At 39.7% G+C, this 59,972-nt stretch overlaps 1 protein-coding gene across 4 annotated transcripts; it reads right to left on the bottom strand.

Moving 5' to 3' along the window:
- Positions 1-5,963: 5,963 nt before the first annotated feature.
- Positions 5,964-55,405, bottom strand: SLC18A2 (solute carrier family 18 member A2). Of its 4 annotated transcripts, none has more exons than XM_083363390.1 (16): positions 55,256-55,405; positions 53,616-53,759; positions 46,328-46,682; positions 42,077-42,135; positions 40,791-40,874; positions 40,103-40,195; positions 37,836-37,925; positions 37,289-37,332; positions 37,150-37,210; positions 30,066-30,161; positions 17,210-17,288; positions 16,943-16,994; positions 15,301-15,364; positions 8,961-9,080; positions 7,616-7,749; positions 5,964-6,800 (listed from the first exon to the last, which is right to left on the bottom strand). In XM_083363390.1, the coding sequence occupies exons 2-16, from the start codon at positions 53,734-53,736 to the stop codon at positions 6,687-6,689; spliced, it is 1,566 nt and encodes a 521-aa protein (XP_083219516.1). In that variant the 5' UTR covers positions 53,737-53,759; positions 55,256-55,405; the 3' UTR covers positions 5,964-6,686. The 4 variants fall into 4 exon arrangements, with proteins under 4 accessions (XP_083219516.1, XP_083219515.1, XP_083219518.1 ...); XM_083363389.1 differs by lacking the exon at positions 55,256-55,405 and adding an exon at positions 55,088-55,157; XM_083363392.1 differs by lacking the exons at positions 8,961-9,080; positions 55,256-55,405 and adding an exon at positions 55,088-55,157.
- Positions 55,406-59,972: the final 4,567 nt, after the last annotated feature.

Here is a 59,972-nt window from a genome sequence, read left to right as displayed (position 1 = left end):
CTTAAATATAGTGCAATGTTGTAACCATTGCGTGAGAATGGTAGCAAAATAATAGTATGGTAGCATTAAGGAAATATATATATATAAAATATATATATTAAAATGTATTATGAAAAAAGACATCAGGAAAATCAATCTATTTTGAAAAATATGCAAGGAAAAACAATATCAGTAAGTAGATAAATATAAAAATCAATTTTAGTTTAGTTAGTTTAGTTTAGTTTTATTAAATTTTTATACCGCCCTTCTCCCTAGGGACTCAGGGCGGTGAACAGGGCAAATGATAAAAGTACAAAACTACAAAAGTTAAAATAGAATTAAATTAATGCCCAAGATAAAACAGTAAAATATACAAATATTTAAAAACCCAAATTAACTCCCCATCAGGCCAGGCCAGCTTGTTCAAACAGGTGTGTCTTTAACCCGCGCCGGAAGGAGCGGAGATCCGGTGCCATCCGGAGCTCCACCGGCAGTTGATTCCATAAGGCCGGGGCGCCCACAGAGAAGGCCCTCCCCCTGGGGGCCACCAGCCGGCATTCTCTGACTGGAGGCACCCTGAGGAGGCCCTCTCTGTGGGAACGCACAGGGCGGAAGGGGGTTGACGCCGGCAGCAGGTGGTCCCCGAGGTATTCCGGACCCATGCCATGTAGGGACTTAAAAACCATCACTAAGACCTTGAACCTCACCCGGAAGACAACTGGTAACCAATGTAGCTCGCGGAGTAAAGGTGTAACATGGGAGTACCGGGAAACTCCCAAGACAACTCTCGCGGCCGCATTCTGTACCAGTTGGAGCTTCCGAGTGGTCTTCAAGGGAAGCCCCATGTAGAGAGCATTACAGTAGTCAAGGCGAGAGGTCACGAGCGCATGAGTGACCGTACACAGGGCATCCCGGTCCAGATAGGGCCGCAACTGGCGCACCAGGCGAACCTGGGCGAAAGCCCCCCTAGTCACAGCTGCTACATGATCTTCCAAGGTAAGTCGTGAATCTAGGAGGACTCCCAAGTTGCGAGCCCTATCCACGGGGGGTAACAGCTCACCCCCCATAGAAAGAGATGGAGCAATTTGAATGTCCCGGGATGCCGGAATGTACAGCCACTCAGTCTTGTCCGGGTTGAGTTGAAGTCTGTTCCTCCCCATCCAGACCCGAACCGCCTCCAGGCAACGGGACATCACAGCGAGGGCATCACTGGGGTGGTTTGGGGTAGAAATAAAAAGTTGGGTATCATCAGCATATTGATGATACCCAACTCCAAAACCACGAATGATCTCACCCAGCGGTTTCATGTAGATGTTGAACAGGAGAGGCGAGAGAACCGACCCCTGAGGAACTCCACAAACGAGAGACCTAGGGGCCGATCTCTGCCCCCCTGCCAACACCGACTGCGAACGTCCCAGGAGATAGGAGGAGAACCACCGAAGAACTATGCCTCCCACTCCCAATCCCCTGAGACGCCGCAGCAGGATACCATGGTCGATGGTATCGAAAGCCGCTGAGAGGTCTAATAGGACTAGGACAGAGGAACATCCCCTATCCCGAGCCCTCCAGAGATCATTCACCAGAGCGACCAATGCCGTCTCCGTGCTGTACCCGGGCCTGAAACCCGATTGGTACGGGTCCAGATAATCCGCTTCATCCAGGACCAGAGGGAGCTGATGCGCCACCACACTCTCAACAACCTTCGCAAGAAAGCGAAGGTTGGAGACTGGACGAAAGTTGTTCAACACAGCTGGGTCCAAGGCAGGCTTCTTGAGGAGGGGTCTCACCACCGCCTCCTTCAAGACGGTGGGGAAATTACCCTCACTCAAAGAAGCAGATATCACCGCCTGGAACCAGCCTCGTGTCCTCTCCCTAGCTGCATAAACCAGCCAGGAAGGGCACGGGTCCAATAAACATGTGGTGGAGGAATTGGTAAATTCAGCACAATACATTTAGATATGCAAAGTAACTTTTTGAAATAATGTGCTGCATTGAAGCCAAATACAGATTAAGATAAATACTTTTCTCTGTAATAAAGGTACCACTAAAATAAATGTGGTACAATTATTTGATTTGATTTGATTCTTACAGCCAAGTGCCAAAAGTAAAATGGATTAGAATAAATTAATTGCAATAGCACCTCAACCTATTAGTTTATTATAGTAAGAGGAAGAAAACTGAATAATTCAAATTTGTCTCACAATGTTCTGATCCATAAATCTCCAGCACCACTTATTGTAAGAAGGGCAACCATGAGAGAATAACGATGTCTGAAACTCTTATTATTTCACAATGGTGTTTTGTTGTTTAAAGCTTCCTATCCATAATTTAGGTAGTCTGTTGAAGAGTTGTGGATACAGAGCATCTCTATCTGCCCAACATTTGAGTTTAGCGGAAGAATTCTGCAAGTGGGTGAGAGATTAGGGGAATCGTCAAGTGCCTCTCTTTCCATACATTTTTTTCCCTTGCCTATACATATATTTATACAGAGATACCTATTTAATTGTATCTAATATAAAAAAAATAATCCTTACCTGAGGGCAGCTGTTTACTCTTCAATTTATAGAACAATTTGAAAAGACTATGCACTCTAGTTCACAAGGGCCAATGGGATTTAAAGCATTTTCTCTGAAATTCAGCACAGTCATTTTGAGAACTGTCATAGCAGTGGGGAAAGGAGATGAAGACTTGGTGTCTTACCTTTCTGGACTAATTGGCACATTAACAGCAGTGAAATACTACATTGTTGCCTTTTATTTCTTTCACAAAATAACATTCCATTCTTATTTTCTGTATAACAGAACAATAACAATTCATCTAAAGCATTTCCAAAACTTGACCAAAATATATGTTTTATACATGGATATGACACACACACACGTTTTACAAAACTATAAAGTGTCTGTTTTAAATACAAACCATTTGCTGATACATTAGAAAAGGCACAGAGATCAAGTCTACAAACAGGGTGTTATGTATACAACACTACATAAATGTTTGATACTTACATGGTCTTACATTTCTTGGTTTTTTTATTTATTTTCACAACTAAGGCCATAATCCACAGGCTCATGTCAACACTGAGAGAACACTATTACAGGAGTCAATAGGTTGCAATATAGACAGACCATTATGTATTAAGAACCAGAATGTTACCTGCCTCCCATTTGTCAAACTAGTCAGTCCTGAAATCTCTAATCCTGCTTCGCATATTCTTCAAAAGCACAATATGTTGCAGACTCACTCAAGGAAAGGTGTTAATCCATTTCCATCTGCTGATGTCCAAAGGATAGTTACAAGCAAAGTCTGTGAATAGACTTGGTATTTCATTTTGTGCAGACACTTAAAAGTCTGACAACATTAAAAAGCAGTTGTGTCCTATAGTTTTGTAATTTGCAAAAACAAACTAAACTCTAGAAAAATAAAACTTTTAACATGAAGTGTCTGCCAGGTACTTTAGTACAAGTCTACTAGGGAATATACCTGCCTGTTCTTCCTTTTGAATAATCAGGTAGCATTTTTACAAAGCAGGTCTCGTGGGAGTTGAAGTGCTGATACTTTTGCTTCTAGTTTAAACAGGCACGTATTAGAATAGTTTTATCATGAAATACGCAGAGATTAACAATGAACCATGCAGATTCATCTTAATTTGAAAAACAGACTGATCTGCTATAGCCATTCCATTTTGATCTTTGGATATGAAGCAAGATTTGGGGTAAAATGCAACTCTAACATGGGGAAAACTGAATTAGTTATGAGTCTTGTTTCTTCATTAAATGGGAAAACATTAGCAGAAAAACTAAACACGTCACGAAGAGATAAAGGATGCCAAACTTTACAGAAATTGGTATAAAGATTTTGGTATGTGTTCCTTGAAAATTTAACTTATTTTAAAATGTCCCAGTACTTGATATTGTTTTGTGACATGTTCAAATTTGTAACATCAGTAGCTTCCTTGGAAAGAATAATCCAAATTGAATTTTGAATAGGTAGGGAATGTAAATCAAAGAGCTTCTTGTAAATAATTTTCTTTTTATGTGGAGAGGTTCATTGATTGAAAATTGGCTAGGTCAGGTACTTGACATGAAAATATAAACCATAAACCATGCAGCAGCCTAGGATAAAAGACTAAATAACAATGAGACACAGCTCATAGAGTATGTGATACAACTAAAGGTACTTCTTCAGTCTTCCGGAGGCTATAATTGTGCCCTGCGGTCCAGGATCATAGAAGCCATAGTTCATTTCATGTAAATGACAAAAAGGCCTCTTGCATCATTGTCTGCAGCATTTTGAAACTTCAGATAAAAGATCAAGGCTTGACTCTCCATCCCAGGGAAATACAAAATCTTTTCTGAATTATCATATTTCAGCTTGGGATCTGGGCTTGTCTCAACCTCGTACACACTATAGTTCAAATTTACAAAAGCAGGAATTACATAGCTTAACTTTTTCTTCCTGTACAATTTTGAATATGATGAATGGTCATCTGAAGCTATTGCAAAGCTATCTCAAGTTAAGATAATGCAGTAGACAATGTGTATATGATAAGACACATAATTTGAAAAAGTTAGATGAGATTAAAAAAACAATGTTCAGTGTAATGTAAATACCATGTTTCCCCAAAAATACGACCTAGCTATAAAATACAACCTAGCTTATTTTGGGGGGTTTGGGCTAATATAAGCCCTACTGCAAAAAGTAAGCTCTACTTAAGACCACATCCATTCTGTCCCATTGTAGGTTTTTTGGCAGGCCGGATTGCGTGCCTCCCTCCCGCCTTACCTGCTGCCGGTGCCACCACTGCGAGTTCAATTTTGTGGCTCAGCTAAACTGTTCAACTGCGGCGGGCTGCAGTTCCCATCAGGTTCAGGAAGCCTGGGCAATGGAAACCTTAGGCCAGGCTCCTCACAGCTGAAGCAATCCAGCTTGCCCAACGTCAGATTGGCCATTGCGGGAGGTGTGGCCCGTCCCTGTTTTCCAGCTCTGCCACACATGCTGGACGAGCCTCCCACAATGGCCAACCTGACCCTGGGCGAGCCGGATTGCTTACAGGGAGAGGCTGTGTGTTGCAGGAGGACGACTGCAAAGGGCGTGTGCAGATCCCTGCAGCTCCTGGAGGCTCTGAGCGCTGCTTTTCACACCGCTCGGTTTCCCACCCCACCCCTCCCAGCCTGATTGCCTTCCATCCTACCTGGCACTGCATTGGCAGCTAATGCTGCCCTCCTGAGAGATGGCATGGCGATTGGACGGCAGCCACGCTGCGAATGGGGACAGACCATCCCCACCAAAGTGCCACCAAAAACAGCAACGCAAATGTGTACAGACGTGGCACCAAAAACGGCATGAAAAGGGTGCACATGGATCCCTGCAGCTCCTGGAGGCTCCGAGCACAGCCCTAGGGCAGCCATGCTGGGTGGCGGTGGGAAAGGCACCGAGGTGGGGGCGGCCAGGACGACCAAAGTGGCAAGTGGAGTGCCAGAGGCTCAGGGAGGAAGGGTGGTGAAGTGGGACGGCGTCCTACAGTCAGCACCCATGCCAGCTGCCCCTTCCCCGTGGAGCTGGAGACCTTGCCACACCATTGCCCAGATGCCCTTGCTCCTCCCAGGAATTGCATTTCTTTCCTTACTTGACTTCCAGCCCCATTTAACCCATTTATCCTTCATGATCTGCCACTGCTGCGTGGAGGGAAACAAAAGTTTGTGGGGGGGGAAAAAAGGTCAGTCAATCAATTCCTGGGTGTGGCAAGCTCTCCAGTTCTACAGGGAACGGGCAGCTGGCATGGGTGCTGACAGCAGGACGCCCACCCACTTCACCACCCTTCCTCCCTGAGCTTCCGGCATTCCACGGCCACTTTGGTCGGTCTGGCCACTCCCACCTTGGCCTGCAGGGTCTGGCCTGGCACAAGAAGGGCGCAAGCCATGCCCGCCCACACCGGTACCATACCTGGTCTGCCACCATGCTGTCACCGCCACGTTGCTTCTCCACCGCATGCATAGGTCCCACCCCACCCCGGCCCACTTGCGGCCTACTGGTACCAGCAAAAAGTAAACCCTTCCCGAAAGTAAATCCTACTGCTTACTTCAGAACCCAAAAGTAAAGTAAGACTGGGTCTTACTTTTGGGGAAACATGGTACTAGCAAAGCAAAATTAAGATAACCCAATTAAATACTTTATATCGAACTTCTCTCTCCCAAATGCCACATACTGTAGTTTGCAATGAAATTGATTCTCTATTAGCTATATAAAGTTTCATTCACTCTACATCATTCTGTATTAGGTTAAGTGTAAGAACAGTTTGAAGTGAAGTTAATTTGAAAAGTGCAAAGTATTATATAAATATTTTTAAATAGACAATTTGCTAATTCATAATTGCTAGTTTCAGGCACTCATTGCTGCAATGAATTAAATGAAAATGTATAATATTAAGGGAAATGTTTGAACTAATACTGGATCTAGATGGAGATGTATACATTTACAAAATGCATAATGTTAAACACCAAGTTTTAACAACAGAATCTTCTAATATCTTTTTTTCATAAGGCAATGGGTAATCTTGATCAAGGGCAATAAATAACTATACCTTTGGTTTCATTTCGTTTTACAAGTTCACAATTAAAAGAGCAGTACAATTAAAACTTTCTGATGAGATGTTTCACAGGAAAAGTCTACTGGATTATTGAACTACCAATACCAGCTTTAAAATATTATTCATCACTCTCCAATTCTTCGTCATCATCACCACCTAATGGATGTGGCTGTATGCTGTTCTGGGTATACATTTTGGTTTTAAAATGACAATTCTGATCCATAAGTATTGCCTATAAAAGAACATAGCTATTATTATATTACTAAAGCATTGTATTGTTTTGTATAACAACAGAAGACTTCAAAATTAGGTATCCCTTAAGTATACAGCACGTAAGATTAATTTTCAAGTTGAATCTATTTGCCTGTTTTATACCAGCCTAACTATTGTTTAGCTTTAAATATAAAACACTTAAGGTAGCTGTCCTGTTCACTAAATATAATAATACAAAACAGATTAATCCAATGGTTTGTGAATACATCCAGACTATAGCTGGAACTAAAAGTATTTTTTAATTTATAATTTTTTAAAAAGGTATCTTACTTAAGATACTATTTCAGCTATCTGGACATGCTGTTATCTAAATATGAGTCCAAAGTATGGGGGTCTTAATCAACTATCAGGGATCAGCAATTGAAAATACAGAAGACAGCCATCTCTAGTATGGAATTATCCAGATAACTGGCAGAATAACATTCTTCAATTATTTCTTATTTATTACAGTTTTATCCTGCTTTCATTCAAATAATTCAAGGTGACAGATATACCTAACATTCCTTCCCTCTCCTATTTTCCCCACAACAACAACCCTATGAGGTGGATTGGGCTGAGAGTGAGTTGTCCAAAGTAATGCAACCAGCTTTCATGCCTAAGGCAGGACTAGAACTGGCAGTCTCCTAGTTAAAGATATATTTTAGAGAAAAGGAAACGATAGAACACCTTTGTTAATATATTTAAATGCAGCCATGATTATTTTGTTGCAGAAAAGGTAGACAAAATTGTTCTGTATTGAATCCAGAGAAGAACAAGAAACACCTCTGTGCTTACCATCTTTTCTTCCTTGGCAGGTGGACTGCGTAGAAATAAACACAGGGGAGCAAAGAGCATATCAATAATTCCTATAATTGTCATAAGCCATGGAAATCCAATTGACTTTGCAATAGCACCACCAACAGATGGACCTTTGGAAATAAAATACAAATATAAATACAAACACAAAGCTGAGCACTATCAAATAAGAAAAAATAAGACATGATCTAAAACATTGGGCCATGTCTAACCCTAAGTCAAAGATTAGACAAGTAGCCAATTCAAGCTGCCTGACTGGTCTCAATTAGCTCTTCCTACAAAAATGTTAAGGCAGTTACCAATGTTTCTATTTAATTGGTGTTATGTACAAACCTGGAGCAGCGTTCCGTGCGCCTTTGGCGTCTAGTCATGCCGGCCACATGACCACGGAGACGTCCTCGGACAAGCGCTGGCTCTTCGGCTTTGAAACGGAGATGAGCACCGGCCCCTAGAGTCGGAAACTACTAGCACGCATGTGCGGGGGAACCTTTACCTTTACCTTTACAAACCTGGATGACAGATTTCATCTATCATGCTGCAAACTGAAGTCAGGCTTGTTTGGGAATGCCAAGAGATCCCAGTTGGCATATAAAGATAAACAAGCCTTCCAGAGTTTAGCCACTCTGAACAGAAACAGGAAATGATTGACAATGCGCACCAACACATTTGCTCCTAAAGTGTATTGCTATGCAGAATATTGTGAAAGCATAATTTGTTATTTAAAATGTGAGGATTATACTGAATGTACTGAAATGCTTAGTAATAATGTCCTTGCTTCATTACCATAGTTCTCATAATTTCAAGAAATTATGTGTGAAAAGGGGAAAACAGCTTGTTCTCACCCTAACCCATTTATTTTTGCTATGAGGCTATTTTCTTTGTAGTTGAAGCTCCCAGAGGCCCCCTCTTGACTTCAGTGCAGGCCTTGGGACTTCTCTCAATGACTAAAAATAGATAGCATGGTTTCCTAGCATTCTGCAGTAGGAAAGACAAGAAGAAGAACGGCTTAGATAAGCCCTAGAACAGGGGTCCTCAAACTTGGCCATTTTAAGACTTGTGGACGTCAACTCCCAGAATTCTGGGAGTTGAAGTCCACAAGTCTTAAAGTGGCCAAGTTTGAGGACTCTTGCCCTAGAATAAGCTTTAAGAATCTCTTCAGCTGAAAATGAAATAGTCTTCAATGGCAAACCCCCCCACCAGTACCACCATTCCTGGAAGATTTGTGGAAGTGTGTGTGGGGGATTAATACAAAATGGTGCAAAGATCTTCTGCAACAGTGTTTCATTGTTAAGTGCATTTCAAATAAACAGAATTAAGTCCTTACCTAAAGCAAAACCCATGCAAAATGCAACATCTGCAATTGCATAAACACTCCCGTAGACGGAAACATGGCGTAGATCAACAAGGTAACCCATAATAGGCATCAATGAAGAATCCACCATCCCTGATTATAACACAGAAAACAATATTTTAATCAGGCTTTCCATTTTTTCTCCAAATTTCTACACAGAAAATGGTTGGAAATATTTCTGAAGGAAGTATGTGTCTGGATAGTGCCAGTTTTACTGAACTTACATTTTAAACCAAGAGGCATTTCAACAGTAACAAAATCCTATTCCTTTCAACACAGTGCAATCAAAATTTGAAACAGGTTGTGCTTTGTTTACTAGAGATGGAATAATCACACTTTTTTTGTAAGGTCTTAATAACAAATTTTACTTTAACTGTCACATGTGCTTTATTATACATGCGTTTGCCCTTCTAATTTGGGATTACTTTTCACTAGCTCAGGTCTGCCTAGTCTATAAAAGTATCATACCACTCTTACAAACTTTGTTATGGTAGCAGGTTTGAAATTAATGGGTTATACAGTAATCAGTTGTGATATTTCAGATTTGAATTCAGAAAGGAAAACTTTTTAATAATAATCATGAATCCACCATCTAGTTTATTATTCCAATATCAAAGTTCAAAATGTATATTTGAGTACTAAATATATAAGTTTAGATTTCATATAATTATTTGTCCTGCTATGATAAAAATTTGAATGACAATTTATCTTAATACAAGTATATTATCTTTAACTGAATAATTTTACTCAGCATTTTAAATCAATGCCTACTAATGTATTCTACTGATGTGTGGTTTATTATTGCTATAAACTGTCCTTAAATCTCCTTATAGATTTGGCTGGGCAGACAGATAGATACATTAAACTAGATATTCAACTCTGTAGCTATTACAGCTAGATTGCTAGACCATTTTTCAATCCTTCTACTATGGTATATGAATACAGCATTTCAAAACAAGAACTGTCCTGCTGCTGATAAAGCTGGTAGTAATATAATGAACATTCACTTTCATCTGTACAAACCTGTGTATGATAAACAAGGACATCTTTCTGTGAAAGATTCATCAAAAATGTGTAGCCCTCTCTATGTTTATTGGCAAAATGTTCACAAAATACCTTCTGCTATCTTATAGGAGTGCGCAAAAAAGGGAACTTTTACTAAATTTAAAACTGATAAATTATATGCTAGATTATCCATGAGCTATTTTTGCTATAATTAAAGGATTATTAGAATATAACTATCACTAGTCTACAAGGACAGATTATTTATCTAGGGTCTGTAATCTGTGCTCTTCAGGCAGAAATTAGGTGTCCAGTTCAGCCCTTCTACCCTATTGAGCCTCCGTGCTATCAGCCCCCTCTACCACAAAGATCCTGCAGGAGAAGGGCAGTGTGGACAACCGTGGGATCTGGCAGGGTGAGATCTGTGAAGCATAAACCCAAAGCTTTCGCTGTGTCCCTGCACAACAGATACAGTGCCCTTTCTGACCTTAATAGGGACAATAATGAGACAAGTAAAGGTATCTGTGATAATAACTCAAATAAGCAGGGGATCGTGGTCCAAGATGAAAAACTTGTTTTTGACAGGGAGAAGTGTGAATCTGGTATTACACACCAGTCATGCAAGAACAGAAAGGCATCCAAAAAGAGAAGCCACCTTCTGGTTGGTGATTCAATTATAAGGGATGTAAATTTAGGAAAGGACACAGAGGTTTTGAAAGAGGTCAGGTGTCTTCCAGGTGCTACTGCCAGTAGGGACAAGAAGCATATTTCTAAAATAATCGAAAATGCCAGCAAGGACTGTGATGTGGAGGCTATTGTACATCTTGGCACTAACGATCTGTCCCAAAAAGATGTACTCTCTGTGCAGAATGATTTCCAGAGCTTGGGGCAGGAACTTAGCAGAATAGGCTGTAGGGTCACTTTTTCAGAGGTTTTACCAGTGTATAAGGAGAAAATGGAAAAGGCCAGCGTATAGCAGAATTTAATATGTGGCTAAAGGAGTGGTGTAAAGGAGAAGGCTTTGGTTATATTAGTCACGATGTCTGTAGCTGGTCCAATGAAAAAATGTATAAAAGAGATGCATCCATCCAAGAAAGGGACTGAGTTACTTGGCAATAAAATCACAGCTTTTCTGGAGGAACATTTAAACTAAACAATGGGGACAGTGAGTTAATTGATACAGAACATCACTGTCCCCGTCAATCTAAGAAAATAGGCGAAGCCAGGCACCACACACGTTATGCAGCAAGTAAACACAGGGTCAGTCATAAACAACTCAAATGTCTATACACTAATGCACAGAGTATGAACAGTAAGCAGGGTGAACTAGAAATTCAGGTAAATGAGGGCGGATATGATATTGTTGCCATTATGGAAACATGGTGGGACGAAACCTACATATGGAACACACAGCTAGAGGGATTTAAACTATTTAAAAGAAACAGACTAAACAAAAGAGGAGGTGGAGTTGATCTCTATATAGGAAATAACTATCTCTACAGAAATAGAGCACAACAATGACGAAAACTGTGAACTTGAATGCATTTGGGTCAATATAAAAGGGGAGAAAAATGACATTGCCATAGGTGTATACTATAGGCCGCCCAACCAAGTGGAGGAAATAGATGAACTGTTTGCTAGTCAGCTAACTAAGGTATGCAAGAAGCACATCACAACAGTAATGGGGGACTTTAATTACCCTGATATCAACTGGGAGACAAACTCTGCACCAAGTGGAAGATCAAACAGATTCCTGACAAACCTAGCAGACAACTTTCTCTCCCAAAAAGTAGAGAAGGGAACTAGGGGATTAGCCATATTGTATTTAATTCTCACAAACAGAGATGAAATGATAGAAAATGTCGAAGCCACAGGAACCTTGGGGGGAAGTGATCATGCAATATTGGAATTCAACATTCTGGAGGCAAAAGCAATAGAACACAGCCAAACTAGAGTCTTGGACTTTAAAAGAGCTAATTTCAATAAACTTAGAGAGACCATGGGAAGAATTCCATGGATGAGAATCCTAAAGGGGAAAACAACTCAAGAAGCTTGGGAAATTTTGAAAAGTGAGATAATAAAAGCCCAGCCTAGTACAATACCAACAAAGAAGAAAAATAACAGCTCTCAAAAGAAACCAGCATGGCTGCATAAAGAACTGTCTGATAAATTGAAAGATAAAAAGGACATTCCAAAGGAATTGGAAAGAGGGGCACATAACTAAGTCAGAATATCAGCAAATAGCCCATGCCTGCAAAGATGAAGTGAGGAAAGCTAAGGCTCAAAATGAACTAAGGCTTGCAACCAAAGTCAAAAATAACAAAAAATGCTTCTTTCAACATATAAAAAACAAGAAAAAAGTTAAGGAAATGATTGGTCCATTAGTGGGGGAAAGTGGCAAGAAGGTGACAAGCAATAGGGAGAAAGCTGAACTATTTAACTCGTTTTTTGCATCTGTCTTTACACAAAGGGAAAAAACAGCCATAAAAAACAGAATAGAAACGCAAGTTAAGATAGGCAAAAAAATGGTAAGTGAACACCTGTCCAGCCTAGACAAGTTCAAATCACCAGGACCAGATGGATTACACCCCAAAGTTCTCAAGGAACTGGCAGACGTGATCTCAGAACCACTGAACTATATTTTTCAAAGATCCTGGAGCACTGGGGAACTACCAGAGGACTGGAAGAGAGCTGATGTAGTTCCCATCTTCAAAAAAGGGAAAAAATAGATCCTGGAAACTACAGACCTTTCAGCCTGACCTCAATACCTGGGAAGATTCTGGAAAAGATAATCAAACAACAAATCAGCGAACACCTAGATACAAACAAAGTCATCACTAAAAGTCAACATGGGTTTGTCAAAAAGAGATCATGCCAGACAAATCTTATCACATTCTTTGACCAAGTGACAAAATTAGTGGACCAGAGGAATGCTGTAGATATAATTTACTTGGACTTCAGTAAGGCATTTGATAAAGTAGATCACAACCTACTACTTGATAAGACAGAAAAATGTGGGTTAGATAGCATCACCACCAGATGGATTCATAGCTGGCTGACAGGCCGTACTCAGCGTGTGGTCCTCAATGGAACTGCATCTACATGGAAGGAAGTGTGTAGTGGGGTGCCCCAGGGCTCTATTCTGGGCCCAGTGCTCTTCAATATCTTCATTAATGATTTGGATGAGGGGATAGATGGGGAACTCATCAAATTTGCAGACGACACCAAGCTGGCAGGAATAGCCAATACTCCAGAAGATAGGCTTAAGATACAGGAGGATCTGGACAGACTCGAACACTGGGCACTATATGACAAAATGAAATTCAATGGTAAAAAAAGTAAGGTTCTACATTTAGGCAGGAAAAATCAAATGCACAGGTATTGTATAGGTGGTACCTTGCTCAATAGTAGTAACTGTGAGAGGGATCTCGGAGTCCTAGTAGACAATCACTTAAATATGAGCCAGCAGTGTGCTGCAGCTACCAAAAAAGCCAACACAGTGCTAGGCTGCATTAACAGAGGGATAGAATCAAGATCAAGTGAAATACTAATACCACTTTACAATGCTTTGGTAAGGCCACACCTGGAATACTGCATCCAGTTTTGGTCACCACGATGTAAGAAAGATGTCGAGACTCTAGAAAGGGTACAGAGAAGAGCAACAAAGATGATTGGGGGGCTGCAGGCTAAAACATATAGGGAACGGTTGCTGGAATTGGGTATGTGTAGTTTAACGAAGAGAAGAGTGAGGGGTGACATGATAGCAGCGTTCCAATATCTCAGGGGCTGCCACAAATAAGAGGGAGTCAAGCTATTCTGCAAAGCACCTGAAAGCAGGACAAGAAGCAATGGATGGAAACTAGTCAAGGAGAGAAGCAACCTAGAACTAAGGAGAAACTTCCTGACAGTTAGAACAATTAAACAGTGGAACAACCTGCCTCCAGAGGTGGTGAATGCTCCAACACTGGAGGTTTTTAAGAAGAGACTGGACAGCCATTTGCCTGAAATGGTATAGGGTTTCCTGCCTGAGCAGGGGGTTGGACTAGATGACCTCCAAGGTCCCTTCCAACTTATTATTATTATTATTATTATTATTATTATTATTATTATTATTATTATTATTATTATTATTATTATTAATCCAATGTTATTTACTGATGTTAAAATATTGAACATGTTCTCTACCCTGTAAAGATTCTCTATATTCTATAGAATGACATATGTATATCTAATTATTGTACCATCGGTGATATCTGTTATGATACAATAAAATTTGTTTAATTTTCTTATTGGCAGTGTAGTCTACCAACATTGCACTGATACAGGATAGGTTTTCTTATCTGTCTTATGTACTGATAGTCACTGACTGTACTTCTTTTGTAGATTACAGGATATTTGCTTTTTGAAAGGAAGCAACAGTAAAGCATTATCTTTTCCTGCTAGGGACATTAATTAGCTCTATTGGCAATGTTTTTAATGTATATATTTTCAGAAACCACAACCAAGCCACAGGTTTCCATGTGTTACAGTGGCTAATGCATATTGCTGCATACAATCTTTTTAGAAACTTGGACTTAACTGTTACGAATTGTTGTTAGTAATGAAAATGGCACACATTCTTTATGTTAAGAACATATTTCAAAAATATACATACATCTCTTGTATTCAGAGCCCATACAGGCAGGAGATTCAAATTATCAATTGATGCCACATGTTGCAGTTTAATTAAAATCTGAGTTATAAGGTAGTCTATCTGGGATCATGTAGCAATCCCATAAATTCAGTTGAGCTATTTTCCGTTTTTCCATGCTTCTACCACCATCCAACCTAAACATAAGATGTATCTCATGTATCTCCCCTTATTTCACAGAATTGTGCATGAGTAGCCTGGATGCATCTCTACACAGGAAACTATTATCCCCTTTCAAATTCATTGAAGGTAATGGTGACAGAAATCAGGATCTACAGTATACAACTTATACTGCTCTACTGATAGTTATGTAAAAGTGAAGCTTCTGTGTAACACATCAAATAACATAGGGGTGTCAAACTGCCAGCCCATGGGCCAGATGTGTCATCCAGAAGCCATGCCCACCCCACTGCTAGCAATGACACAACCATCCTGACATGTTGCGCAATGTCACGTGACGTCACGAGTTTGACATGTCTGAAATAACAGAATGCAGCATTGCATATTCTCTAAACCAGTGTTTCTAAACTTTGGCTACTTGAAGCTGTGTGGAGTTCAGCTCCCAGAATTCCCCAGCCAGCCATGCTCTAAACCAAATGTTCAGCCATTTTTTTTCCTTACCAATGGCAAAGCCAACTCCAAAATTTGGTACTATAAGTCCATATATGTTTTTAGCAAATGGTACCTGGAAGTAAAAGAAACAAAATGAAGTATCAAAGTGTTGTTATTAGATGTGTTTTTCATTAGATGAGCAGACAATTTCTATCAGCTTGAGGGCTATGCCAGTTTTGCATGGCACATGCCTCTTAACATTTCCAGCCGCAACTTTTTGGCACCACCTACTTGGTAGAGCCCCAAACAGCAAGCCGGTGAGGCCAACTTCCCAGACCCCTGCATTAAATTTATTAAGATTAAGTGTACACGTATGTTTGATATAAGATTCAAATAGTATATGGATAAAGTTTTAGCTTTAAAGATGGTGTACAGATTTTAGTGACACCAGTTACATAGTTACATAATTTTCAGCTATGAGATTTGGAGCATGAATAAATGGAATTTATTCAATAGAATTCAAGTCTATCTAGTTGGGTTTATATATGAGAAAGCAACATCATTATAAAAATTCGTAGCATTACATTAAAAGATAGGGTAATACTAAAGTTCAGAAAAATGTAAACTAAAAATGTTAATGAAGGCAAGATTTCTAAGTGTTCCTGACACAAATTAAAAGAATAATAGAATCAAGAAGGTATAGCTCATTTTCTATAATTATTTTTCTCATGAATGAGTGCAAGAAAATGAATTGGCTACATTTTGAGATGTAAAAGAATATTTCACTGGAAATGCTGTAATCATTTGTTTGCCAAGATAAAAAGTGAATGACAAAAAGATACAGTAATGAATATTACATGCAAATAGCAGTATTTATATATTTTTAAAGATTATATATTTAAATTGGTTTACAACCAGGAATGTGCATTTTAAAAACCTGCAGTAGGAAAATATACACAGAAAAGATAAGTGCTAGAGGATCTACACTGAAAAAATATTGGACAATTTATTCAAGTGCACAATTGTTATGTATATTAGGGGAAAATATTCCAGTTTGTTGTAAAAAACCCATAAAAATAATTTTAAACAATTTTACAGCTTATAAAATGTGTGAACTAAGCTGCTACAGTTTATTCAATAATACATGATTAAAACAAATCAAAGTTGAAAGTAAAAAGCTAAATTAAACTTAAATTTTCAAGCAGCCCCCTCCCACCCAATTGTTATGAGCTACAGGTAGTCTTCAACTTACAAGAGTTCATTTACTGACTGTTTTAAGTTACAATGGCATTGAAAAAAGTGACATCACTATTTTTCACATTTATGAAATGTTTCAGTATCCCATGGTCATGATTAAAATTCAGCTGCTTGGCAACTGGCTCATATTTATAATATTTGCAGAGTCTGGGGTCATGTGATCACTTTTTGTGACCTTCTGACAAGCAAAGTCAAGGGGGAAGCCAGACTCACTTAACAACTCTGTTACTAAGTGAACAATAGCAGTGATTCGCTTAACAACAGTGGCAAGACAGGTCATAAAAGGGGACAAAACTCCCTTAACAATTGTCTTGCTCAGTCGTGATTGTAAGTCAAGGACTACCTGTATTTAGATCTGACTAAATGCAGGATATTGCTTCCTACTTCACTGTTTCACACAACAAAAGAACAAAGCAGAACAATTGGATTTTTTGCAGTAACAACTTTTACTCACACACAAAACGCTTATTCCCACTATTATCATCCCAATTAGGGCACAAAGCCACCTATGGAAGGAGAAATATTATCTTTTAGCCATCCAGAAACACAGACACCAAATGTACTTTCCTGAAGTAATACATAGTAGCTAACAGCACTATATGACTTTAAAATAAAATTACTTATTATTATGAATGCATCAGAATGCTTTCATTAGTAATTAAGAAAGAAGCAAACATTTAGAACATGTTGTCCATGAATTCAGTGTTTAAACTTAGCCTACCTTCCCATTTTGTGTGCAAGGCCCCCAAAAAGATTTGTTCCAATCAGATAAGAGATACTGGCTGGAATGAAAGCAACGCCTGAAAAATATGAACGAGTGTCTTATCAACATTGCTTTCAGTGAAGCAAAGGAAAAACTAATACCTTTAGACACAGCCAATTTTATTAGAACACATCTAATGAAGGTCCACGGTCTGAACCAAATAAAATAAAATACCCTTTAATATCCGGGTTACTTCAAGTCTTTTATAATCTCATACAAGACAATCTATCAGATTTAAACTATAATTATATTTTCAAAAGTGTTCTCCTAAATTCATGGTCCTCTGTAGGTGAAGGGGTATATAGAACAAAAAAAAATAAGACATATTAATGAGTGTCAATAAATTTTGTTAAAAGGTGAATTAAACTGAAAAGTAAGAAATAATTTACTAATAACTGATTTTCCCCCCTAGAATTAGATTATAAATAACTCTATAATATTTAGAAATCCAAGTTTATAAAACACAAAATAAGTTATGGAGAATATGGATATCAGTCCATTGTTGCTATATAATGTAACAATACTTGTTACTGGCAACAAGGGAGAATGTTATTCTATTGATCACATCCTACTTGTAGGATTTCCTATTCATTCACTATAAACAGAATACTGGACTTGATAGGCCTTTGGTCTGAATCAGCAGGGTTTTCTTTAGTAGCCCTGTTAAATCAGGCCACGGTTTGTTTTATTAAACAAGTACTTTTAGGGATGCATCCAGAAACCCTATCCCTCTCTTTTTCTTGTGGCCCTATAACTGACATTGGTATCCCCGAATTTATTTTTTTTATTTTTTTTTAATTCCACTTATATCCCGCCCTTCTCTGAAGACTCAGGGCGGCTTACAAGCTTAGCAGTAGCCTTCATTCTATGTATATGCCTGCTTGTTAGGGCTTTCACACACACCCCAAGCGGCATTATTACAAAGTCAGCTTATTGCCCCCAACAATCTGGGTCCTCATTTTACCTACCTGGGAAGGATGGAAGGCTGAGTCAACCTTGAGCCTGGTGGGACGCGAACCTGCACTAATTGCAGGCAGCTGGCGTTACTTAAGGAGGCATTAGCCCACTGCTCCACCAAGGCTCTTTATTTAGAGGTAACATGTATGTTCAATGCTTGATGAATGTATCCATCCTCCTTTTAAAGCCATGCAAGTTAGTGACTGTAACTTTGCCTTATGGTAATAAATCCCACATGTTAACTATGCATTCTATTAAAAGGTAATTTCGTATGCCCATTCTAAATCTCATTCCAATCAGCTGGGCCCTGGTCCTAATGTTTTGAGAAAGGGAGAAAAAAATATTATTGTTCTCTTTCTACATGGTATGCATGATTTCATATATGTCATTCATATCCTTTCTCTGTTGCCATTTTTCTAAACAAAAGACTCCTAAAAATGGTAGCCTTTTCTCACAGGGAAAGTTTTCTGAGCAGTTGGTTATTCTCTTTTACACTTTTTTCTCCTATTTTTTTTCTTTTCCGAAATGGTGACCAATACACAGTATTCCAGATGCATCATACCATACATCTGCAAACTTTTTTATTTTTTTATCTTTTGTTTTTCAAAAATACAAGGAAAATACCAAGATAACTATAATAAATTTAAACTGAACAATCTACACAAATAAAAATGATTAAAAAAACAAGAAAGAGAAAAAAAGGAGGGGAAAGAAAATGAACATATTCTATTTTATATATTACATTTAGTCACTGGTTTGCAAATATACCATATGGTGTTACAATCAGTTACAAAATATTTTTGTAATAACATCTATGCCAGAAAAAGAACACATTGCTTCATTGATTGTTTAGAATAACAAATACTGCCTTTTCAAGAATAGATATGATGCAAACCCTTGATATCTGGAACATTATCACTTTTTCAATTTCTCAGTATTATTATTTTAGTCACCTTATCATGCATGGTCATCAAATTCCACACAGTCAGATTTCAAATCTCTGTATATAATTCAACAGTAAACCAGCATATTTAACATTAAACATTTCTGTATTTATATCTTTATATCTTTATATATAAGAATATAAGAAGTTCGAAATGAACCTTGGTGGAGCAGTGGGCTAATGCCTCCTTAAGTAACGCCAGCTGCCTGCAATTAGTGCAGGTTCCCATCCCACCAGGCTCAAGGTTGACTCAGCCTTCCATCCTTCCGAGGTAGGTAAAATGAGGACCCAGATTGTTGGGGGCAATTAAGCTGACTTTGTAATAATGCCGCTTGGGTGTGTGTGTGTGAAAGCCCTAACAAGCAGGCATATACATAGAATGAAGGCTACTGCTAAGCTTGTAAGCCGCCCTGAGTCTTCGGAGAAGGGCGGGATATAAATGGAATTAAAATAAATTAAAATAAATCTCAGCCTCCCAAATTCTTTATTAGCAATTTGAATAATTTACATATATATATACAGGGAGTGCAGAATTATTAGGCAAATGAGTATTTTGACCACATCATCCTCTTTATGCATGTTGTCTTACTCCAAGCTGTATAGGCTCGAAAGCCTACTACCAATTAAGCATATTAGGTGATGTGCATCTCTGTAATGAGAAGGGGTGTGGTCTAATGACATCAACACCCTGTATCAGGTGTGCATAATTATTAGGCAACTTCCTTTCCTTTGGCAAAATGGGTCAAAAGAAGGACTTGACAGGCTCAGAAAAGTCAAAAATAGTGAGATATCTTGCAGAGGGATGCAGCACTCTTAAAATTGCAAAGCTTCTGAAGCGTGATCATCGAACAATCAAGCGTTTCATTCAAAATAGTCAACAGGGTCGCAAGAAGCGTGTGGAGAAACCAAGGCGCAAAATAACTGCCCATGAACTGAGAAAAGTCAAGCGTGCAGCTGCCAAGATGCCACTTGCCACCAGTTTGGCCATATTTCAGAGCTGCAACATCACTGGAGTGCCCAAAAGCACAAGGTATGCAATACTCAGAGACATGGCCAAGGTAAGAAAGGCTGAAAGACGACCACCACTGAACAAGACACACAAGCTGAAACGTCAAGACTGGGCCAAGAAATATCTCAAGACTGATTTTTCTAAGGTTTTATGGACTGATGAAATGAGAGTGAGTCTTGATGGGCCAGATGGATGGGCCCGTGGCTGGATTGGTAAAGGGCAGAGAGCTCCAGTCCGACTCAGACGCCAGCAAGGTGGAGGTGGAGTACTGGTTTGGGCTGGTATCATCAAAGATGAGCTTGTGGGGCCTTTTCGGGTTGAGGATGGAGTCAAGCTCAACTCCCAGTCCTACTGCCAGTTTCTGGAAGACACCTTCTTCAAGCAGTGGTACAGGAAGAAGTCTGCATCCTTCAAGAAAAACATGATTTTCATGCAGGACAATGCTCCATCACACGCGTCCAAGTACTCCACAGCGTGGCTGGCAAGAAAGGGTATAAAAGAAGGAAATCTAATGACATGGCCTCCTTGTTCACCTGATCTGAACCCCATTGAGAACCTGTGGTCCATCATCAAATGTGAGATTTACAAGGAGGGAAAACAGTACACCTCTCTGAACAGTGTCTGGGAGGCTGTGGTTGCTGCTGCACGCAATGTTGATGGTGAACAGATCAAAACACTGACAGAATCCATGGATGGCAGGCTTTTGAGTGTCCTTGCAAAGAAAGGTGGCTATATTGGTCACTGATTTGTTTTTGTTATGTTTTTGAATGTCAGAAATGTATATTTGTGAATGTTGAGATGTTATATTGGTTTCACTGGTAAAAATAAATAATTGAAATGGGTATATATTTGTTTTTTGTTAAGTTGCCTAATAATTATGCACAGTAATAGTCACCTGCACACACAGATATCCCCCTAAAATAGCTATAACTAAAAACAAACTAAAAACTACTTCCAAAAATATTCAGCTTTGATATTAATGAGTTTTTTGGGTTCATTGAGAACATGGTTGTTGTTCAATAATAAAATTAATCCTCAAAAATACAACTTGCCTAATAATTCTGCACTCCCTGTATATATATACCGTATATATATATATACCGTATATATATACCGTATATATATACCATATATATATATATATATATATATATATATATATATATATATATATATATATATATATATATATATATATATACTGTATATATATATATATACTGTATGTGTGTGTGTATATATATATATATATATATATATATATATATATATATATATATAAATGCTAGTCTTGAAAAATGTCAACAATTCACTGGACCACACCATATGATCAATTGCTCAGTTAAGATATAGATTCTGTGCAGCAACTTTGAAAAAGTCAAATGCCTTTTATAAAGATCCCTAGCATAGAATTGCTTTTTTAAAGTTGTTGTACAGTAAACATCTTAACTCAGCAATGGTCAGACCATTACCTCCTGAGGCTAGTTTTCCGTCATGCCATCCCCCGCCGCTGGGCGGCGGAGCCGACCAGGTGGTTCCGCCCCAGGCGCCTAATGGACCCAGATCGGTTCCAGAGGGCGCTTGGGCCTATACCTATCACCCTTACCCACAGCCCAGTCGATGCCCTGGTGGAGGCCTGGGAAACGGCAGCCACCAGGGCACTCGACTGTGTTGTACCCATGCGACCTCTGACCCGACGCAGATCCCGTTGGGCCCCATGGTTCTCCGTGGAGCTCCGGGAGATGAAGCGTCGGAGACGAGGTCTAGAGAGCGGTTGGAGATCCAGCCGATCCGAATCCGACCGATTGCAGTTAAGAACCTTTATAAGGTCTTATCTTGCCGCGATAAGGACGGCGAAGTCTAACTACTTTGCCGCCCTTGTCGCGTCCGCAGATAATCGCCCGGCCGCCCTGTTTAGGGTGACTCGCTCCCTCCTTAACCAGGAGGTGAGAGAGGATCCCTTGCAGGGACGAGCCGAGGAGTTTAGTCATCATCTGGTGGACAAAATCGCTCGGATCCGGACCGGCTTGGACTCTGACTGGGCAGAGTCTAATGTGGAGGAATCAGGCGGTCTTGAGCACGTTATCTGGACTGAGTTCGACCCTGTTTCCCCTGATGATGTGGACAGGATCATGGGGAGACTGAGCACCACCACCTGTTTGTTGGATCCGTGCCCCTCCTGGCTAGTTTATGCGGCTCGGGAGGGAACACGAGGCTGGTTCCATGCAGTAATAACTGCTTCTTTGAAGGAGGGTGTCTTTCCTGCCGCCTTGAAGGAGGCGGTGGTGAGGCCCCTTCTCAAGAAGCCTGCTTTGGACCCGGCTGTTTTAAACAACTATCGTCCAGTCTCCAACCTTCGCTTTCTGGCGAAGGTTGTTGAGAGTGTGGTGGCGCACCAGCTCCCTCTGTTCCTGGAGGAAACTGATTATCTGGACCCGTACCAATCGGGCTTCAGGCCCGGACACAGCACGGAGACGGCATTGGTCGCGCTGGTGAATGATCTCTGGAGGGCCAGGGACAGGGGTTGCTCCTCTGTCCTGATCCTGTTAGATCTCTCAGCGGCGTTCGATACCATCGACCATGGTATCTTGCTGCGGCGTCTCAGGAGGCTGGGAGTGGGAGGCACCGTTTTACGGTGGTTCTCCTCCTACCTCCAGGGCCGCTCGCAGTCGGTGTTGACAGGAGGGCAGAGATCCGCCCCGAGGTCTCTCATTTGTGGAGTTCCTCAGGGGTCGGTTCTCTCGCCCCTCCTGTTCAACATCTATATGAAGCCGCTGGGCGAGATCATTCGTGGTTTTGGGGTGGGGTATCACCAGTACGCTGATGATACCCAACTTTTTCTTTCCACCCCAAACCAACCCAGTGATGCCCTCTCCGTGATGTCCCGGTGCCTGGAGGCGGTTCAGGTCTGGATGGGGAGAAACAGGCTTCGTCTCAATCCCGCCAAGACTGAGTGGCTGTGCATATCGGCATCTCGGGTTAACCAAGTTATTCCACCTTTAATGATGGGGGGTGAGGTGTTACCCCCCGTTGATAGGGCTCGCAACCTGGGCGTCCTCCTGGATGCACGGCTCAATTTTGAAGATCATATAGGAGCCGTGACCAGGGGGGCTTTTGCACAGGTTCGCCTGGTGCGCCAGTTGCGTCCCTATCTGGACCGAGACGCCCTACGCACAGTTACTCATGCGCTTGTGACCTCCCGCTTGGACTACTGTAACGCTCTCTACATGGGGCTGCCCTTGAAGACCACACGGAGGCTTCAACTGGTGCAGAATGCGGCCGCGCGAGTTGTAATGGGGGTCTCCCGATACTCCCATGTAACACCTCTACTCCGCGAGCTGCATTGGCTTCCGGTTGCCCTCCGTGTGAAATTCAAGGTGCTGGTTATTACCTATAAAGCCCTACATGGCCTGGGTCCGGGTTATTTGAGGGAACACCTGCTGCCGGCATCAAATGCCCTTCGCCCAGTGCGCTCCCACAGGGAGGGTCTGCTCAGGGTTCCGCCGGTGAGAGATTGCCGGCGGGTGACGCCCAGGGATAGGGCCTTCTCAGTGGGAGCGCCTGCCCTCTGGAACCAGCTGCCGGTGGAGCTGAGAACTGCCCCTGACCTCCGATCATTCCGCAGGGGCCTGAAGACCTGGCTCTTTGAGCTCTCGGGCCCAGGCTGAGGAGAAATTTTTAATTGGGGTTTTAATTGTGTACAGGGTCAATTTAATATTTTTTAATTCGGTTTTAACTTTTGTATGTTGGATTTTAATTCCCTGTAAACCGCCCTGAGTCCTCAGGGAAAGGGCGGTATATAAATGTAACTAAATAAATAAATAAATAAATTAAGGAGATCTGTCTTTGTTCAAACCCTAATTGTTCAAAATATTTGAAATTCCCATTTTAGGAAAGCCAAAATGAATCTGTTTAGGTTTGGACAAGGTTAGGTTGAAAGGCTTTGGTTAGGTTGAAAGGCTTTGGTTCTGACTCTGAGTTTGCCTTTTTATAAAGCTATCTTTTGTGACCCTGAGAACTACAATCAATTGATATTCCATCTGTGTATATAAGGGCTTTGGGGTCCCAAAATGCATCATTTCATACAAGTCTATGAAGACTCTCAATCATCTAGGTCATCCACTTGTCCCAAAGTGCTTTTCCCAGAAACACAATCTTGCCTTTTTCTTTGAAAATGTTTTGCTTCTCATCAGAGAAGCTTCTTCAGTTTCTGCTCCTCCTCCTTCAGAGGTTAAGAAGCTTTTTGGATGAGAAGCAAAATGTTTTCAAAGCAAACACAAAACAAAAAAGTCCAGTTGCCTTTTGGAAAAAGCACTGTTGGGTCATCATTTCATATACATAAATTGATCTGCATTTATCACTTGATTGATCAGTCACCTATTTAAAGAGCTCATTCTGGATTTCTTCACAATCACTCTTGGTACTGTGAACAGTTTGGTTTATCTGCTAATGGGGACAGATTAATAGCTCTGATTAATGCATTTAAAGCTTCTGTTCCCAAACAGATTCTTAAGGGATTCTATGTTTTAGTTCCCTCACTTAGAAAACTGTCCATTTATTCCTAATTTTTATTTTCTAAATAGTGAGCAATCCATAAATTATCCCATGACTAAGTTTACTAAAGTCTTTAATAAGGGACTTTTTCTGAGACGTCAGCTGGATAATATTAGCAAATGTGCTGCAGAACTGATAGGCTATTGTATTTAACAAACAGATCTCTATTTGTACAACCTTTTGAACAAGAAACAAAATAGAATCACGTCTGATGTAAGTGAGAATCCAGCAAAAGAAAGGTTGAACAGGAAAATAGGCTAGCTCAGGTTAAAAGGGAAAAAAAAAGTTCAAAGAAAATTTATCCAGTGCTTTCCTGTGGGAAAAGCATTCAGGCAGCAACTTGGAATAGCAATAGTATAGAGATTCATAGTGCTTCATAGTGCTTTACAGCACTGTCTGAGTGGTTTCCTAATGTCAGCATATTGCCCCCCTCCCCAACAATCTGGGTCCTCATTTTACCAATCTCAGAAGGATAGAAGGCTGAAACAGTCTTGAGCCAGTCAGGATCGAACTCCTGGCAGTTCTAACCACTGCGCCACCACGGCTCTTGTGGTGACTGCTCTACTCCAAGCTATTTTAGTCACATGGCCCAGAGTGGAACTATTATTCAGAAGTTAGGAAGAATTTGGTGTATATATAATTTTGCAAATGTAGTTAAATGTTATCTAATTCTATAGGAATTGTGGTGGCGCAGTGGTTAGAATGCAGTATTGCAGGCTAATTCAGCTCACTGCCAGAAGTTCAATCCTAACCAACTCAAGGTTGACTCAGCCTTCCATCTTTCTGAGGTCAGTAAAACGAGGACCCAGATTGTTGGGGGGAATACACTGACTCTGTAAACTGCTTAGAGAGAGCTGTAAAGCACTATGAATCAGTATGTAAGCCTGCCATTGCTATCTATTTCTAAGGGAATATTCCAATGTTCAGAAAACCTCCACTGAGTAAAGCTATTATGCAGGTGTAGCATACATTATGTAGCATTCCTATTTTTCTCTTTATAAGGAATGTGTACAGTACATCATGGACAATCTGCCACAGTTGGGCTCTTGCCTCAGGAAAACATGTTGCATTTACTCATATTTAATTTAATTTTTAATTTAATAACATTTATATACCGCCCTTCTCCCTGAGGACTCAGGGCGGTTCACAGGGCAGAATAAAATACCAAATACAAACATTAAAAAAAGATTAAACGGTTGCCCTAGTTAAAACAATAGGAGTACAATTCTAAAAACCCCAGGATAAAATTAAGAGACCAAAGATAAAACAACCCCACCGATCCCCATCAGGCTAGGCCAGCTTGTACAAACAAAAACGTCTTGAGATCGCGACGAAAGGAGCGAAGATCGGGCGCCATCCGGAGCTCTACCGGTAGCTGATTCCACAGCTCCGGAGCGCCCACAGAGAAGGATCTCCCCCTGGGGGCCACCAATCGACATTCTCTGATCGGTGGTACCCTGAGGAGGCCCTCTCTGTGGGAACGCACAGGGAGCTTGATGCCGGCAGCAGATGTTCCCTAAGGTACTCCGGCCCCATGCCATGGAGGGCTTTAAACACCGTTACCAGTACCTTGAATCTCACCCGGAAGATAACTGGCAACCAATGCAGCTCACGGAGCAGAGGTGTAACGTGGGAGTATCGGGAGACTCCCAACACAACTCTCGCGGCTGCATTCTGTACCAGTTGGAGCTTCCGGGTGGTCCTCAAGGGCAGCCCCATGTAGAGAGCGTTGCAGTAGTCCAGACGAGAGGACACGAGCGCATGAGTGACCGTGCACAAATCATCCCGGCTAAGATAGGGCCGCAACTGGCGCACCAGGCGAACCTGGGCGAAGGCCCCCCTAGTCACAGCTCCTATATGGTCTTCCAAGGTGAGCCGTGAATCTAGGAGGACTCCCAAGTTGCGAGCCCTATCTACGGGGGGTAATAGTTCACCCCCCATAGCCAGAGGTGGAATGTCCGAATAGACCCGGGATGAAGGGATGCAAAGCCACTCAGTCTTGTCGGGGTTGAGTTGAAGTCTGTTCCTCCCCATCCAGACCCGAACCGCCTCCAGGCAACGGGACATCACGTTGAGGGCATCACTGGGGTGGTTTGGGGTCGAAAAGAAAAGTTGGGTATCATCAGCGTACTGATGATACCCAACTCCAAAGCCACGAATGATCTCACCCAGCGGTTTCATGTAGATGTTGAACAGGAGAGGCGAGAGGACCGACCCCTGAGGAACTCCACAAATGAGAGACCTCGCGGTCGACCTCTGCCCCCCTGCCAACACCGACTGCGAACGTCCCTGGAGATAGGAGGAGAACCACTGTAAAACTGTGCCTCCCACTCCCAGTCCCCTGAGATGCCGCAGCAAGATACCATGGTCGATGGTATCGAAAGCCGCCGAGAGGTCTAATAGGACTAGAACAGAGGAATGCCCCCTGTCCCGAGCCCTCCAGAGATCATTCACCAGCGCGACCAATGCCGTCTCCGTGCTGTGCCCGGGCCTGAAACCCGATTGGTACGGGTCTAGATAATCCGCTTCATCCAGGACCAGAGGGAGCTGATGCGCCACCACACTCTCAACAACCTTCGCAAGAAAGCGAAGGTTGGAGACAGGACGAAAGTTGTTCAATACAGCTGGGTCCAAGGCAGGCCTCTTGAGGAGAGGCCTCACCACCGCCTCCTTCAAGACGGCGGGGAAGATACCCTCACTCAGAGAAGCCTATATAACTGCCTGGAACCAGCTGCGTGTCCTCTCCCGGGCTGCATAGACCAGCCAGGAAGGGCACGGGTCCAATAAACATGTTGTGGTGCTCAGCCTCCCCATGATCCTGTCCACTTCCTCCGGAGTCACAGAATCAAACTCCTCCCAGGTGATATCGACAAGACCGCCCGTGTCCTGATCGTCAGACTCTGCCCAGTCAGAGTCCAGACCGGTCCGAATCCGAGCGATTTTGTCCGACAGATGTTGGTTAAACTCCTCGGCACGACCCTGCAAGGGATCCTCCCTCACCTCCTGATTTAGGAGGGAGCGAGTCACCCTAAACAGGGCGGCCGGGCGATTATCTGCGGACGCGATAAGGGTGGCGAAGTAGTTAGACCTCGCTTCCCTTATCGCAGCGAGATAAGACCTAATGTAGGCTCTTAGTCGCAATCGGTCGGATTCGGATCGGCTGGACCTCCAACCGCTCTCTAGGCCCCGTCTCTGACGCTTCATCTCCCGGAGCTCCGCAGAGAACCATGGAGCTCGACGGGATCTGCACCGGGTCAGGGGCCGCAGGGGTACAACTCGTTCAAGAGCCTCAGTGGCCGTCCTTTCCCAGGCTTCCACTAAGGCATCTGCCGAGCTGTGAGCAAGGGAGGCAGGTGGGGACCCCAGCGCTGCCTGGAACCTCTGGGGATCCATTAAGCGTCTGGGGCGGTACCATTTAATTGGTTCCAAACACCCACGGCGGGGGGTGGCAAAATGGAAGACCAGCCGCAGGAGATGATGATCGGTCCATGACAGGGGCATAATAGTTGGAGAGCCCCCACCAAGATCATCTAACCACCGTCCAGACAAGAAAACTAGGTCAAGGGTGTGGCCTCCTTCATGAGTCGGTCCCAAAATTACTTGCGTCAGGTCCATGGCCGTCATGGAAGCCATGAACTCCCGAGCCAACTCAGATGATCCTCCCAGCGATGGTAGGTTGAAGTCCCCCAAAACTATAAGTTTCGGGAACTCAACCACCAGCCCAGAGAGGACATCGAGCAGCTCAGGCAGGGCTGCTGCTGCGTGACTAGGCGAAAGGTACACCAGCAGCAAGCCCAACTGCGCACCAGGGCCGCATCTCAAAAAGAGAGACTCACACCCGACTATCTGGGGAACGGTGGCCTCCCGTGGACACAAGGTCTCCCTCATAACAACAGCCACACCCCCACCCCTACCCTGAGCCCGAGGCCGGTGCAGCACCCGGAAACTTGGTGGGCAAAGATCAACCAGAGGAATGCCGCCCTCTGGGCCCAACCAAGTTTCCGTGATGCAAGCCAGGTCCGCCTGCTCACCCTCGACCAAGTCACGGACGAGAGGAGCCTTGTTAGCGACCGACCTGGCATTCAAGTACACCAGCCGGAGCTCAGGAGGCTGCACGTCCTCACTCCCGGGACCTCGGGGCGGAACCAGAGGGTCGGAGTGCCTCACCGCTTGTAAGCAGCGGAGAGGCCTTCCCTGAGATCGATACGGCCCTCTGTTCCTACACCTGCTGCCATTCCCTATCGTCGTGGGGATGGATAGTCCCACGACTGGCCCTGGAGCCCCAGAAGCAGCCGACCCCCGCTCCTCCCCCCCGCGATCCGCCTCAGCACTAGCCTGAACAGAGGTAGTTGGACTGCCCCCCTCGTCCGAACAACCAAGAAAAGAACCCTCCCTCCTCCCTAACCCCCAAAAAATTTTTGACAAAAAGCAAACCAAGGACCTCTTATTAGGTTTACGTCGGAGGCCCATAACCGTGCCCAGCCATCTCTCAGGATCCCAATAAATGGGCCCTTCCTCGAGATTGTACTCGGCTGGAAAGGCGGGCCGCCTCCAGGAAGGGGGAGCACCCCTGAGGGCGAGCAAGTCCGTAGAGGAGTACCTAAGACAAGGCATAAGAGCAGTCCAGATATAGGCAGTCCATAGTCAATTAATTTAAGGAGGGACCAAACAGAGAGCAAATAGGTGTCCCGAGCTTCCACCCAGCCACTGCCACTCAGCTGGGTGCCACCCCAGGACAGGCCAACCACCGTCCTCTCACGACAGTTGGAGAGCCTATTCCTGGGGGAATGGTCCGAAACATCCATCCTGGGTACAGCATGTCCCCTAGAGCTCTCACCTCTAGGGGCAGCAGATGTAAGTTCAAGCCACCCTCTCACGGTGGCTAGTACCCAGGGAACTCTGAATCCTTTGGGGACGATATGTGAATGGCAATAAACAACAGTCCGAAGGCAGGGATGTGATAGTATATTACACCATCAAAGGGGGAAGGCCTTCATTTCAGTTTTTCATAAACAGCAGCTAAGTCACCCAAATGAAGCAGCATGACTAGTTCCCTCTCCTAAGCATGGCATTGCAAAGCATTGTAAAAGGGACTGCTTTTATTCCACAGAATCCACAAATATCTGGTTTCATTAAATATCTGATAAAATGGGGCACCCCTTTGAAATTCTGCACAGTCTCATGCTTTCCAATGCATAATGCATAAGGTACGAGAAGTCTGATAATCATTCTATTGGCTAAATACAGATTTCAAAAATAAAAACTGAACATGTATGATTAACAATTTTGAGAAGGCAATCACATACACTTAGGATCAAAAATAAAATAGCTAAGATTTTGCTGCAATTTACCCAGTTGCCATTTGCTTGAACACATTGTCTCCATCATCCAAATGGGTAAAGCTGGTTCCAGCATAGCAATTGCCATATTTGCAAAACATATTGCTCCTGGAAAAGAAATGAAAAATAGATTTCTGGAATTATTTCACTTAAATTCTAATCAATACCTGGAAAGAGCTACGCTGACATGAAAAAATGCAGTTTGAAGAGTTGCTTGTCAAATGTACAACAATGATTATATTTAAATTGCTAGGATAGGGAAAACATTTAATCCTGTAATTTCATAAAAGTTCCACTCCTTCAAAAATGAGACAATAAGCAGCACACTATGTCAAAGACATGGAGTACAATGTGTTATGATGTTTAGAAAATATTTTAAATCTAGCAGAGGCAATGCACAACTTTTAATACAAATAGTTTTGCTATTACTGACGCAATGATAACGTGCACATTTTTTAATAAAATATTTATATATGTATGTAATACTTCCAATTTTCAGATGGAAATTTTATTTGATACAATACTTGAGAATGAGCACAAGAAGGAAAACAAGGAAATAAAGTCTTGTTGATTATTTACCCCAAAATAAAACAGTAGCCACATTCCCTACAAGTAGATTCAAATATAGCAAGTGTGCTGCTATTTCTGATAGACTTTCTCTTACAGCACATTATGGAGCAATAAAGTTTTTTACATGAAAATCTTCATATTCTGTAACTTGGTCTTATACCACTCATGGGATGAGTTTTAAAACAGTTTATAGCATTTTGATAACAATAAAAACTTAACTGAAAACTCAGGTCGTGATGCCTTTTAAACCTTTACACTTCATTTAGTATATCATAGCTTTTGCCCAAGAAAAGGCTCTCTTATCACACAGTTCAGCAATAAAATGACCACTGCTGTCATTCTTTGTTCAAATATGCCAAATTGTATTAGGCTGTCTATTTAGTGTATCTTAAACCTTGATGTGCTCTCACCCATGTGCCTAAGGGCAAGGAACAAGAATCCAATTCGTTTCTTGTAAAGATGATGATGTTGTACCTAAGATATCAGAACTTGGGGAAAAAACTTTGCTTTTTTAAAGTTCTGATGTCTTCTTGCAGAAAAACAACAGCTCTGTCCTGTGAGACTGCAAAATTTTCTCAAGATTTTAAAATATTGTAATATTTTTTATTTTTATAAATTTGCTTAAAACATTGTTAATGTAAAATGATGTGGATGACAAGTACTCTGGCACCATGTTATACCATAAGGCAGGAGTCTTCAAACCTGGCCCTTTTATAACTTGTGGACTTCAACTCCCAGAATTCCTCAGCTGGCAATGCCAGCTGAGGAATTCTGGGAGTTGAAGTCCACAAGTCATAAAAGGGCCAGGTTTGAAGACCCCTGCCATAAGGCAAGGATGGTCAGTGACCATTTCCACATTTAAGAGTCCTCTTTTTTCTCCTTTTTTAATACTTGTATTCCAAACCTTAGCTAATATTTGCTTTTATAACTTATAGAGATCAACATAAACAATATTAGTATTAAATGTTGGAAGCTAATGTTGAATCATTTACTCCATAACAAGAGCATTAACTGAGAATCAGTTCTAAGGAAAAGTATTTGACATAAACACAGCCAGGGCTTTTTTTCTCATAGAACGCTCAGAACGGAGTTCCGGCACCTTTTTTGGATGGTACCTTGTAGCGTAGGCAAGGTGGGTTGTATGACATGTGTGAGTTCTGGCACCTTTTTCTTTTACAAAAAAAGCACTGAACACAGCTATACACACATCCCAATCTTAATGAGACATATTCACTAATGTAGAATGTCTTAATGAGACATATTCACTAATGTAGAATGACTATAAGCAACTTGATAAATAGCCAATAGGATTAAGCTTTCTAGTTCACTGAGGTAATACATTTTACCCCGAGTACATACCTGAATAATTTTCATTTCATAATATTTTGTTATGTCTGAATATGCCCTCATGCATCTATCTGAGATATCCAGATCTCTCACATTGTGTTGTTTTTTTCTATAAAGATAAGGCTATTCAAGAGAAAATAACACTACAGCCCAGTCTAAATTAGACTAAAATTGAAAATTAAACTTTATGATTAACATACAAACATAAATCCACTTGGGAAAATAGTTGGTTTCATTATAGTCTCAAACACCTCATTTCTTCCCACAGAAAAGGAGAAAGAGAATTTAGCTTTCCTTAGAATACATATGGTTTAAGAGGAATATAATTTGCCAAGTAAACCCAAAAACGATCCACAGGCTGAGGTTTGCTTGATTTACCAATCAATTTTGAATCAAAATGCTTCACACATAATCAAATTAGAAAGCTTTAAAAAGGGAACAAAATACCAGGAAGAGAGAATTGGGGCACTGGTGTTTTGCCCTCACGCTTCAATGATTTACAACTTGGCATTGCAACTTGGCATTCATATTTTTACACCTAATTATTATTTAAAATAACTCCTAGAGTAATTATTACCATGCAATATAATTCCTCCCCCAGGGATTTCCACACAAAAGAATAGAATAGAAAAGAGCTGGTAGGTACCTTGGAGGTCTTCTAATCCAGCCCAGTGCTCAAGCAGGAAAACCTATACCATCTCAGACAAGTGCCTAGCCTCTTTTTAAAAATCTTCAGTGATGGAGTGCCCATGATTCTGGGGGCAAGCTATTCCACTGGTTAATTGTTCTCACTGTCAGGAAGTTTTTCCTTAGTTCCAGGTTGGTTCACTCTCTGATCAGTTTCCAACCATTGTTTCTTGTCCTGCACTCTGGTGCTTTGGTGAATAACTTGATCCCATCTTCTTGGTGGCAGCCCCTCAAATGCTGGAATACTGATATCATGTCTCCCCTATTTCTTCTTTTCTTTAGACTAGTAGCCAAACCCTGCAGCCCTTCTTCATGTGTTTTAGTTTCCAGGCCTTGGATCATCTTAGTTGCTCTTCTCTGAATTTTTTCCAAACTCTCAACATCTTTTTTATGATATGGTGACCAAAATTGGCTGCAGTATTCTAGGTGTGGTCTTACTAGAGTTTTATAAAGTGGTACCAATGCCTTGCGTGATCTTGATTCTATGCCTCTGTTTATACAATCCAGGATTGTATTAGCTTTTTTGGCGGCTGCTGCACACTGCTGGCTCATAGTTAAGTGATCATCCACTAGGACTCCAAGGTCCCTCTTACAGTTACTGTTTTTAAGCCAGGTCTTGCCCATTCTGTACTTGTAACTTTGATTTTTTTATACTTAAATGTAAAACTTTGCTTTTCTCCACACTGAAACTCATTTTGTTGGATAGGGCCCATTGTTCAAGTTTGTCAAGATCTTTTTTGATCCTGAGTTTGTTTTTGGGGGTGTTGGCTACTCCTGCCAGTTTGGTGTCATCTGCAAATTTAATGAGTTCCCCCTCAATTCCCTCATCTAAGTCCTTGATGAAAATATTGAAGAGTACTGGGCCTAGGACAGAACCTTGTGGTACCCCACTGCTTACTTCTCTCCATGTGAATGTAGTGCCGTTGAGGACTACTCTTTGAGTACCGTTTGCCAGCCAGCTACAGATAAATCTGGTGGTAATGTTGTCTATTCCACTTTTTCTAGCTTACCAAGCAGTAGGTTGTGATCTACTTTATCAAGTAGACCACTGAACTAGATACTGAAGTCTAAGTATACTGTACTACGTCCACAGTATTTTGCTGATCTATTAGTTTAGTCACTTTGTCAAAGAATGAAATAAGATCGTTTGACATGATATGCTTTTAACAAACTCATGCTGGCTATTAGTTATAACTTTGTTTGCTTCTAGTTGTTTGCAGATCTGTTTTTTGATTATCTTTTCTAGGATCTTCCCAGGTATTGATGTTAAACTGATTGGTCTGTAGTTTCCTGGGTCTGTTTTTTTGCCTTTCTTGAAGATGGGAACCACATCAGCCCTTTTCCAATCCTCAGGTACTTCCCTTGTGCTCCAGGATTTTTAAAAGATATGGTGCAAAGGTACTGAGATAACATCTGCCAGCTCCTTCAGAACTCTGGGATGTAATCTGTCAGGCCCCGGTGATTTATATTCATCAAGGTCGGATAGGTGTTCTCTTACCATTTTCTTGCTTATTTTAATTTTTGTTTCGAATTTGTCTTTTGCAGTGGTTTTTTTTAATTTGTTGGGCTATGGTTTTTTTTGTGTGAAGACTGATGTAGAGTATGAGTTAAGCAGCTCTGCTTTCTCCCTGTTGTCTGTTATTTCCTTGCCATCTGTCTTTAGTGGACCTACAGTTTCCTTGACCTTTTTCTTTTCGTTAATATGTTGGAAGAAACTTTTTTTTATTATCCATGATTTTTGTTGCAAGTCTTTATTCGTTCTGAGCCTTTGCTTTCCTGACTTTATCTTTACATGTTCTGGCTGTCTGCTGATAATCAGCCTTAGTTATGTGCCTCTCTTTCCATTTTTGTATTTGTCCTTTTTGTCTTTCAGTTTGTCAGAGAGATCTTTGAGCAGCCATGCTGGTTTCTTCTTGAATCTCTTGTTTTTATTTTTCAGTCATATTGTGCTGGTCTGGGCTTTTATGATCGCATTTTTCAGAGTTTTCCACACTTCTTGAGTTGTTTTCTCCTTTAGGATTTTCATCCATGGGATCTTTCCTAGGTTCTCTCCGAGTTTGTTAAAGTCAGCTCTTTTGAAGTTCAAGACACTGGTTGGATTGTTTTCTGTTGCTAGTGTTTGCATTATATTAAGTTCCAGTATGATGTGGTTACTTTCGCCCAAGGTTCCGACAACTTCAACTCCCTTAATCACTACTTCTCTATCAGTTAGAATTAAGTCCAGTATAGCTTTACATCAAGTTCCCTCCTCCACCTTTTGGATGACGAAGTTGTCAGCTAGGTTGGTTAGGAATCTGTTTGATCTCCTGCTCGCTGCAAAGTTTGTCTCCCAGTTGATATTTGGATAGTTGAAGTCTCCCATTACTATTGTGGCATGCTTCCTACATACATTTGTTAACTGGTTGGCAAAGAGTTCATCTATTTCTTCTGACTGGTTGGGTGGCCTGTAATATACACCTATGGTAATGTCACTTTTTTTCTCTTTTATATTGACCCATATGCATTCTGGAGAGATTTTATCTTTGATCATGTGTGTTTCTATAGATATGTAGTGTTGTCTTACATATAGTGCAACTCCTCCTCTTTTTGTAGACCTGTTTCTTTTGAACAATTTATATCCATCCATCAGTCCATTCCATTCATGGGTTTTGTCCCACCAGGTTTCTGTAATACCAACTATGTCATACTCTCCCTTGTGTACTATTGCTTCTAGTTCACCCTGTTTGTTCCCAAGCTTTGAGCATTTGTATATAATCATTTAAGGCTTTTATGCCTGTCCATGGGTATGTTTCAGTTAATTGGTTCTGACAAATAAGGTTGGATTGCTTCTTCAAGCTAATGTTCAGCAAACAGAAACTCACATACTTTAGTTGTGTAGATGAAGCTAGTATTTGTGTGACAAGGTTGTAGGAAACAAAAAGGGAAGGCAGTAGAAAATATAAACAAAATCAAAGGAAATCACTGGAATGCTCTTGGAAGAGCTATGAATTATTACTGAGGATAGTAGACATCAGTTCATTTATTCAACCAGAGGTTTAACCCACTCCAGTAGTGCATATCTAATAGAATTCCACACAAGAAATATGATAAAGAATGTATATTTTTAAGTTTAATACAAGGGGAAAATAAGAAAACTGTAGGTTACAATTAAAATTAATGAATATTTCTTCCAAAAGAATCATGTTCCTTTAATTTAAATGATATTTAAGTATGTCTAGTTAAAATTTTCCAGCCTAGTTTTTCTAACACCAAAAAGCTCTTGGGAAGAGGCCAGCTGCATGTAAATCAACACTCAGAAGAATTAATTCAAAAACTTTTCAGTAGTATTTGACAAACACAACGATATAAAAAATTCAGTTTAGTATACTTTGAAAGGACATAATTGTGTATTGCTATCATGGCTGTAGTTTCCTAATTATTTAGTAAGTGGTATAATGGTTTTGTATGTCCTATTGCTCAAGGGGCCTAGCAATTTAGATACAAATTCTGTGCAACAAGGTAATGTTGTTATTCTCATTCACTCCACTTAAAATGTACACGTGTACAGCTGCACAAAATCTCCAGAAAAAAAAAGCTAAGGGCAGATAATTGGGACAAGTGACCAATCACTTCTTCAGGTCACCCTGAAGAAAACTGCACAACAGCAACAACAACAACATGAAAACAAAAAGCATAGAACAAAAAGGATAATTGTGAAGAAATAATGGGTTCTGGGGTTATCTAACTGAAGAGACCTAAAAATAGTATAAATCTGGGGCAGAGGAGGGTTTAAAAATTGGAAACGCAAAAAGAATATAACTAGTGCTTGCTGTTGTCAGAGAGAAAAATCAGAAACCAGGGTAGTAGGAAATACAATATCACTAAACTTCTCATTAAGGAACTCTTTAAGAAACACCAGAGAAAAAATAATGCTATACTAAATCTGACAACCATATAGAGAAGTTCATGAATGGTTCTATAAAGCTTTGTTGCATAAATTTTGCTACCTGGGATGTAGGATTTTCTTTGTGATTCCTAATTAGCATGAATAATTCTCTTGCCACTCACCAAATGTCCTGAACTCAATTCCACCTGAGTTTACCAAAGATAATTTTACTTTTTTTTAAAAAAAGGGCTGGAAATATTGCTAAGCACATTGATTTGTGCTTAGATTGTAAGCCGCCCTGAGTCTTCGGAGAAGGGCGGGAAATAAATGGGATTAAATAAATAAAAAAAGTAAATAAAATAGCACTAACTCTGAAATAAACTTTCTTCAAAAGTAAAAATAGTGATTAGCTGCAACACAGAACTTATCCGTGGGGGAGAAGGAGGAAGAGGGAGGAGGAGGAGGAGAAGGAGGAAGAAAAGAAGGAATAGCAGTGAAGGTAATAGGAGAGAGTATCTGGTTTTGAATGGTGAAATATTTTTTTTATTTCATTTTTCAAATGACCTCTCAAATTCAGAAAACAGCCATATACTTTAAAAACGCAACTATGTAAAAATTCAAAAATACCTGCAGCAATAAGAATGTATGGGTCTCTCAAGAGGGTCAGTAATGATGCTCCTTTTTGACTCTGTTAAAATAATAACAAAAGTGTTTTATAAAACGGGTGAAATACGCATTCTTTTAAAAAGTTATTCAAAGTACTTACTTCTGGCTGTATCTTAGATGGCTGTAAAACTAGCAATTGTATTGCTGCAAACACAAACAAAAAAGGAGCTTTTTACTCTTTAGTTTGTAATTAAACGATAACACTATAAATGAAACCATAAGTCCTAGACTTGCAACAGCTCATTTAGTGGCCATTCAAAGCTACAATGGCACTCTGAAAGAAGTGATTTATGACCATTTTTCACACAACCATTGCAACATCCCTAAGATCATGCCATCAAAATTCAGACGCCTGGCAACTGGCTCATATTTGTGACAGTCACAGAGGTCCCGGGGTCATGTGATCATGTTTTGCGACCCTCTGACAAGCAAAGTCAAGGCCAGATTCATTGAACAACTGGTTTGCTAACTTAACAATTATGATGATTTCCTTAACAATTATGATGATTTCCTTAATGATGATTCACTGTGGCAAGAAAATTCATGAAATGGGACAAAAGTCACTTTAAAAAAATGTCTCACTTAGCGACATAAATTTGGAGCTCAATTGTGGTTGTAGGTTGAGGACGACCTGTTTTTTGACTTACCTCCATCAAAAAGGGCCAATGCTGCTAACACCAGGAATGGGGCTGCCTTCCCAACAAATTCATACATTACACTTCCAAAAGGTGGACCCACTATGAAAAAAAAACACACCAAAGTCACATTTCTTCGTAAATATTTAGATTCTAGTAAAATATTTGGCCAAATATCAACAATGATGAAGGGCAATTCTATAAGTAGATAAATATTGTGTCTGCCATTTAGGTTAAAGGCTCATTTTTAATGGGAAAAGTTTAATCTAGAACGAGGCAGAGAAAGCACACAAGGCCATGGCATTGGGGATTCTTTCCAGCAGCTTAAAATGGCTGTTCTCTGGGTCATGTGAAGACAGAATATTTTATTTATTTATTTATTTATTTGTTTGTTTGTTTGTTTGTTTGTTTGTTTGTTTGGATTTATATACCGCCCCTCTCCCAAGGGACTCGGGGCAGTGTACAGGGCAATTAAAACACTGTGAACAACACATAATATACAAAAATTAAAATGAAATTAAACCAAATAGCCCTAAACAATAAAACACATTCTAAAATTTAAAAATTTTAAAATTTAAGATCTAAAATCCCAGTCCCTCAGTCCAGGCCGGCAAGTTCAAATAGCCAAGTCTTCAGGTCGCGGCGAAAAGAGTGAAAAGAGCGAAGGTCGGGAGCCATCCGGACCTCAACAGGAAGCTGATTCCAGAGGGCAGGCGCGCCCCCAGAGAATGCAGAGGTAGGCAACCTTGGCTCTTTTATGACTCGTGGACTTCAACTTCCAGAATTCCTGAGCCAGCCATGGCTCAGAAATTCTGGGAGTTGAAGTCCACGAGTCATAAAAGAGCCAAGGTTGCCTACCCCTGGACTAGGGGAAGGATGGATGCATTCAGAGCCACTGCCCAACCTAGCTCTCATACAGCAATTCAAAGGGGAATGTTCTTGATTTCCCCCCCCCCACAGCCATCAGCCCAATATGGCCCATTTTCAAACTTGATTTTTCTTCTACCCCAACACCCAATTTGGTCCATTCCATTCTATTTTTAAATAATTATCCTGCCATCGGGCAGTTCTTAATCCGTAATTTATTTTCAACATTCAATTGATTGAAAGGAATTAAAAAAAAGATCATTCTACTGGATCATTTGGGACATAGAGTAGCTGTTCCCAGAAATGCTTGCCTTATTGAGTGTGCAGTATGCCCATACTCCATATATTTTTCAATTATATATCAAATATAGCAGTAGATGATAAAAATTCAAGTATGTCTAGGCAACGATTGCTTTGCTAGTTGTTAAGTATCTAAAACTAGAAAATGGAAGGCAGACACAATTATATACCGTATTCAGTATATTGGCAACTCAGAGTCACTTTGGTATAATTATTAAGGCCCCAGGCTATAAACTGGGAAACTGTGAGTTCTAGTCCCACCTTAGGCACAAAATTAGTTAGGCGACTTTGGGCCTGTCACTTCCTCTCTGCCTGAGAAAAAGGCAATGGCAAACCATTTCTGAAAATGTTCCAAGAAACAGGGACTTGTCCAGGCAGTCGCCAGGAGTCAAAATTTTCTTCATAGTATTATGTATGGGTTTATCTTCTCTCCGTGTATATACAGTATGTACAACTAAATTCTTTGACAAGCCAACAAAATAATTCTGAGTCAAATAATTAATCTAATAGCCTATTCCTTTATTCAGAGGTTAGTATTTATAAGTTCAGTGGCAGTGAATGTAACGTAGCTGTGAAAAAATTCACAGCCTGAGGGACTAATTAAATATGCATTTAGTTGGGAGTAAGAAGGACTGGCTATAAAGTAGCAGCGTTGACTGAAAAAAAATATGGCATATAAAATTTCTAAAATTGCATACGGTTCATGAACAACAGTTCATTTAGTGACCATTCAAAGTTAGAATGGCACTGAAAAAGTGAGCTATGACCACTTTTCACACTTGCAAGCACTGTCGCATCCCCATGGTTACATGATCAAAATTCAGATACTGGGCAAGTGGTTCATATTTGTGATGGTTGCCGTGTCCCGGGGTCATGTGATCCCCTTTTGTGACCTTCTGACAAACAAAGTCAATGGGCAGTCCAGATTCACTTAACGTGCCATGTTACTAATTTAATAAATGACTCACTTAACAACTGTGGCAAGAAAAGTCGTAAAATGCAGCAAACTCACTTAACAAATGTTTCACTTAGCAACAAAAATTTTGGGCTGGATTGCGGTCGTAACCCGAGGACTACCTGTATTCTGATCCAGGGAATATTGCCATACCGACCTAATACCCCCAAGGCCAAGCCTCCCAAGGCAGTCCCCATTGCATTGCCTCTTTCTTCATCATCGGTATAGACACTGGCTAGCATACCCATCCCTGCATAAAAAGAAAAGAGAAATAAAAACCACTAGACTTGTCTTCGGCAGACAGGAAATTACACTAAGATATGAACAATCACCTGTGAAACATTTATCTTCACACATCCAATAAACTGTCCTTTGGAAAATCTCTTAAGATCAGGGAGGGAGGGGTGAGAAGTCTCTCCAACTGTAGCCTATTTAAGGCAATGGGGCCGTTAATAAAGGAAAAAAGATGCCCTTTTTTTAACTTGCTCTTTTCTTTGCAACCCTTTACCAGAAAGTGGTATGCAGGAAAGGAAAATGGATATAATCTGGAATTCTCAAAAATGTGAAGAATTCCATCTAGAAATCTAGAATGTCTGCAACACGCTCTAAATGACATAGTACGTATCAAAGCTAACCCAATCTGAAAAATGATTTTAAAGTTTTTAATGGCAGAAGAAAACATCACACCCATTCTTAAGAAATTCAGCGCTGTCTATAATTAGAAACCTCATCTTAATTGTATAAAAATAATAACAATAAAATGGTTTGCAATTTGATCACGTCCTTTGTAAAGAAAAGAATAAACAGCAATAGCCTCTACGCTGATGTACATGTTAGAAACCTACCAGCTACAGAAGAACAAGATGAACCCACACCTTGGAGAGCTCTTGCAATCACAAGTAATTTATAGCTTTCTGAAAAGGCAAACACTGGGGTGGGGGAAGCAGAAGAAAGCATTAAAAAAAGGATTCACCCTATCTAAATTTAAAGGTTAAAGCTTTTTATATACTCTGTGATTAACATTCATTTAATCTAGTTTTCTGTAACTATCATGTGAATTTCAATGCTAACTGCATTATTTTCTTTTATTTCATTTAGTTATTATTGCTAAAATGTTTAGCCTCTTGGTGACACAATATAAAAGTAACAAATGTAGAAAGCTTCTTATCAAAGCAATATTTGTTCCAATATTTCACAAAACCTTCCCATAGCCAAGATACAATTTAACTGGTTTAGGAGGATTTTTCCCTGAAGATGGACAAGCAATTTCCAAGCCTCTGTGGGGAATACGCATTGCTGTATAATAAATAGAACAATTCAATTGAAGAAACCACTCCAATGAATGAGAGACATTCAAGGGCATTCCTCTTTCCATTGGGCTATGGCTGCTTTTCATCTGGCAAGTAAGAAAAGGCAAGATTAAAGTGCCTTATTTTTCTACACATGCTCTCCCTTCTGGTTCAATGGTACGGACTGCATAAGAAAACATTTCAGCTCAAAGCATGTCCTAAACAACAGTGGCAAAGGGAATGGCTATATTAAAAGGTAAAGGTTCCCCCGCACATGCGTGCTAGTCGCTTCTGACTAGGGGCCGGTGCTCATCTCCGTTTCAAAGCTGAAGAGCCAGCGCTTGTCCGAGGACGTCTCCGTGGTCATGTGGTCATGTGGCTGGCATGCCAAAGGCGCACGGAATGCTGTTACCTTCCCACCGTAGTGGTCCCTATTTTTCTACTTGCATTTTTACGTGCTTTCGAACTGCTAGGTTGACAGAAGCTGGGACGAGTAACAGGCGCTCACTCTGTTACGCGGCACTCGGGATTCGATCCGCCAAACTGCCGACATTCTGATCGACAAGCTCAGCGTCTTAACCCACTGAGCCACCGCGTCCCTATGGTTATATTAACACTACATTATTATGGCACAGTTACAATCTATGGAAAGAAGTCTTGTCTTCATTGATGTTTTAACCAATGTTTTGCTTGTCTTCATTGATGTTTTAACCTCTAGTGAAAGCTTTATATATTCTTAGAACCAAAGGATATCCAGATTTGACCATTCAAAACAGTATTTTGTTCCCATCTCTCCTTCTCTTCTGTAATACTTGGGGATGTAGGAGAAAAACAACACTTACTTATTGTTGAAATAAACATGATGCAGAAGCCAGCAAACATGGGGACCTGATAGCCTATCCTGGAAAAGAAAATTAATACTAAATTTTGACTTTTTACATATGGTTTTCTGTATCTACAACAGCTGTTTCCTTTTTTTAGGAAACTGAAAATAATATTTGATAACAGAGCTAGGTGACTTTTTGAAGGTCAGAGAACAACTTTGAGGGGGCAAGCATCTTGAAGACATGTTGCTCATGTAAAATGAGTGAAAGTACAAAAGAATTTCATATTTTTGCCAGACTGCAAGTTTTGTTTATTTCACAAGGGTGAAATAATTTCTGGTTCTTACCTTCAATTAACTCTGTCTGTTATATATCACAAATGTATAATTACATTCAAGAAATTGGTTTCGGTGAGAAAAAACAGCATGCAACAGTGCAAAACTTTTTATATTGAAATAAGACTTCATAATACTATAGCCGATGGTGGTTGACCTTTGTGAGAGTATTGTGATGCAAACCTATGACTTCTGCGTGGACCCCAATGATAATCAGAAATCTCTTTACAGATTTCCACAGATTATAAATCAAAACTCACAATTAATTTTATTAACTTAGCATACAGAACCATGTATCAATAATGCATTAGTACCATTAGAGAAATACAGAAATAGAAGGAGTACAGAGATGTACACACGTATTCTCTCGTGTTTCAGGAGATGTTTCTGCGTGAGATGCTAAAACAAGTAAGGCTCCAGGCCATTCTCTGTTAATTCTTCATCAAAACATCAGTTCAGCACCAGATGATATAAATGCAACTTACTATGATTTGCACCCCATGAAAATAAAAGAAGGAAACGTAAAGTTTGTGCAACAATGGTTTTTCCACTACAATTGCCCCACCCTTTTTTAATCTGCTCCGATCAGAGCATGGTTGGTTTTGCTGGGAACCATTAAAAAGGGGGAAAGGCAAACCATTCTGGTAAACCTGCTAAGGAAACTACATAGCTACAACCACTAGGAGTTGAGCTAAACTAATGAGGGAACTATACTTACTTTTATAAAAGACTGGAAACGCTTTATGATTTTTTTTGCTGAAAATGAATAAAGATGAACTAGTGATTTCACTATTCATTGATTAAAAAGGTTTATATAAGGGAAGAAGGAAACCATGATATGTAATTCGGAAGGGGTGGGGGGAGAGAGATGTCAATATAATTGCCCAAAAGAAAACCAGAAGTGCTCCTTTAGATTTCTTTCTTTTTCTTTGATATCTTTCACTTTTTTCACTCTTTTATACCTTTTATACTTTTTCTTTTTATGTTGCTGGAGTTTCTTAAACTGTTCTTCTAATTAAAAAAACCCCTTTTTTAAAAAGGAGCTGAGCTGAACTCAAGGGCATCTCACATTCAAATGAACATGCAGTTGCATCTAACATATAAATTAGACCTAACCATTCCTGGATCTGTATGTTTACATTAGACTCTTCCATCCATATATTGTGAGCCCATTCAGTATGTGAGCCACGCTTCCTATATTACTCTGAATAAAAATTAGTCCTACTTTCTTAAAGTAAGACAACAGTAATACTTGGCAGATTTTAATATTCAAAGTGCAGTGTAAATCTTATCCTGCTCTCCTGCTATTTCATCTAAAACAGACATGTTAAACACAAGGCCCGGGGGCCGGATCCGGCCCGCAAAGTGGTTTCATGTGGCCCACGAAGCCAGCCTTGAAACAGTGAGGGAACGGCCCCCACTGCCTTGGCACTTGCCCCGGTCCCATCTCCTTCTGCCAGAGACCCTCAGATCTGTCCCACTCCTGCCCAGGCCCCCATGGGCACCCTTGATTCAAATGATTTAGAGCTGGCCACGTCCACCCAGTAGGCCATTCGCACTCTAGCCACGTCCACCCAGTAGGCCATACGCACTCTAGCCACGTCCACCCAGTAGGCCATACGCACTCTAGCCACGCCCACCCAGTAGACCACGCTCACCCTGGCCATACACACCCGGCCCCCTGAGGGCAACCGCAATGCTGATGCGGCCCTCAGTGAAATTGAGTTTGACACCCCTGATCTAAAACAACTATTTTATTTGTTTTATTTTAAATAACAGTAAGGCATAGGCTCAGGGTTCATTCTATCCTTGCACTTTTGATTTCCTAATATTTTAGACTTTTCAGTTGAGAATTTCGCTGATAAAATTGCTATTACTTTTTATATAACTTTACTATTTTATGTGCTTTGGTTTTATTTCTTGTAGTCAATACGGTGGGGCATCATATATAACATATACTGTATAAATATAATTAATAATAAAATAATAATCATAATGTCTTAAAAAAACTGATTTACATTACATAAAATAGATCATCATGTGCTGCGGTGTCTTATGAGAAAGCACAAATGCTGGGCTCTGCCTCACCAATCTACTCGATTCTTTCAGTAAGTTTAAAATAACAAAGCAATATCACAACTAGATAACTAACAGTAACCAAGAAAATTACGTAGGACACGTCAATGAAAAACCAGGATCCACAAATACTGGTTGGCAGTCAAATGCCACGATTCCAAATCCTTTGGGCCCGATAACAAATGGTACCCAGTTCAATTGGAGTAACACAAAAATCATTGGCCATGCTACTACTCGCCACACTCGTGAGTTCATTGAAGTCTGGCACTCCACAAGCAATTCCATCAAGAGACACATTGACCTACAACCAGCCTATGAACCCCTCAGAATCAACCACACGGCCAACTAAAGACAGCACCGGCCCTCAATCAACCCATAAAAGCCCCCCGTTCCCACAGCAGTTCACTTCCCAATGACCCTGACCTGATGTAATCGAACCATCACAAGACTCACTGATGACTCACACTCACCAATCACATGACACATCACAAGATCCTCACTCAATACATGCACACCTGAAGCCTTTATAAACAGAAGAACACTAACACTGACATCTCCTAAACCAGGGGTAGGCAACCTTGGGTCTTTTATGACTTGTGGACTTCAACTCCCAGAATTCCTGAACCAGCCATGAATTATGGGAGTTGAAGTCCACGAGTCATAAAAGACCCAAGGTTGCCTACCCCTGCCCTAAACTCTGCTGAAGATGCTACTTAGCCTGGTAACAAAACGTCCAGAAACCAACCCACAAACCCGGAGAATGAACTTTCACACTCACAACTCTAGAGTGGCCCAACCAGAGCCCTGACTTGAACCCTACTGAACATGTCTGGAGGGACCTGAGAATGGCTGCCCACTGACAGTTGCTATCCAATCTGACTGAGTTTGAGAGGATTTGCAAGGAAGAATGGCAAAAAATCCTCCAATCCAGGTGTGCAAAACTTGTCATGCCACACCCCAAAAGACTTGAAGCTGTAATTCCTGCCAAAGGTGCTTCAACAGAATACTGAGTGAAGGGTCTAAATACTTATGCTAATGTGATATTTCAGTTTTTCCTTTTAATAAATTTGCAGACATTTCTAAAATTCTGTTTTTATTTTGTCATTATTGGGTATTGAGTATAGATTAATGAGAAAAAAAACTGAATTTCAACAACTGTAGAATCAGGCTGCAGCACAACAAAATTGACAAAAGTGAAGACGGTCTGAATACTCTCTGAATGCACTGTATATGCCGCTCCATAGTGCTTTACAGCACTCTCTGAGTGGTTTACAAAATCAGCATATTGCCCCCAACAATCTGGCTCCTCATTTTACTGACTTCAGAAGGATGAAAGACTGACTCAAGATTGAACTCTTGGTTATGGGCAGAATTAGCCTGCAGTACTGCATTGTAACCACTGATCATCAAGTGCACAACAAGCTACCTTAGGAGGGTGTTGTTTGAAAAGTAACATAAATATGTTTACAATAAAAATATATTTGAAAGCTTAGCTGGAAGTAAGTGCATAATTTTCACTCACCACTTCCATATTATTACTGAAGAGCTTGCAACAGTTTTACTCCTTCTACAAACACATCTATCTATGGGTGCCAGTCAAAAAGCAGAGAAGGAACAAAGTTGAAAATTATTTCAAATAAAATAGATGGTAAATAGAAAACTGACTTATTTAGAGATGATATAGCGCAGGTTTATTAGCAATTCATTTTAATAATATGTATCAGTGAAAGCCACCAATAAATTAAATAAGAAATAAGACGCACACATAATAAAGCAATTATTTCTCTAAAAAACAAATACACAGGTGAACAGAACAATTGAAATATATTTTATTACGTAAGGAAAAAAGAAAACATACCTGTTTGTCATAGGTCCTATAAAAGGGTTAGTAAGTAATTGGACAGTTGCTTTGGAAGCAAAAAGCAAACCAACTTCTACATTTTCATTCACCAATTCTTTGTCTTTCTTTGGACAGTCTGATGGAGTTGTCGTAGTCATATTGATCACCATTTGCTCTGTCTGAGCCTGATAATCACCTTCTGGCCTTGCTCTTTCAGAATTATTTCCAGTAACTATTGTTGAATTGTCATAATAAGAAAAGATGCTTTGCAATCTGTTCGGGTTGACTGAAGGAGTCTCTGGTCTAATAGTTTGGACATTTGTTACATTTTTGGGGTGTCTAATGCTATACAAATAACTTGGTATTATTGGCACTGAAAACAAAAAGAGAATAATTGTCACATAAAGGCATATACACATGTCACAATTAAACATAACAAAAATAAGCACAAGGCTGCACCTTTTCTTTCATAAAAATCATAAATGAAAAAATAGCTAGTTTTCAGAACTTTTCATCATGGAGAAATTATTATGTTTGGTTTTTATCAAAATAATTTATTTCAACAGAGAAGCTACGAAAGGAAGCAGTTAAATTTGATCAAATTTTGTACTCTCTGATACCTGTGTTTAGGCTTTTCATTTTTCTTCATAATCTTATAAGTGAATTGTTTCATCATTTCAATTTAATTTAATTCCTAACATCTTCTAACATTTGCATGATACTTGAAAATGTATTTCATATTTGTATTGTTATACAGCATTATTATTTTAATAAGAACAAAAACCAGCTGTATCATAATCAAGGCAATTTAGTTTATAAGATAGTTCTAAAAAAATTTGAAAACATAGCTATCTGACTAGTTTGTTTCCACAAGTTCATTCATAAAATGATTAGAATTCAAGTAGCTGCTCACTCTTTTCTATATTGGATGAAAAAATGTGATAGGATTTATCAATATTCAATCCAACATTAAATTTTAACAAAAGATTGAGGAAAAATATATTCAAGTCTTCCCCAATTTACTCAGAATTCTGTAAAAGGACTTCCGGTTTGTGGTGCGCAGCACTTCCGGACATTCAGGAACAGCCTGCTTCCTGCCGTCCATTTCTTTCTTTTTTGGAGGACCCTGAAAAGGGTCAAAAATTGCCCTGGAGGGGCAATTACTGAGAGGAGGACTTTCCTGCGATCGCAGAAGGGCGGCAGCCCTCTATTGGAATCCGGAATCATCTCCTTTGGCCCGAAGAAGAAGAGACCGGCCATAAAGATGGCCGATCATTAAGCCGCTCCCTGCCAAAAGCCAAAGCACTACCTAGCACTAAGAAGCAATCTGGAGGACCTGGGTAAGCTTTTACCTTTCTTATTCCCTAACCATCTTCCTGTGGGACTTTCCTGAAAACCTCCTTCCCCATTTTTTTGAGAAAACAGCAAATATCTACTCTGGGAACAAATCTTAAAGCCTCAAAGCTACAAATGAACTTTAATTTTTAAGAAGAGACTGGACAGCCATTTGTCTGAAATGGTATAGGGTTTCCTGCCTTAGCAGGGGGTTGGACTAGATGACCTCCAAGGTCCCTTCCAACTTATTATTATTGTTATTAATTAATTAATTCAGCAAAGAAATTAAATAATTTCATCTGTATTTACTAAAAAGCTTCTATTTGTTGCTGGGAATCCACTACCCTATCTTTTCTCTAAGCTGTGAATTAAGGAAAAAAATTGGACTAATCCTACAAAAGTTCTGTATTAATTTGGAAAAAGAAAAGAAAATTCCTACATTGCATGTTATATGTAACTGGTGACATCTTGTGGCGAAACCTGGTACAGCAAGTAAATTTCCTTTTTTTGTTGTGAGAGCTCACTGAATAACAGAGCTGTCCTTGACACTAAGATAAGGGTGGGAACACCTGGCACTGAATACAAGTCTTCAGGAGGTGGAAAATCTATGACTATTATTAAAACAGCCTCCATGGAAGATTTAACTGCAAACAACAATGAAATGGATGAATACATCCCACCACTTGATTATAAACTGATATTGGATACGATTTTGGCAATGACAGAGCAAATTAAAGCCAAATTGCAAGAAAAATCTGACAACTTAAAGCTACCAAATCAAATTTTGATTTTAAATGAGGAAAAGATAACCCAAAATCAAACAGAAGAAGTGGAAACTAATACTAAAATAGGAGATTTCAAAGAACAACAAAAGCAACCTACAGAAGGCCTTAAAGTCCAAACTTCAATGGCAACTACAAAACTTGCAACCCCAAAAGCAGCAGCACCTGAGGAAAACAACACCAAGACTGAAGACACTAAAGGCCTTCAAATACAATATATTGAGCATTCAATTAATCAAAGGACAATCATAATACCAGCTACTACTTTCTACCTAACCCAGATAGAATTGGAAGAACAAAAAGATTTGACTGATTTAACGACAACTATATTATATCAACCATCAAAAACTGAATTATCAAAGCAAAAATACAATGGTTACAAAGGGGACATCTTCCTTGCAAAACTGACATTTGGATACGCTCCCTGGATTCAGATAAGGGGTATAGGAAGAAAGGAAGATACATTTGAGATTTTAAAGATGCCAAGAGGGAAGCATGATTGGCACAAAAAGAAGGCAAGAGTTAGATTTTAAAAAAACTGAACTTATTTCTCTTTTGGGATTCCTAAAGATAGACTATAAAAATATCTTTTTTATGGATTAAGGGGAATCCCTAAAAATATAACTGATTTTACATTTAGCTTTTAGATCTGTAAAGGTAAACAAATGTAAGCTTTTAGAATATAACTCCAAACTATATCTTAGAACTTGGAATGACATATCAAAAGATAGTATTTTAATAATTGATGTACGGTCAAGATGACTTATAGAATATTCAGTGGTCACTTTTGAATCATAGTATAGAACCAAGAATTTTATATATAAAAGATAGTATTTTAATAATTGTTGAACGGTTAAGGCAAAAAAATATTTCTAATAACTGGTGATTTGTTAAGATGAAAATTAGACTTTAATGGTAAAACATAACAATGCTTTGTAATGAACAATATAAGTTTTGTAGACAAAATAATTATTCTTTATTGAAATAGGGAATTGTGGGTTACCCAAAAATTAAGCTTTTTCCTATATACTATAGGCCACTCTGGAATATCCTATTGCAATTAGATAAAATTTAAAAACAGGATATTGATATGTATTACTGAAACTATATTTTAGGTTTTGTTGATTGACTAGGTTACAACTAGAAATGTACTAACTTGCCTATTTTGACTATGTAATAACTAAGGGAAGTAGAGAGGGCATCTCTGTTGATGTAACCTGAACTATTTACAACCGGTTATTTCTTATTTTAACTACCCAACCAACATATTGTTTCACAAATACATGTATATGTAAATATTAAAAAATCAATAAAACTTGTCTAAAAAAAGAATTCTGCAAAAGTATTCCCCATATGATTGAAATAGGGAGTTAAATTTAAAAATGCAAAAACATCTAAAAACTTGATATTAAACATTATGTGCAAGCTGACTTTTGCATGTCCCAGGCATTAATATAACTATGATTTGAATAAAATTCCAATCCTTTAAAAGCTAAAGATTAAAACCATATGAATGCTATGCCCGTATTAATTTATATATCCTTTATCCACAGCAATTGTTTCCAGTGCAAGGTATAAACATCAAATAAACATCCTAATTAGAACAAACACAATAAACATCAAACATAGAACCAAAGAGGTTACAATGACAAATCAGCCTCTATAAAGTTCATCTGGAAACAAAATACTAGGCATATAAAAGTAACAATAACCTGGTATGTAAATGAATTCAATATTGATATCAATTAGTTGTCCAGGAAACACCACAGAAAAAGGACAAGTTCCCCTCTTCATAATGGAGTTCAAGGAACTACGATTGTATCTGTTATACTTTTAGTTATTTCAGTAAAAGAAGCTTCTTTTTATTTTTGTAAAACTGCTAAATAAAATATAAATAAGGAAATAAATAATGATATTTTTAGTCTTGACTTTTGTAACTGGAACACAATGTAACAATTAAATACAATTGATTGCATTTGACATTTCTTCAAGAATTTTGAAACTAAAATTATTCTTGTATTCATTCTATAAAATAATCTACTTGATCCCTGAAGAGCAGGAATCAAAAATATTTATGTAGGATACTCTGGTTTCTCTTCAGATTGTATAAATCTTTCGCCTTTTACTAAAAATATTTATATAGGGTTGGATTTAGACTGCCAATCTTCATTAACCTGAAAAGATTTTAGATTAACTAGTATTCCACATTAATTTCAGTTAATGTGCACTTCTGGTTTTATTAATAACTCAGTAATTAGCTTCCTATTTTTATCAGGAACATCCAAGATTCCAAGTAGCTCTGGAAAAGATTTATATCTAATATTCTGAATAGTTGTTGCAATTAACAGAGATAATATTAAGGTAGTCTCTCCTTCACACATTCTTTACAAGTATACATAACAGGTGTTTTCCAAGAAAAGAAATTTGATACAGTTTAATAAATTACATACAGGTTAATGGTCCTGTATAAATCCTATTCAATTTCAAATCAACCTACTTCACATGAGATAGTAATTATTTTAGGAAATTAAGGAAACAGAAAGAAAATGAGTAAATAGGGCAATCTGTATATGGTTGAAATTCCCAGCAGCATCCTAATTATATAAATGTGTGAGAAAGAAAATGAGGACTTTTAAAATAAGAGGAGGTAGGAAAAATTACTTGGCAGGGGATATTAATGACAAAATTATTAATCATTTAAATGAATCATGTTTTGCAAATGTCTGGATTTAATTACTGTGTGAACAATCCTATTTATTCAGGAAACCTTTGAGTTGAGATAAGTGAATGGCCTTCAGCACATATGTAACTGAAAAAGTAGGGATATGGAAACAATTTAGAAAGAGATATTTCCATGCTTCAAAAACTAAAATATAATTTCGATATCAATGTAACAACAAACACATAAGAACGCTAAGATGTCAGAGCATCACCAATTCCTGATAAAGGTAACCTAGTGAATAGGAAAGCCATAAATGACTATTATTTATATAGCTGTTCAAATAACCACACTTGCTGGTGGGGAAAAAGCTGCAGAAAAAGGCTTATTCCACCAGGAAAAGCAAGTGAAAGTAGAATAGATGGGAACACTTGGTAAGAAAAATAAGGAAGGAGTGATCATGTTAACTTACAAAAGTTAAATTATTTGGAAAATCTTTTGTCAAAGCATGACAAGGGAAAATTGAAATTTACTTCTGCATAAGAGCAGGAGAAACAGGAACAAGGAGACTACTTATTCCATTTTATGGATCTCAAATTTAATTTTACAAACTACACTGCAAAAACAACATCTAGTGAAGATTTACTTTATATCAGAACAAATTTAAATTGCCAGAATAAAGTCCAATTTTAACAAGTGGTTTAAAATATGTTATGAAAATGTTTCTATGTATTTCCTGAATAAACATTTAAACCATTTGACAGCTACAAACTACTTCATATGTGCATAGCTTTTCCCCATATATCTCCTCAGGTCAGCTTCATTTAAATCAATGGACATATTTCCTGGTATATTGGTACAGGTTTGCTAAATTAAACTATGTTACTTTATATTGAACCAAACAATAACTATGCAGAAAAAGCCATCTTCATTATGGGAATGGAACTGGGGGAACAAAAATAAGAATTGTTCATGCTTATACATAATTCAACAGACTTCAGTGATATTGACAAACTACATTTTACGATATTAATCAACCTGAAGAGTCTGTTGAACTATTAGCATTTGGGGGAATATCAAAATTTGACAAGCCCCTGGTGAATAATACTTATTATTTTGGAGTCTATAGTTGGAATTCTATGAAGTTTTTAATTTTCTCTTGATAATTGCATAGAAATTCTAGTACAGAAATAGAAATAAAACAGTGAAACTTATGCAAAGACAAAAAAACAAGTACAGAGTTCTAAATGATGTTTGGGTTGTTTTAAACCTGAAATTCAAACTAGTTAGAGCAAACACAATTATACACTATGTATGAATCCATCCAATTCATTCGACAGAGAGAAGATAAGTAATGACATGTAAAAGTTTTAAAACGGTGGTTTCATTTTAATGTAAGATGCATTTTCATGAAAAAGAATATACAAAACCATGATTTGCATTGTGAAAATGCTTATTAACACAACTTGATATTTAAATTTCTATACACAGCAGATTTCAAAATTATTCAATTTTACTCATTCTGATTTCAATACATATTCGAATTGTCAAATTTGGGGCATCAGATGGAGGACACTTCTGTGTTAAAGGGGTTTTTTTTGTGTGTCTTTGTTTTTGTCAATTCTTCATCATTCTTTTATTGAAGAGATGCCCCCTGTGCGATGATGGTATGTGAGAATGACCTTGAGAGTTGGGGCAAAGAAATGCTGCCCAGAGAATGGTCAGGTAACAAAAGGCATTGTCTGTAGCTGCATAATAATGGGAGGAGAAAGAGGCTCAGGAGGGACAAACCCTCAGTTTCTCAGACTGAAAAGGAGAGGGTGGGAGATGTGTACTTTCAGACTTGCAAGAATTTGTTAATGTAACCTTGCAATAAAGTAGAATTAGCTCCTCTGGTTGTGGTTTCCTATCTGGTTTACTTGAAAATTCTGATACCTGTTTGGTAAGAGTTACTGTCTTGCCGATTGCTGTATGAACAATAAACAATAACAGTTCACCACCATGGAAGAAAAACGGAGGTTTTGTGTTACCCGAGGACAAATCTTGCTTCAAGTTTTTGTATTGCTTATAGCAATAAAAGAAAATACCAAATTTATGATTTTCCTACAGAATGAGTAGATGTGAAGCCAATCCTTTATAGCAGTCCTTTCAGAATAAGATATTTCTTCCTTTGATAAGAATGCGATGTTTAATTCTCTGATCAGTGTTCGTATATACAAACCATCATGCAAGCCTATTCAATTTCTTGCTGTTTCCATAATGACTAATTGTTGTGACACTGAAAACCTAAACCCTAATCAAATAAGGGTGAAAGAGCCAAAGTCTCTTTCATCAGAAATGACATGCTAATTTTTTTTATCTTTCCTGCCGTTTTGTTTTACAAAAACCACAAAGGAAGGATGTAGCATACACAGATAAGCATACAGACACATGTACACATACGCATGCACAGGCATACACATTTCATGCAGAAGGCTACCCAGAAGCAAAGCAGTTACAATATTTATAGTATCAGGAACTTTTTACTTACCCACTACAGTCAGCAGCATGTTGTCCAAGAGCAGAGCAATGAAGACAATCAACAAGATTAATTTCCGGGACTGCCGACTCTCTCGGAGCCAATTCAGCACACCGAATTCATGCCAAGCCATGGTTTAGTTCCCTCAAATTATGGCTTATAAGGAAAACAAAAAACAAAACAAAACAATATTTTAATGCAATCTAGAATTTTAAACTTTTCTCTCTCTTTGCTTTCATGGCACTCTTTTAAAGGAAGAACTTGATTCTATAATCTGCCAGGGGTGTCATTGCTGCTCCTGCTTGACTATTTCCTTATATTATCCAGCTAAGCAAGTATTTTTCTGTTATCAAGAGTAAAACCATAAATGATGACTCAACACTGCTGTCAATATTTCAACGCCAAGTTATTATACAGAAGTTATTTGCCTTTGGTTAGACCTGGCTACCCACATGTAAAAATAGCCAATGTAAAATTTCATTAACAGTGATTAATAAAGAAAAATAATAATCTAAAAATAAAACCAGATAGACCAGTCCATTAACATATAACATTAACATATAAAAAGATATAAAGTTGTTCATTGAACCAAGAGAAATACTTGAAATCGGATCAGAAAATCTCTCTTCCAGGTCTGTACTGTATTTCAATACTGAAAACAGGTGTCAAGGATGAACTCCAATATACACCTCTACATTGTTTCTGCCATTCCTTCCCAACTGTGCCCCAAAGCACACACATCCACAGTGCTCTGTCTCCAGATTAATCCCTTGTTCCTGAATTGACAAATTCCATAAATTCCAAAGTTCTGTAATGTTAAACACACACACACACACACACACACACACACACAGAGAGAGAGAGAGAGAGAGAGAGAGAGAGAGAGAGATTCTTTTCTCTATGAAGATCCTAGAAGTGCCACAATTTTTTACGGCATCAGCCTTGATGGATTATTATTATTATTATTATTATTATTATTATTATTATTATTATTATTATTATTATTATTATTATTATTATTATTATTATTATTATTATTATTATCCTCTTCTTCTTCCTGGTATTTCTCTACGCAGGTGATGAAATCTGGTCCACAAAAATTAAGCCACTAGCTTGTAAATTGCTATTAAGAGACCTCATTGGTTTGGCTGCAGTCAAAAACCGATGACGTTTGGGGGAGAGGGGAGAATTGAAGGGTAGCAACCAAAGTGAATGGGATAAGTGGGAACTTCGGTACTTTTTAATGCTTCGTCCGGCTCCGAAAACCATTCTCTCCCCTCCTCACACGTCCAGGGCGCTCCAGCATCACTCTTCGGCTATCCTCCTTTCCACCAGTCGCCTCCCCACCCACCCACCCACCCTGTCGCCCTTTCCCACCACTTCTCTTCCCGCCCCGGCCGCTCTTTTGATCCACCGCTTCCCTCTGCCCGGGCGTCTCCCCGCCCTCGCTCCAGAAGCGCGCCGGCGAGGTTCTCTTCACTCACCCGCACTCCTGGATTCCCGCTTCCCTCGCCCCGTCTCTCCTTCGCCGCGCGCAAAAGCCTCCGCGCGCCTTGCCTCAGGACGCAGCCCTGAGCTTCGCCTCGCTCGCTGCCGAAGCGCCAACGCCGCGCCAAAAAAGAGCCCCGCTGCCTCGGAGCAGCTCCGCTTACCAAGCTCCTCCTTGACGTCACGCCAGATTCTTATCTCTCCCCACGACTCCCTTCGATATTGCTTGCTGATGGACGCCAGCCCGGCAACCGAAGCGTTGCCTGGTTTCCCCAGCCGCCCCCCAAAAGAAATTATATATACTGCTCCCTGGTTTTTTTGGGGGGGGGCGTTTTGTTTCCTCCTCCTCCTCCTCCTCCCCCTCCTCCCCTTCTTCTTCTTGCCCAGTCTCAAAAGTAAGCGCGTCCCTCATGCCTGGAACGAAGGAGGAAGTTGCCTTGTGGTAAACCGCTACAGAGCCTGAGGCACTTTTTGCAAACGTCGAGAAGAAGTAGCCATCGCTGGCAGTGCAGATGGCTGCTCCGCCACGCTCCTCGTGCAGCTGCTGCGCGAGGGGTAAATACTAGGCAGACCGTGTGCCAACAGCTCATTAAGCCAGCTGGCTTTACTGGCGTCTCCATCTTCGGACGCAGTGAACAGGAGGCTGATCTGCTTTGTCTAATGTTAAAAGCAATACTTGCCTTTGGGGCTTTCCTCACTTGCGGTTTCCATCGGCACCAGATTGCCCTAGCAAGATACCCTTTTGGCCACAGGCGCAGGCTTTGTCTTGTTCCTGGCAGAGAATTTAATTAATTTATACCTTTCTCCTGGCTCTCCAGGGTAGCTGACACATCCTTTTAAAGAAAAACAGGTCCTGCTTCCTCAAGAAAGGAAAGTGAGGTCTTGCAAAGTGCAACCAGAAGTGTGTCTTGGCTGAGCAAGAAAGCGTGGCCAGGCCCACTACCTTAGGCTACTAGTCAGCAAGCTCTACCATCCGTGGGATATCAAACAATCATTGGTCTGAAAGTACTGGTAGCCAACTTATGAGAAGGCATCTGATTAACAAGACAGCCTGGGTGCTGGAGAGTTCTGAAGAGAGAGTTCTGATGTGAGCTCCTCTCCCAGATTAGATGTCACAGTTCCAAGTCCTCCTACCACAGCTGGGACCACTTTGGCCTTTACTTTCCATATGTTGTCTAGTTCCTCCTTTGGGCCCTGGGACTTCTGTAGCTTCTCATACTCCTTTCTGCTGTTGCTATCACTGGGCATTGCTACATCTATCGCCACTGCTGCTTTGTATTCTGTGTCTGCTACCACGATGTCTTGAATGAATTGCTAGTACCTACTTGTATGTCTGGTTCTGGAAGTCCCACCACATCTTAGTCGTCTGATTCTCCATGACTTTCTGTGGAATCTCCCATTTGGCCCATATATTGCGTGGATGTTCCTGTACGCAATGCCAACTATTGGGTTGAGTCATTCAGTGTATGCTGTTCCTGCTTGCATCTCCATCCTGGCACTATGTGTTGGACTATCTCTGAGGTCTCTGCATAACCTGCACCTTGTGTCCCGTCTAATTATCAAAACCATAAATCACAAGTTCATTGTTTCTGTTGTACTCAATCTGTAAGTGGCTTCCTCTCAGCAATAATCATAGATACTGTCCTTTCTCATAACAAATCAAGTCAGTTTAGCCATCTCAGCAAGTTTCATCATCTTCATCAACCACCTCCACTGTGAGGAATGCCAGTCTTTCCATTTTTATGCATACAATAATCTCGCTGCAGTTATCATATACAAAAACAAAGTTTCATGACATTTTTGCATTTGTTCATCCATCAATTCCCCCCTCCAAACCCCTTTGGTTGAAACTGTATATTAATCTTTAAAATCTTTTAGGTCAGTGTGTGTAGTTGAATCCAAACTTTTCTATGTTTTTACATACTAAACATAATACAATGTCCTTTCTTGTTCATATATCCAACATAAATTTGAAGTGCCTTTATGCATTCTAGACAATTTCTCATCTGTAAAATGCTTCTTGTGCTGAGAGATTTGCATTAAATAATTTTCATAAGAGAAACCTATTAGTGTCTTACATCCATGCAGATTAATTTCCATGCCCCCCCCAAAAAAAGTCTGCTATGCTTATCAGTCAATATAAATTTTGGTTTTAGTTGGGGCTTTATATATAAAGCAATTCTTTCTTTTTTTAGCAAAACACCCAAAATTTTATAATCAATTTTCATCCTGTTTTCTAATGTGTTTTTTTTTGTCAGCAAATTATATCTAGTTTTAATTTTTTCAAAACTTTTCTCTTTTGATGAATATTTGTTTTATTTATATTCCACATTAAGCTTTTGTAATCCACAATTAAGCTAAAAAAATTAGAAAAATGGATACTTGTGGCATCTAGTTCAGTATCATCCCTTTCAAGTTCCTGTTATGCTCATTGAAGCTTTTGTGTAGTTTCCCCTTACAGCTCTATTTGAATCTTCCCCAATTCATCTTTAAATTTTCTACAAATCCCCTTGCCTTCTGGGCAGAATTCCAGTGGCATAGCGTGGGGGGTGCAGGGGGGGCTGGCCGCACCGGGCGCAACATCTGGGGGGGCGCTCACACTCGCAGCTCTCTGCCCCTGCCTGGCTCACTCACTCTCTCTCACTGCAGTGCTGGCTGTGCGAATCCGATCCGATCTGCCGGGTCACCGCCCACTGTGGAGGGGGGGGTGCAAATTACTTGCCTTGCCCCGGGTGCTGACAACCCATGCTACGCCACTGCAGAATTCATTTGCAACTCCTACTGTTTAAAAGTAAAAATCACACCTTCCAATGTGTCCCATTGAAATTGAATCTTTTTCTGTTTTAATCTCTGTGAAAAACGAATATTTTCTTCTCTTATGCAAGATGCTAATAGGAATTTCTTTGCATCTGCATTATCAGTCTTCAGTCTTATATTAAATGCGCTGCAAAAAGTTGTTGCTTTGTGTTCTTTCTGACAAAGTGCACCAAAACATCCCTTGGGACATTTCTTATTCTTGCAAATCTTGAATTTATTCTATATACATTATCAATTTCTGCCTCTGTATCTTGACAACCCAATCCAAAAGTTTTAATAACCTTTTTTTCTAATATTTTCATCAGAAACTTCTGAAATTGCTCTAAATCTCAAAAAAAAATTTCTTCCAATAGATTCCAATAGAACCAGATTCCAATAGAACCAGATTACAAAAGTAAATAGGTTTACAAGCACACTGTTGCATTTTTTTTCCAACATCCAGCCTGGAAAAGGAAGTTGTGAGAATTCAGTGACTACACACTAGCAGTATTGTCTGTGGACAATCTACATGAACAACCGTTTCTCCAATTTTTTTAAAAAAGTTCTTTTGATTAGTTCTGAGAACTAGCTGTTTCTAGAATTATCAGAGCAAAGGGAACAATCTTGACATATTGCTCCACTATCTATTTCCATACATTTCTCTATTTTCAACTTATAGCATCTTCATAATATCACTCAGGTATCCCTGTGCCTTACCCTCATAAAGGCTGTTTTCACACAACAGCTCTAGAACAATGTTTCTCAACCTTGGCCACTTTAAGGTGCATGGTCTTCAATTCCCAGAATACTTCAGCAAGCGCATGCTGATTGGAAAATTCTACACGTTTTAAAGTTTTAAAGTTACTGAGGTTAAGGAACATTCTGTACATGGTATTATAGATCCTACTGTTCTAATTTGTTCTGATGATGAGTGCCAGAACTTTAGAATAGAAGGAGGCTGTTTCAGTAATTGTGACATCCATGCAATGTTCACAGTTGTCTAGTGAACCATGAACTCCTCTGTTGCTGCTCAGCCCCTTCTTAAAAGAATAATCTCTGCTACCCCTAAATGCAAATCTGCTGACCACATCATGACAAATCCTCTCCTCCATCTATATTTTGCTTAACTTTTTTAACCATGCAGAACAACTGAGAGCTTGCTTGCTATTTTACAACATTTTGATTGGTCCTAATAAAACTATTTCCTGAGTTATATGAAGAAATTAAAAAAAATTATAAATCAATAGTGTCTTCCTCTCCCTCTCCATTCTGCCCGCCACCCTCTTTATATGCACATCTTTCAGTTTTCCAATAGGAAGCCAAACACCTATGTGTTATGACTGTAAACAGATATTTACTGAAATTTAAATTGGAATCCAATGCAACAAGGGGGGAAGAAATCCTTACTTAGTCAAAGGTACATTAATGTCCTTTTATGAAACATCAATTGCAATACTGAATTATGGGGGAAAGGAATAATTTACACATTAGAAATACTTCAAAGAAAAAAAGAAGACGTCTTTAGCTGTAATGCAGTCAGATTTTCAAAGAGAATTCCACATATGTTGTGCATTAGGAGAGAAGAAAGAGATTTCCTTATGGCAGGATATATTGTAAACATCTTGCCATAAAAGATATCCTCTCCAGCCTAGTTACTGTTTATTCTGTTCCTTCTATTGCCTTTTCCTCAGTGGAGTGCATGGTGGTGATGGCTATTTAGTGCTGCTCAAGTTAGAATCATTGGTTTTCTTAGTCTTTCAAGCTCTTTCTGCCTCCAAGGAGCTGACATTCTCACTGCCAGATACAAAAGCCGATATAAATTAAAAGGGATCTTGCCAGCACCTTTAAAACAAGTGGCTAAAATTGTTTCCGAGAGTACTTATTTGTGCACAGATATATTATTAATACTTACATGGTGGTAACCTCTAAAGGTCAATGTGCTGGATTTTCATTGCACATTCAATGGAAACTCAAGATATATTTAGTCAGTTTATTTTTCCGTGGATGTGATTGAAAAATTAATGCCCTTGTTAATTTGATTATTGTATGGTTGGGATCGTGTTCACCAACGAGTGAAAACTTGCT

Source organism: Vipera ursinii (genome assembly GCF_947247035.1).
Source record: "Vipera ursinii genome assembly, chromosome: 5".
NCBI classification, from domain to species: Eukaryota; Metazoa; Chordata; class Lepidosauria; order Squamata; family Viperidae; genus Vipera; species Vipera ursinii.
This window is presented reverse-complemented; position numbering and strand designations above follow the sequence as displayed.

Excerpts from the sequence above, each read along its gene's own strand:
- SLC18A2 (XM_083363390.1), bottom strand. The coding sequence starts at position 53,736 with ATGGCTTGGCATGAATTCGGTGTGCTGAATTGGCTCCGAGAGAGTCGG. Across the intron at positions 15,365-16,942 it reads TGGGAATAAGCGTTTTGTGT|GTACCATTTGCTAAAAACAT; the intron begins GTGAGTAAAAGT and ends TTTTACTTCCAG. Across the intron at positions 6,801-7,615 it reads CTGCCAAGGAAGAAAAGATG|GCAATACTTATGGATCAGAA; the intron begins GTAAGCACAGAG and ends GTTCTTTTATAG.